At 46.5% G+C, this 71,291-nt stretch overlaps 4 protein-coding genes across 4 annotated transcripts; 2 read left to right on the top strand and 2 right to left on the bottom strand.

Annotated features, from left to right (window-relative positions):
* Positions 1 to 12,864: 12,864 nt before the first annotated feature.
* LOC119396755 (c-Myc-binding protein) lies at positions 12,865 to 20,577 on the top strand. The gene is made up of 5 exons (XM_037664062.2): positions 12,865 to 13,059; positions 13,434 to 13,515; positions 15,191 to 15,239; positions 16,013 to 16,139; positions 19,463 to 20,577. Exons 1-5 carry the CDS (start codon positions 13,045 to 13,047, stop codon positions 19,511 to 19,513), a joined length of 324 nt encoding a protein of 107 aa, XP_037519990.1. The 5' UTR covers positions 12,865 to 13,044; the 3' UTR covers positions 19,514 to 20,577.
* Positions 20,578 to 24,858: 4,281 nt separating this feature from the next.
* LOC119396754 (prefoldin subunit 3) lies at positions 24,859 to 42,128 on the bottom strand. The gene is made up of 6 exons (XM_037664061.1): positions 41,902 to 42,128; positions 41,670 to 41,794; positions 41,480 to 41,546; positions 40,681 to 40,779; positions 33,005 to 33,143; positions 24,859 to 25,168 (listed from the first exon to the last, which is right to left on the bottom strand). The coding sequence occupies exons 1-6, from the start codon at positions 41,974 to 41,976 to the stop codon at positions 25,095 to 25,097; spliced, it is 579 nt and encodes a 192-aa protein (XP_037519989.1). The 5' UTR covers positions 41,977 to 42,128; the 3' UTR covers positions 24,859 to 25,094.
* A 420-nt stretch (positions 42,129 to 42,548) lies between these two features.
* Positions 42,549 to 47,178, bottom strand: LOC119396753 (uncharacterized). The gene is made up of 2 exons (XM_037664060.2): positions 47,031 to 47,178; positions 42,549 to 46,494 (listed from the first exon to the last, which is right to left on the bottom strand). Exon 2 carries the CDS (start codon positions 46,436 to 46,438, stop codon positions 42,692 to 42,694), a length of 3,747 nt encoding a protein of 1,248 aa, XP_037519988.1. The 5' UTR covers positions 46,439 to 46,494; positions 47,031 to 47,178; the 3' UTR covers positions 42,549 to 42,691.
* A 7,370-nt stretch (positions 47,179 to 54,548) lies between these two features.
* LOC119398071 (skin secretory protein xP2-like) lies at positions 54,549 to 59,175 on the top strand. The gene is made up of 4 exons (XM_037665323.2): positions 54,549 to 54,623; positions 56,625 to 57,125; positions 58,213 to 58,357; positions 58,988 to 59,175. Coding segments are annotated over exons 1-4 (657 nt in total). The 5' UTR covers positions 54,549 to 54,614; the 3' UTR covers positions 58,990 to 59,175.
* Positions 59,176 to 71,291: the final 12,116 nt, after the last annotated feature.

Here is a 71,291-nt window from a genome sequence, read left to right as displayed (position 1 = left end):
CTAGCAAGGTACCCACTACGCAATAAATCACAATATTTGTGAAGTTGGGAAGCACCTACAACGCCATTATTCATCATTGTGCGCAGAAGCGAGGTTCCAGCTACACATATGTAAGGCATTATGCGCACTTTGTTTACGTGACGACTGATGACGATGAAGAATTGTGGCTCAGCCCTTGTAATGGGTTGGAAGCTTTAAATGGCTCACCAGTTACGTAATTCGCATTATGTGACGCGCGGTCGCTATTTCACTCTCCCACCATGCAATATAACATACGTTGACGTGAGAAAGAGAGACAGAGAGAGGAGGGAAGAACTTTATTGAGACCCTGAGGAAATGGATGATGGGCTTATGGGCTTCCTTGGCAACCAATGCAAGTGCACTTGCGAGGAACCCCCTACGCTATACCTCATCATAATTTCTGTGACATAGGGAAACAGCCACTATGCCATTTTTCGTCATTCAACGGAGAACCGTGGTACCCGCTAAAAACATGTAAGGCATTATGCGCACTTTGTTGGTGTTGTGCCAGATGACGATGAAGAATTATTGCAGAGCCCCTTGTAATGGGTTGGAAGCATCCAACAGCCCACTCGTTGCGCAATTCGGATTGTGTGACGCCGGGTTACAGAATTCGCGTTGTGTGGTGTCACTGGTGTGTGGTTGTTATTTCACTCTTCTACCACACTAAATTACATATGTTAATGTGGTTCCTTCTGGACATGAAGCCTGTATAGCGTCTTCTTGCAAGGCAGTTCCAAGCACCGGCATGGTTCTGAGGTACAACACTGGGATCACACGCAGAGGACCCAGGTTCGAACCCCGTTCCATCCTGGAAATTTTTTCTTATTTCGTTTTTTTTTTCTTATTTCGAGCGATAGTGGTTACGGACACCGGCGGCGGCGGCGGCGGACAACTACGGCGCCAAAAACGGCCGGTGAAATGATCTCATAACAGCTTTCGCTGTAAATTCTTGAACAGGGGGTGTCGCTGCAGCCAACGTTCTTGTTCGCCTTCAACTATGGCTCACACCCACTGCGGGGGATTGGCCAAGAAGTGAGTGGTTTTATAACGTATTAGAATACTTTAGAAAGGAGGTTACGTTTCGACAAGTGTTCTCGTCTTCCTCAAGCCAGCAACTGCCTTGTTGTTACTGCCTTGAAGAAGATAAGACCACATGTCGAAACGTTGCCTCCAGCGACATCCCGTGTTCAAGAACATTAATCTTTTCAAACATCCACCTTCTCAACTTATGCCTTGCAAAGATCCTAAATAGGGTCATATTCCACGCCAAACGTCCCAGCCATTTTGGAGACCATCTAAAATGCATTCGAAAAAAATTGCGCTGATTAGATTTATTGCATTAAAAGCTGCGAATTTCCATAACATTTCGCACAGGAAACAAGTTTTGGTCACGTGGGAGTCTTCCGCATATCGCATTATAATGTCGTCTGAGTGACGTTTGTCCGAAAATTTATTCTGAGAGTATCGTTCCTCATTTCAGTATGAAATTTGGTTTAGGCTACATATTAAGCAGATACATTTGAGGCGTTTTTTTTTTTTTTCGAAATGAGTCAAATCCATCCAAAGAGAACTTGAGAAAACGGCAAAACTTTGCTATGCAAACTAAATACAACGCTGTCAAAGCTATTCTATGATATGTTTTACATGTCGGCTAGGGAAGTTTCTGGCCACAATCAATTAAAAAATATGCAGCGGATTTCACCATTATTAACATGATAACATTGGATTTGGCTCATATTGAATTGAGACATTGAATTCAATGCGGTATTTTTGAAAAAACTTCATTGAAATTCCGGCAGCGGCACATTCTTGCTTCGTCGGCGTCGACATTGCTTCTGTTCACGATGTCGTCGACGTCTGGGGACCGATCTCTCGCCGATCTCTTCATTTCCATAGGAATCCATGATAATCCAGCTCCGAAAGGGCAAAAAAACTTGCAGAAAAACCCAGAAAACACGCAGAGAAGTCAGGCTAGGCAGGAAATTACACGGATGCTTCCATGTTTGCTGAATCACGTGATCGCTGAAGCGCTGTGCTATTGGCATACTGGATTTGGCTCATTTCGATCCATACAGCGCATGGATCTGGCTCAATTTCGTTTTGAAACGAGATCTGTGAGCACATGTAGCTGTTGGTAGTTGACCCATTTCGTTCCGATAACTCTTTCAGAGGAAAGTCGAGAGAATGTACTTGCCAATGGAGCAATATTTGAGCTAGTTTCGGCTTCTGGACTTAGCGCATTTCGAAAAAAAAAACGCCACATTTGTGCAAGGTGTCCAAAGCTGAAAAATGGCGAGGCTCGCACTAAGTCGCGCAATGCATGAAACAGCGAAACTGAACGATTGTGCAGTCTATAGTCTTTTTGCTTCTACGTTGTTGCAAGTCTTTAGCTAGGTTAGTCACGACACGGATTTCCAAACTCCAGAACCGAACGTTCGCATCTCTCACAGATCTACGAAACACGTCGTCGTTGGCGTATGGCTTCCATCGCTTCGGGCTCTTCTCGCAGCCCCCTTTCCCGTTCCCTAGTACGGCAGCTTCGCACTTGTCGCGCCAAGCCTGAAGGAAGAGCGCAGCTGGGTGGCCTTCTTTGTTTCTCATTATTTTCTTCTTTTTTTTTTCTTTCTCTTTTTTTATTTGTATCTCTATTTTGTACCTGTTTCTTTCTATTTCTTCTTTTCTTTCTCTTTCTCGCTGTTTCTATCTTTATTTCTCTTTTTTCCCTTTCCTTCCCTCTGCTTCTTTCTCTCTTTTCCCGTATCTTTCTCTGTCTTTCTGTCTTTTTATGTCATTATTCCCATTATTTCACCCCATTTCCTCTCTCTCTTTCTTTCTGTAGCTTTGAATGAAGGAAAGAAGATGACTCTTACGGGCTCGTTTTCCTTGTTTTTCTTTCTCTAAGCGAACCAGTATGGAGTAGTGGGATCTGCCCGATTTCTGTGGCACATACCCGTTCATGATGATCATAGCTTTCTGATAGGCCGCACACACAAATTACGGCTAGCTTAAACAGCTTCGGTGTTAACAATACTGTAATTTTTCTGCCATATAGACCTTCAGAAAAATCTTCTATGTTCGCATTTTCTTTTTCTCTTGTAATATTGCGCTATGCATGAACACCTGAGCATAGGCGTGCGCACAGGGGGGGGGGGGCGCCCCCCCTAATCACCTAAGAGGGGGGGGCGCAAAATCTGCCCCGTACATTGACCCTTACAGTCACCTAAGAGGGGGGGGGGTGGCGCCAAATCTGCCCCATACATTGACTTATTAGGGTGGGGGGGGGCGCTGTGATGAACCTTTGCCCCCCCTGATGGGGAACCTTGCGCACGCCTATGCACCTGAGTAAGCAATACTTGCTCTGCGGATGGTATATTTTGTGTTAAAAACATTTTCAGGCCAATTGAGTTTGTTACGAGAAAAAATCAGAAATCTGAGAAAATCTTCATTTTGGTCCACATTGAGACGCAAATTGCACCAAGTGTTGCTCCAATTAAAAATTAGCTTTATACCTCAATCGAAAGCAAATAAATAGTTCTACTCGTGAGGCAAGTTTTTATCATTAATTATTTTTTGTTTTAAGGGATAAAATTTTTGAAGTTCCCCATTGATAGCTATCTTCCCATTTCTTCATACGGTCGCTTCCCCATTGAAGTTCCCCATTGCCGTCAATGGGGAACTTCAAAAATTATTTGCTTCCTTAAAACGAAAATTGTAATGATAGAACTTGTCATATAAGAAGAACTACTTATTTGTTTTCGATTGGAGGATAAAGCTGATTTTTAATTGGAGCACCACGTGGTCTAATTTGCGTCTAAATGTGAACCAATATGAAGATTTTTTTCAAATTTCTGATCTTTTTTCTCGTAAAAGTTACAAAACAATTCAGTTGCCTGACAATATTTTTGGCGCAAAATGTACCTTTCGTAGACTAAGTGTTGATTACTCACATATTCAGACATAGCGCAAAATTACAAGAGAAAAAATGCAAACATAGAAGATTTTGGAAGAATTCCTGAAGGTGTGTATGGCAGAAAAAATGTAGTATTATTACTGAGCTTCGAACACCTTACACAAATGTCTTTGCTTAAAATGTAAAAAAGAAATGGTATTGAAACGAAAAACTATACTCTCAGAATGAATTTTCTGACAAACAGCACTCGCACGACATTATGCGAAATTCGGAAGGCTCCCATGTGACCAAAATTTTTTCCTCTCCGAAATATTCTAGAAAGTCCCAGTTTTTCATGCAATAAATCAGCGCATTCTTGTTTTTAATGCATTTCAGATGGTCTCCAAAATGGCTGGGAATTTGGCGTGGTATGACCCAATAGAAATCTTGCTTTCTATAGTTTCTATAGCAAGAAGGAAAAACTGATATCCTTGAACACGTGTCAAGAGATAAGGCGCCGCAGGAGTTTGTATAAAAATTGCGCAAACTTTGAAATCTGAAAGGCCTTTCTCGTATCTCATATATGGGTCATTTCTGAAGGGGATTTCGAAAAACATATGGATACTGATCTCTACAATGGCTGAATTCGGGACGCCGATTGTTAAGTGCTATAGTTTTTGTTCCACGGTTATGTTTCAACACATGGTGACCGCATGGAGTGTCCCACGAAAAAAAAAAAAAAATGCTTGAGGCCAGTCTGGTTTGTGTAGTTCATGAATATAAAAATAAAATAAAATATGAAATGAATGAAGACGGTCCAGTGCGGGGCTGGCCGATATAGCGTCAGGTCCACAGGCCTAATTGTTTCCGTTTTTCCTGCGAGCATTACAAAAAAAGCACTGGCCAGCTCCAATCATGATGTTCAGCGTGCTAATTAGTTGTAGAAACAGGAAGAGCTCGAAGCGTCCGGGAGTGAAGACTCTCCATTACGTTTTCGCAATAAATATGTTCATTCTTTATCTCTCCGACGGGGTCTGAGACTAAGAAACCACCTCATATTGTTAAAGTTAACGCAGATTCCATCGTCACGGCGTGCATGTTTGAGAATCAGACTGTGGAACGAAATGTGGTGTTCCCAGCCCCTACGCTATACTATTGGCCTCGAGGAGTTACGGAGTCATTGGGTGCATTGAAATATTGTGAGCAACTGCGATTGTTGCGGCACCTGGCGGAGCAGATCTCAGCCACGCGCTTCTTTTTACGTGACCTCTGAGATGTGCTTGGGCAGCGCGCGAAACATAGACGTCAGACTCTGGAGTTTCCAAGATGTGTGGCGCCACCTGTAGGAGAAGTATTGAGTAGTGCATAGACCGACTCTCTCGCATAGTTTGCTATGGGAGGTGCAACTAGCGAGTGCGAAACAACGATTGAGCTTAATATCGCGTGTGCTTGCGCATTTAGCACTCAGAACGAGAGCTGTGAATTGCTCTCCGCTAGTCGGACGCGCCACCGAACCGTCGTTAAGTGCTTGCTGGATAATTCGCCTGAACGACGGCGAAAACAGCAGCAGACGAGAGCCCTCCGCACGCTACGAAGAAACTCCGCAAAAGACGCACTGTTGCGTTGTGAATTGCCACGGACGTAAAAGACTGAATAACAACGTTCAGTTTTACCGATTTCCATAGTTGTCGTACGAAGAAGAAAGGCGAGAGCGCTGGATACGGGCCGTTGCGAGCGTGTTCGGTAAGCGAAGTACCCGCGTTCTCCACAGCCGGTGGCATGAATGTGTGGCTCTGCTGTTGTTTTGCGTAGCCCTGATGCAAAACCGTGGTAACCTTGACTATGAAGCTCAGCAGAGGCTCTTACCGCGGTGCTTGTCGTGTAACACGAAGTGAGCAGCTAGAGGCAGACTGGAGACGCGTGATACGCACACCGCGACGAGTTGGTCGTCACAACACAGCATCGCAGACGTATGTACGTTTTGAAGGCTCAGAGTTCTGGTTCTAACTAGCTAACACCACGTGCGTCATACAAGTAAATCGCAGAATGTTGGTCGTGACCCCCTTCAGGTTTGTTTCGCCCGTGTCCTCCGCGGTTGCCGTAGCTATCTCGGAGGCCACGGTTTTGCCTTTGGTTGTACCCCGCGAAAGTGGACACGCACGTATCCCCATTTGCAGTACATACAAACGGAAGACGACCATCAAGAGACCATTTGAGGATGCGTAATAAAACACTCCAATGCACAGGAAGCGAGAGAGGAATTAAGGGAGAATGCAACTGAAAAGGCGAAAATCGCCGGGGCCATTCGCCCCTGATGAACCGAGTTTTGTACCACTGATCGTAAGATGCATAGCTAAGTAAATTGATCGTGTATGTAGGTACTTTATCGCTGTGGCATACATATATACCCGATTTTAAACGCATTTAGGCTCTAGAGAACGGATGTCGGAGGGCTTGCCTCGAACTCGGTGTCGTGTGATGCTCGCTTGTACTTGCGAGTTGCAGCGCGCGGGAATAACTAAAACTTATTTTGTTGTACTCGCAGTTCGCTTTGATCAGCTTCCTTTGTTTCTGAAGCGTGGATTGGCGGAAGAAGCTTTCCAGGTCCTTGATTTTCAGGAAACCGCGCCTCGACACCAACGAAAGAGGAGGGTTATATTGCGGCCTATGCACATTCGCTTGCGGGCGGCTCTCTTTGCACTACCCAGTTAGGGCCAGGGCTACGATGAGGGCGCTGGTGGCGGTGTTTTTCGCAGCGCCGCCTGGGCAGAGTCTGACGTCTATCGGACGCGCCTCGATTGCGTGCTAGGCAGGATGCCGCCGGCGCGCTCCCCATAGGTTTTGCTGTCGGCGCTCTACAAAAACACCTCGCGGGAGCCCTCTAGGGCATTTCTGTAAGTACTTTCGAAATGAACTGTGTTCTTTACTGTCAAGATAATCATTTTCGACGAACTGAAAGCACAAGATAGTCTACAGTCGCTGTCTCTTTGCAGAAAACCGAGCACCCGCTTCACGCTGTCACCGCGTTGGAGACCCATGAACCGGCTTCTTGCGTGAAAGGTAGTCACTCGCTGAGTGCAAAATATGTGAAATATCTCGTTAGAGTAGACTGCCTGTATAACCAAACGGAGCATAACAGAAAGAAGCCTCAAGCCAGCGATCGCACGGGTTCGCGACGACTGACGGTGCCTCTACATTTATGAGCGTCTGCATGTATGTTCGTACTGCTGGTTTCGCTTTTGCTACGAGCGCCTTTTGGCACCGCGCTGTGAACTTTAGGGCGCAAAACATGAGAATTTGTGAGTAAACAAACAACTACTGTTGCGCGGACGCTATCAGAGCAGTTCAAAAACAATTTCCTTACAACTGCGGCTTCGGTGCGCATGACAACTTTGTGATCTGCCGTCCCGACGATTCAGTGTTTTTTTTTTTTTCTTTTTCGGTCTAAATTCGGGTACGTTTCAATGTCATTTGACAAGTTGTCTCGCACTGCGTATTGATCGGTCTTCTCAGCGGGCAAATGCCGCTGCTTCTGTTTCTTTATTCAGCGCATTCGTTTCGTTTGGTACTCACACAAAACGTGAGCAAATGCGATGCCTTTTTTTAATGCTCCTTATTATCGTTCCGTTTGCATTCCAGTGAACTTGCCGCTCTCTGTGATCAACAAATTCATAGACCAAAGCTTCACCACTTCGAGATTGCTGGTGGAAGGAGAACCAGTCTACGAGACCGAGCATGTCATGCGACGCCTAGGAAAAGAAAGAAAATACAGTAACGCGGGAGAATCAGTACATCGACTGACAAGAAGATGGCTTTCGCCTTCTAGTCATCTTTAACGAATGCATAAGGGACCCTGTGCGTTTTTTAATTCAACGTATCTAAACAATGACTTGTGCATCTGCAGCCGATTTTGTGGACGCTGAGCACGGGGCCGACGATCAAGAGGTCGCATTGGAGGGTTCTGAGATGGCATCGCACGTGGTAAAATGTAGCGCTTTTACCATCCTGTGGCAGATAAGCATCATTTGCCGGCGGGAAGCGCGCGCGAGCCATCGTCTCAGTGCGCGCTGTCTGCTACTCACCGAACATCGCAGGCCCGACGCAGTAACAAAAGTCTTCGTCGCGGAAGTGCTTGTTGCACACAAGACTCGTAGCGGATGGCTACTTGCCGGTTCTGATCTTTACAACCCATGCTTCACGCTGTTTCTTGTCCCGCGGTTACCAGTGCAGGCTGACACTGGGCTCCTTTGCGTAAGCGCGGCGCTGCGGCACCGAGCGGTAGAGCCCCATGTTCGTCGCCTTCGGAGGCAGCCACTCTATTAAAATGGTTTCAATTGAGTAGAAAATGAGAGCAAACTTCCGAATTTGAACAGACCGCAGCGCATGTGGGACTTGAAACTCGTTTTCAAAGCACGCGGCAGTGCGCCACAAGCAGCCGACGCGGCCGCGGAGACCACGTGATCCTGCCAAGTACGTCACGCCGACGGTGGCGCCGGCATTTCCAGTGGTGGGCCTCGAGGCCAATACAGCCGTTTTTTATGTGTTCTCCACAGAACATCTACCAGCTTTTCCTTTATCTTCCTTTAAGCACAATGTCTATTGCAAGGGCAACTACATATGTATGAAATTTGGCATGCAACAAAGTACGCTCTAGTTTACGATATCTGCGCTATTTGCGCAGGCTATATATACTCGTGCATGCATACTCGCAATCAACAAATAATCTCCTTTAACACAGATTCTCGTTCTGTCTGGTTTAATAACAATAATAACTGCAGGGGTCTTACGTACCAAAACATCCACATGATTATGGAGCACGCCGTGGTGGGGGACTCCATGATAATTTCGAACACCCGGGGTTCCTTAACGAGCACCTCAATCTAAGTGCACGGGTGTTTTCGCATTTTGCCCCCATCTAAATGCAGCCGCCGTGGCTGGGATTCGAACCCGCGTTCTCGAGCTCAGAAGCTGAACTCCTTAAGCTACCCCGGAAGGTCGTTCTATATGGTTTGAAATGGGTACACTGGTCGTTGTAATTAGCGTACAGATTTGAATAAGTGTAAAAGCAGCAGATTTTACTCAGGAAGGCCTCCCGTAGTTCCACTGAGCGTCCATGTTGATTTTTCTACACCTCACTGGTCATTTTCTCACGGTGCTTTCTCCGCGCACCAATTGCAGCTATTCTCCGAAAAATGGCGGCAACTTGCGCTGGTGGTGCAAGGCTGGACTAATAGCGGAGCTTGTGGCCGGCCTAGCTTAATAGCAGGTATTAAATAACAAAATCTTAATTAACAAAGTCTAATTAACACGATATTAATTAGCATTGCCTTAACTTACACGTTCTTAATTATAGTGGTCATAATTAGCATGATCCTAATTAGCTCGACGTAGCATGGTTTAGCTTAATTAGCTTGATCTTAACATAGCTTGGCTTACTTGGCTTGACTAAGCACGAAGACTGACTAAGAACATGAAGCGCGTAGCTTGATCTTAACATAGCTTGGCTTACTTGGCTTGACTAAGCACGAAGACTGACTAAGAACATGAAGCGCGCGCCGGCCGCTGATGATGATAGTTTCTTGTCGACTCTGCACGGCATAACAAAAAGCTTAACAGCGCTGCTGTGAAATCCTTTGGTTTATTTAGTGCACTTTGTAATTTGGCTTTTAAACTTAGCATTGGGTTACCACACAAAAGCTCAGGAGCCATCTGACTCCTTTCAAGTCAACGTGCCTCGCAATAACATTTCATAGTGAGTGAGTGAGTGAGTGAGTGAGTGAGTGAGTGAGTGAGTGAGTGAGTGAGTGAGTGAGTGAGTGAGTGAGTGAGTGAGTGAGTGAGTGAGTGAGTGAGTGAGTGATCTGTATGTGCGTAGCTGGGTTCTCAGCAAACAATCTGTATACATTGTACAATTAGCAAAGGCTCTTGCCTAGCAGTTAGCAAAGGGCGACATTTTAACAAGGCTATTTGTTGGCCTAGTTGGTATTTACTTCAGGACATAATTTAGCCGCGAATTAGAACACACACAACAAAGGGAGCGGCACTTCCAACTGAATTTTTCTGGGCGTTAACCCAGAAATAAATAGGCAACATACATGCGCAGTCTCAACCACGTTTTAAAGAGATAGTGATTTTAGGGAAAAGCTAGTATCAGACTGCGCGTTAGTTGATGGAAGCGTATCACATTAAAAAGAAAGGAGCAAGTTGTATCAGCGATACGTCTGTTACATTGTACGTATCGGAAAAGAGATTATTTGATCGCTGGATAGCCTAAGTTGCGATAACACTGCGCACGTATGTTGCCTATTTATTTTTGGGTTAACGCCCAGAACAATTCGATCGGAAGTGCTGCTCGTCCTGCCATCGTGTTCCTCCCTTTGTTGTGTGTGTTCTAATTCTTGGCTGAATTATATCCTAAAGGGCGACATAACGTGAGGTGGTATAAAAAAAAGAACATTTTCCGGCAACAAAGCACACTTCGTAAACAAGTCTAAAGCGACCGTACAGAAGAAAAAAAAAAGCCACAGCAAAGCAGCACTCTGCAATTGAACGGAAATCGACCACTGTACTCGAATTAACACAGATAAGACCCACGGGAGTACTAAATATTTATACGGAAGTACAATGTCAGTTATGTCAAGTTTGTTCAAGCTTTAAAGGCTAATCTTAGCACCGATGCACTTTCGCACGACCCAGGCAAGTTTTCTGTGCTGAATAGGCGATCTTCAAGAATCATCATGGGATGCCTTCAAAGTACATAACTGCTGATCAAAATTAGTATAGCTTATCAGTCAGTACCTGCTCTGCATTCGTTCATGAATGGTTGCACGTGGCGTAGCATGTGTCTCCGTAGAGCTCAAATGTATGTTTCAATATTACCGCGCGGCTCTTGCCTTTCTCCTAGAGCAATTGTTGGCGTTTTTCGAACTTTCCCGTGTACCTGTACTCGTCAAACCTCAGTATTTGGCTTCCCTGTATTCTGTCCCTTTGATCACAGACGTCATCAAAGATCATAAGACCTGCACTCAACCGAAGTCAATTCCCACAGCCTTGCTGTTCTCTCTGCAAACATCTTCTAGAAGCTGGACATATACAGAACTGCATGTGTGAACAAAAGAACGTCACCGCCACCCTCAAAATTTCTGGTCACTAGCGTAGCCAGAAATTTTCTTCGGGAGGGGGGGGGGGGGTGCAACCATACTTTATGTTTGTTTGTGCGTGCGTGTGTGCATGTATATAACACACGAAAAACTGAATTTTTTTTTTTTGGGGGGGGGGGGGGGGGAGAAGGGTTTCAACACCCCCCACCCTGGCTACGCCACTGGTTACCGTCTGCTACCTGGAGCATAATGCGCCCGTCGGCCGTATGCGACGGGACACGAGCAAAGAAACTTACGCGCTTTCCGTACAGTGCCCGTGCAAAGATTATCTACGACGAGTTGCTTGAAAACATTTTCCTCCATGCTCGAGGAACAGACCTTTCACTCCATCGCATGGGAGCGGACGTCAGCAGCACCTATCGCAAGATTTTCACCCGGCAGTCACCGTAGCAGGCGCTGTAAAAGGCATCGAGCGGATTGCGCGTCTCTGGTTACCACAGCTGTCAGACGTACTACAACCCGCCCCGTCACCGTTTACACAACCGGCGTCCGTCATCAGACAGCATTTCCTGTTCACGCCCTTTAACCTAAACGCTGGATCACTCTTTTTTTTTTTTTTTTTTTTGCATCCAGCACCATCCATGCTTTGATATCACTGGCGCACGGTGTAAGAATATTCAGGTGTTGACACTGCGCGCGACTAAGCGGCCAGAAAATGTTCGGTCGTCGGTCCGTTGAGCGGTGCGCCATCTAATTGATCTAATGGCTTGAGGCGGAGCGCCCGCGAGTAGCCGAATCACGGTGGTGCTGCGTCATCGCCGCCGCGCTCGCCGTGCCGTTATGCACGTTATCAGCAGCATGCGCGTTGCTATGGAGACGACTGCCCCGCTTTTCGTAGCGCCCTCTAAGACGGCGCCGATGAAACTGCAAGTCATCTGATAAGAACCCGAACATTATCTGGACGCACGTGGATTGCGGTTTCCCATGCGTTGGGGGAAGAGTGTCATCACCTGAGTATATTCTTACACCGTGCACTGGCGTCACAGTTTTGAAAAGAGAGGGGGCTAGAAAACGCTGTGTCATCACGGGCGTCGGTGCCCTTGGTGACGGGAAGAGGTTGTAAGTTGATTAGAAGATGCTGTTAGATGACCATGCAAGTGTTCAGCAAACTATACAGCAAATTATTAATAATATAATGACTAATTCGTAATCCGCAACAGTCGAGAGCCGCTAAAACTTGCAGAGAAAGATTACCCTGTTCAAAGGTCGTTTCCACAGAATTTCCTACCGCAATCAATAATTATTGTCGGAAACATAGCGTTTACTTTCGCTTGAAGAGTGTTTTTAGGTATATAGCGGGCATGAAATCTGAAATTTAGCTAAGCCAGATAGCAACCTATTGTAAATTTAGAAAGTCTTTTTCGCACGTCATCTTCTACTCAAGAGATTACCTGAAACTGACAACGCATGAAGTGTTTCGCTCGTCACAGGGATTGAGCTGCTGCGATGCCTTCCGAATGTGAGGTAAGACTATTTCTGCCAGCTTGCTTGCGGTAACGTACTGCACTTCTATAAAGGGTAAATTTGAGTGAACGGTGTTTGCCGCCGTCCACTTTGCACGCGCGCAGACATAATATGAGCTAAGTTGTGCTGGCATCAAGAAGGAATGCAAACTAATTACTACCTTGTCTGTAGAAGGCCTGAGCCACTACGTTGCAGTGGTAACCCGTGGTTCCCACGCAGTCAATTGCAGTTCCCGCGCGTGTTCTTAATGCACCGCCATTTGAATACCCGCTTCGTGACGTCATGCTCGCGGAGCTAGAGTGTACACTGTAGCGGAGCTGTCGGTCGCGTTGAACTCATTTCTACCAAGAACGCCAATCGACATCGCTCACTCACTCACATGGTGCTGAAAGGTTCGCGTGGTTTGGTGGTTCGGTTTCTCTTCCGTCTTCCCTGTTTACCGTTTGCCGCAACCAACCATTGACGGTTTGGGTGATCACCTGCCTCGCCCACCTTTCCACCGCCTTCATGACATCCTATCGTGTACGTATCATTCTTTCTAGTTGCGCTGTCATGCTTGCACGTAAACAGGAGTGTTGACAGCTGTCACAGCGCATTGTTGGGTTGCTTCGCACGCTCACGTGGTAGTGCAGTTGAAAAGAAGCGAGACAAGAATGCAGACCTTGTTTCCTTGTAGTTCTATTGTAATATGTGGTCGTGTTTCGTTCTAATCTTCGGTTGCATGTAAAACGAAGTAGGATTAGCAGCCCCTTACACAAATGGCTCGAGTTCATTGTGTTTTGTCGTGTCAGGTTTCGCTACCTTTCATCACGCCCTAGAAAAACAAAACATAACAAAAAAAAAGCCGTCGTTTTTGGTAAAATAGTCATCATTTGACGCTTCTTTCTCATTTTCAGACGTTTCCGCCCGTGGACTCCAAGAAAGAGGAGTTCCGGAAATACATGGAAAAAAGTGGACTGTTGGAAAGACTGACTCTAGGTGAGACCGCATTCATGTGATTCAGGTGTGCTAACTTGCGGAACCCGCACACAGTTGTCACCGAAACTTGGTAGAACATTAAGGTGTAGTTTGAAGACCTAGTGACACCCTGTAATTGTTTGACGTTGTTCCAAGTTGTCGCACAGAAGGATGCGCTGTCTTAGCTAAATGACTTGTTTTAAGAACATCACCAGAAGCGTCACGAAAGGTTGTGGCAATTGTTGAACAGTGGACGAACAAAACTATTCAGCGGCAGCGCTTTGACCAAAGTGCGCGTCTTTGTCAGGGTAACCAACAGCATCCTAAACTACGGAGCAGTTGCCCTGGCGAAGAATGCGAGTGCTTGACATCGGCATATTTTAGTGTATGCGTGTGCTTGTTTTGCATTGGACACTTATCTTAACTCTTCATAATGTTTTTATTTTAAGGCACGAGAGAACACAAACACAAGGAAGGGCATGGGACAGAGCACCTGTCCCGTGTCCTTCCTTGTGTTTGTGTTCTCTCACACCTTAAAAAGCATTATGAACGTTCACCAACTTGCCCAACAAAAAGTGCTCTTAGGTCTTATCTTAACGAGACGAGCCACCTTGTCTATACGTTGGCTCCTGGTGGCACCACCATGGTTTAAGTCTACAACTTCCTGTAGCGCTTCATTTTTCCGAACACCGACTGTTGCAGCATAAGGACAGTAGAGGGTCAGTTAAACTCCTATGCTGTCTCGCAAGGTTTATTTCATTTTGTTGGAAGCACAGTGTTCATAAGGTTAGTTACTGGATGAACATCTCTTAGTTTTATAGTTCAAGCATTGCAGCATAATAACATTTACAGACAAGACGTAAAAAATTTTTGCTGCTGTATAGCAATTCGTGAGTTAAATTTCTAGCTCACAGATGTCTGTCAAGCTTCATAAACTGTGAACAGCTTATGTGCTGCCAGTGTTCACTCAAGGCTCACAGTTTTTGTGTGTGTTAAACGGGCAATATTCAAGTATGTGCTAGAAAATGCTGCAAGTGATATGAACACTAATCTGGCTACACACTATCAACGCAATGGATTCAGAGAAATGGTGTCAGTGCAGCCTACTTTGAGGACCCCGTAATTGAGCATCGAGGTTCAGGCTCTCTTATACACTCATAGTTAATCAATTAGTAATTTGGCTTGGTAGTAAAGTGTGGTAATTATGACATCAAGTGGACGAAAAAAACAACTTGCTGCCGATGGGGACTGAACTAAGGTCTCCTATGAGCGTTTTTCTTAACAAATTTATGTTACACTGTACTATGATTGATGCTTGCTTGTCTGCCAACTTGAACATGCTCGAAAAGTGTGTGGAGCACATAGTGTGCTTCGTGTGTGTGCATCTTTCTATGTTCTTATGTGCTTTCTTCACGCAGTTTAAACTTGTTTGCTGACTCCACAGGGCCTTGTTTGCTATCTGTGAATAGCTATTATGCTTGGAAGCTTATCTACAAAACCCCTTTGCCCACACTACTTTCATTTGAGTTATGCTTATGTTTCCTTAGTGTGGACTTCGAACCATAAATTTACTTTTAGCAGGTAAATAACTAATTTCTACTTTCCTTGTGGAAGTGCCGACAGTACAAAGAAATTTAATACAGTTTTGTTGATGCCTCATTTCTTGCCTGAAAATCTATTCAATATTTTTTTTCAGCCCTTGTGAGCCTCTTCGAAGAGCAGGAAAGGCCGGAAAATGCAATTGCGTATCCTTTTGTATGAGAGCTTGCACCCCAATTATGGTGCACTGGGCCGAGTTGTAGAACCTCCTGAGCTACAGGAACCAGGATGAACTTAGTTTAATTGCTAGTTACTGCACGACATATCTCCAGCTAAAAAAAGAAACAAGGACAGTGAAAGAAAAATGAGTAATGACATGGGCGGTACTTTTAACTATTTTATTCAGGACAGATATGCAGGTATGTATACATGAACTTGCATATGCATAATTAAACAGTGAGATGGCATGTTTTGATACCCTAATGGGGCAACTACTTGTTATGGAAGGTGATCTCCGTATCGTACAACCTAACAGGAGTGAACGAATGGAGGATGGATCGAGGAGTCCGTTGCACGGTTAGACGTGACCTAATGAAGCCAAGGAAAGAATAGTGGGCATTACTTTCAAGTATAGTAATGATGACATAAGGTGGATGGAAAAACAACTTCCCGCCCATGGGGGCTGAACCCACAACCAGCAAATTATGCGTCTGATGCTCTTCCAATTGAACATAGTGCCCCATGGTTACTTTGGTTCTTCTCACCAAACTGCATCAGTTGTGTGCATTCTTAACGTGATGATGTAGCGACGAGGTTTGTTTACTCATGTCTAAGTTACGCTACAAGACCCTTTCCCAATTGCCTCAATTAATCATGGGTCCTTTACTACAGTCTTTCTCAGAAATGGTTTGTATTATCATCTTGAATGCTTGCAATAGACTCTCCTGTAGTTATTAGCCTTGACTGTGTTTTCAAACAGCTACTTCAAATCGCGCTTCGATCCTGAGAATTGGGAAGCCAGCAATGATGCCATGAAGCAAGAGCTGGAGCAGGTGCGGAGGCAACTTGAAGAACTGCAGATTGAGCACAATCTGCTGAAAATGCAGGTATGGCTTTCTTTAAATCCTTTTTTATAACATAATGATTGAAAAGATTTTAGTGTGAGGCTTTATTGATAGTCCTGCATCTTGTGGGTAGTGGCCTTTCTCCCGTTGATTTGCAGTGCAGTAGCTTCATGATTGGCAGTTTATTGCAATGGTGCTTTGGTCTTGTTGACACTGCGTGTTGGTTGTCACCGTTCCATTGTGTTCATCTGTACGTCATTGTTAAGCACTCATCATAGCTGCCACTGTGAAAAACTCACATTGTATGCACAATCTCAAGTCAGGCCAGATAGCTGACAACATGCAGAACACGTTGTATGGTGTTGATTCCCATATGTGATCTGTAATACTTATGTTGGCTTAGTGTCGGTGATGAGATTACCAGTAATAGTCATTTGCCCTGTCGTCAGATGGGAATAAAAGCATCAAGTGCAACCCTTTTGGAATATAATGCAGATTTCAATTTTTGAGAGGCTCTGTATTGTAACTTGTTTTACAGCGAAAGCTGTTATGAGATCATTTCACCGGCCGTTTTTGGCGCCGTAGTTGTCCGCCGCCGCCGCCGGTGTCCGTAACTAGTATCGATCGAAATAAGAAAAAAATTCCAGGATGGAACGAGGTTCGAACCTGGGCCCTCTGCGTGGGAGCCCAGTATTCAACCTCTGAGCCATGCTGGTGCTTGAAACTGCTTTGCAAAAATGTCCTATACAGGCTTCATGTCGGGAAAGAACCACATTAGCATATGCAATATAGCATGGTAGAAGAGTAAAATAAGCACCAAGCGTCGCACAACGCGAATTCTGTAACCAGGCGTCACACAATGCGAATTGCGCAACGAGTAGGTTGTGAAATGCTTCCAACCCATTACAAAGATCTCTGCCATAATTCTTCGTTGTCATCAGGCACAGCATCAACAAAGTGCGCATAATACCTTACATGCGTTTAGCAGGTACCACGGATCACCGTAAAATGATGAAAAATGGCACAGTGCCTGCTGCCCTACTTCTCAAAAGTTAGAATGATTTAGAGCGTAGTGGGTCCCTCGCAAGTGCACTTGTACTGGTTGCCAAGGAAGCCTATGAGCGCAGATTCATTTCCTCGGGGTTTCAGTAAAATTACAATGCTTTATAGCGTAGTGGGTTCCTCGCAAGTGCACTTGGATTGGTTGCCAAGGAAGCCCATGAGCGCATGATCCATTTCCTCGGGGTCTCAGTAAAGTTCTTCGCCCCCCCCCCCCCTCCCGTCTCTCTCCCACGTCAGCGTATGTTATACAGCATGACGGGATAGGGAAATAGCGAGTGGGCGTCACCCAATGCAAATTACATAACTGGTGGGCCGTTTAAAGCTTCCAACCCATTACAAAGGGCTGAGCCATAATTCTTCATCGTCATCAGTCGTCGCGTCAACAAAGTGCACATAATGCCTTACAGTCGTGTAGCTGGTGCCTCGCTTCTCCGCAGAATGACGAATAATGCCTTAGTAGGTGCTTCCCAACTTCACAAAAATTGTGATTTATGGCGTAGTGGGCACCTTTCTAGTCTACTTGTATTGTAGCCCCAAGAGAGCTTAACGGGCTCTAGAAACGCCGCTCTTCCAGCTTTCGCTGTGACTGTGCTGCGGTTTCAGCGCAGGCCTGGCATTTTTTATTTTAGGTACAGCACATGGAGTTTTCTCAAAGTGTGAGAGAGTGGGAAGGATGTTGTTTTGTATGATGCACATAGTTGGCATATAGTACCTAATGAACACAATGCTTGTGTTCACTGAAAGCCAGCTGGGCAGTGACAAATCATAACTTCTACTGAATCAGTACTTCTCTGTGTTCATTGTTTCTTCCATAACCTTTCACTTCGGTGCTAACACATGCTGTTGTTCTGTCTGAGGGTCGTTCATACGAAGTATTATTACTTTGAAAGAACATCAATTACACAATGGACATCTGTGCTATCTCTCCATTTTCGCTGTGTGAAATCATGCACTAGCCTTGCCGTTGATGCGACGATTGAGGTCACGTTTTTGGACAACTTTATGTCAAGCTTTTAGGGATTGCTGCCCCCTTCCCCCCAGAAAAAGAAGAAAAGAAATTTGTCATCAGTCTGAAAATGGTTTCTACGGTTTCACTATTTACAGCAATAGCTGCATAAAGTGGCAGCCATATTTCAAAGGGGACGAAATGGAGATATGTGTATGTACTAAGATACAGGAGGAGGAGGAGGAGGAGGAAAACAATTTAGTGGGGAGAAAGGAGGAGAGGTTGACTTCAGGTGACCATGCTATGGTACAATGGGCTACTGTATACACATTGTTCAATGCACAGATGTGCACCCCAAGTTCACTATGTGTAGGTCTTAACATCACGCATTGTCCTAGAGATGAGTATCCTAGCCTGTTTCAGTTGGTGTTAACAGGGATTTCAAAGCACTTTGGGGATGGTAAACAAGTCTCCATGCTCCCAAAAGCTTCTCTGAAAATGGCTGCGAGTCCAAACAGCTTATGATGCATTTAAGTGTCCTTCGCTCAGCTCCATATTGAGCACACACGCTGAATACTTGGAATGCAATCTTTGGAGTGTGACAAATGTAACATTCCAAACCCATTCACAGCGGTGACTAGCACAGGTTGCGCGACCACGTTGGTTGCAAAGGGCCACTTTGGCTCATTTGCTTGCTGCTCAATTTTTCAATTGTGTGACTGCCGTTGCAAACAACTGAACTCATCAGATGTGCAGGAACAGGACGTCAGCTTATTTTATGAGGCTTTGGCTGCATGGGCAGACAAGAATTAAGTGCGGTGATGAGTAGGCTGGACTAGCCAGTGTCTCGAGTCGCCCCTTGGTCAGCAGTCGCAAAAGTTCGCGTGACAGGTGCTGGTTGCTAGTGGGAATGAGCCTTTTGTTTTGCTCTTGTGCAATCCTGTAAAGTTGTTGGCGAGTGGAAACAATACCCAGCTATAATCGACTCCAAATACCCCGAGTTGGTTTTTAGCATTCCTCTACAGCAAGTGTCATAATCAGATTGTGGTTTTGCCATTTTAAGCCCCATAATTTAGTTTTAAGGTTTTTTTGAGTGATCACTACTTTGTTCGTTAGTATGTAATTACTATTGTACTTTCGTAACTTGATCCTTAGCACAATGTTCATAGTATGTTAGCATGTTCCCAGTTTAAAAATATTCGGTCTTAGTTGAATAGTCTCCATTGAAGTACTGTATGTAGTTGTCTGAAGTGTTGTGACATCCCTCATGGAGTGGACGTGTGAATGCTTGAAAACATTGGCCTGGATAAGCATACATTTATTGATTAATTTGGTTCTTTTTTTCTTTTTCCTCTAGATGGCCAAGGGAGTGGTGGAGGAGGCAATTGTTGCAGAGCCTGAACAGTAGTCATCCGTGTGCTGCAGATTGAATGGAAATGGTTTCGTGTCTCTTTTTCGAGACACATTTTTGCTATTTTGATGGTAGCGTTAGCTTCTGCCTACGTATGACTCTTGAAGACGGATGATGCTTGTATGTTTCATTCAACACCCTGAAACGAGACACTCTTTACTTTAATGTTTGCCTTTCCATCCATGACGTGTACCTCCCTCGGTTTACTGTACATCATGCCAGCATGCCAGTGCTGGAATTTTTTTACTGAATGTTGATCACGCTAGCAGCTAAGCAAGACAAAATGCATGATGTTAGGCGTTGCGTAGCCTGCATGCTATAAGCTTTTTTTTTTTAAAGCTCACAACAAAGCTAGAATAAAGGCTGTCATTAGCATAGCTGCCCCCGAAGCTTGTGGGGTGTTGCTATCGCCTAAAGTGATCACTCTGCCTGCGGACGAAAATCGTGTTCCATCTTGGTAGTGCGTGTGGTCTGCTCTATCGGTATCTTTTTTTCTGGCATGCCGGTTTATAATAGTTCAAATATTTTTAATCTTAAGAGATTTTATCTGCAAACAAATGTAAAAAAATGCTTAAGAAAGTATTTTTAAGAAACATGGGCACCTCTGCTGAGAATTTCTAGAACGTGTTAGCAAGTAGCAGCAGCACTTAGTAAAGTATCGCATGTTTTTTTTTCCAAGCCACAGAGTTTATTGCATTCAGTCAGCCAGGAGTGCTGGATACCATCATCTTTTAGTTCCTTGCATTTATTTTTTCGAAACCAGTGATTGCAATCGGCCACGTCTATGGCTCTGTACGTGTTCATACGGAACCAGCTAAGGTAGTGAAGAGCCCACAGTCAGCGCTCATAGTACTTAGTTTGGTGGAAAAAGTCATATTTGTTAGAAGAGATCTGTGTTATTTTGTTTTTATTTACTGCAGCAAAGGGTGATTGCAATATGTGTGCCATTTAGGTTATCCTAGTTACTGTTTCTGTATCCTCTTATGCACTTGATAAGCATCAAGTTGTTCCTTTTTCTTCTTTTTTGAGCTCACAATAAACTTGATTGTGATGAGACTTCAGTCAATTTTTTGTGACACTTGTGTTGAGTTGAGTGCAGATCTGTCGCATTCAGGGACAGATATGTAGTTCGTTACTGCGCACACCAAAGAAGTGATATTTATTAATAGCTACATTTTGAAGTCAACTCAGTGCTAGCTATCTTGATTATAGAGGGTGTTATCAATTATGTAAAACTGCACTTTGTCGCACAATTACCTGAATATGTCTAGTTTCCACTCGGTGGGGTGAAACGTTTGTGGATTTCGAATACTGCAAAAATGAGCATTTTCATAGCTTGTGTACAACATACAATAATGCATGTGTGCGCAGCTGTTCAGGATGTAGTAAGAGCTTATAAGAATCTCATAAGAGCTTTCACTGTAAAATACTCGACATGGAGTGTGGCTGGAGCCAACGTTTTGACAAGCGGTCTTGTCTTCTCCAAGGCTGAAAGTTGCAGTCTTAAGTTGCAGCATTGAAAACAAGACCGCTCGTCAAAACATTGGCTCCAATGACACTCGTGTTTTAAGTATTTTTCATCTCTTCAAGCTTCCATCTTCCCCTGAGCTTTTGCTATAAAGCAGTTTCATAAAGAAATTACTAGAAACAACTCTCCCTACTGTCCACATGACCTACTGTCAAGATGGTCCAGCCAGTATATGTATTACGGTTTGCACAGGAAAGCCTATTTCATACCTGCCAACCTCACAGCAAGAAAATTCGGGAGACTCAGCGGAGGTGGGGGGGGGGGGGGGGGGAGTGTCTTTTTTTTTTTTTTGCATAGCAGAAATTTTGAGCTGCTTGAACCGAACTTCTTTACTTGTGAAGGCATCTGGCAGTTGCACAGGCGCACGTGGTACAGAATTCATACTTGTCACCTTTCCGCGAAGTCACAAAGTACGGAAACTCAGCTGTGTATGAGTCCAGAAACACTTGCGCAGTGCCTCGAATGTCCTCAGCGGTACTCTACGATATGGTTACAATGAAATAGAAGTGTGGTGGCGAGTGCCCTTCCGCATCACCGCCACAGCAAGAAAGGCGTGCATGATTTTAAAAAGAGAGAGAAAAAAAAACGCCTCTGCTGTGGTGGCCACTTTTCGGGAGATTCGAGATGACATTCGTACAATCGGGAGATTAGGACCAAATTCGGGAGTCTCCCGGACAATTCGGGAGAGTTGGCAGGTATGCTATTTGCACTTAACAGCTCGTGGTCCTGTTACCTGAGCAGCAACGTTGCGTATGACGTCACTGGTAGAACGGCACGTTGCTGTCGACCACTCGGGTAGTAGTGAAGCTGGCAAAATGGTGAGAACCATGAAGTGGTATAGCATAGGTTACTGGGCCCCCCCAGTGACACTGGCAAAATGACGATACTTTTGCAATGCCAGGCAGAACCAAATGGTACGGCAGCAGTACGTCGTCACGTGACGTTTCTGCCCAAGTCATGTGACCCTGAGCTGTTCGGGTGCAAATACGTAATAATTATTGGGGTTTTATGTCCCAATACCACAATGTGAATATGAGGGATGCCGTAGTAGAGGGCTCTGGATATTTTCACCATCTGGTGTTCTTTAACGTGCACCTAAATCTAGGCACACGGGCCTCTAGCATTTTGCCTCCATCGAAATGCGGCTGCTGCAGCCTCTTGGTCAGCAACCTCTTGGTCAGCATTCGAGCACCATAACCGTAAGACCACTGTGGCAGGCTAGGGTGGGTGCAACTGCGCTCTCCCGGTCGGCACACGCCTCGACACAGTCTTGATAGTTTCAAAGAGCCTCGTCCCTTTGCTCATTGTTCCCTTTCATCGAAATAAGCGAGTTTTCGATTAATGCGCACAGCCTTATTGCCTTCTATGTTTAGAAATATTGTGCTAGTCTGAAATTTTGGCCAATGAAATGCAGTAAGCAAAGTCGCAAGACTGATTGAAATTAAAAGCCTTGAAGATGAGAAATTCATGAACCACTGTTCTCGCAATTACTAGAGATTGCAGCACCAGTCCAAGTACTAGCAACATTGTTAGAAAGCTCACTGGCATACTGGAGTGCTCTTGGTTGATTCGGATCACCTTGGAGCTCTTTAAAGCTACTCATGTACAACTCTCTGTGGCAATTGAGGAGTACGTTTTGATAAAAAACGGTGATAGCACTGCTGAAACAGTCTGCAACAGTGTCATTTGTGTTTAATTTGGGGAACAAGAATCTTACTGAATACAGCAGTTATATCAAACTAACGCTGTGCAATATACCATTAAGTACCTACTTTGAATTTTACGGTACTGTTGATAATGGCAAGCTATGCTGAATCAGCATCTACTTTCCAAGAAAGTGTAACTGAAGGCACTGTCGAACTCTGCTGCGTTACTTTGTGCAGTAAGACGTCTGCGCAAGTCCCAGCCCTGTAGCTTATCCTCCAATGCCAAGAAATCTCTCAGAATACGGCAAATCATTCCTGCTGTGGAAGCTTGCAAGGCGAAGGAAGGCTCATAAAAGAAAAAAAAAAGCCAGGCCTGCGTGTAAAGTGCAGCACAGTCGCAGCAAAAGCTGGAAGAGTGGCATTTCCAGAGCCCATTATAAACTCTCTTGGGGCTACTAATACAAGTACACTAGCAACGTGCCCACCACGCCACAAATCATAATTTTTGTGAAGTTGGGAAGCACCCACTACACCATTATTTGTCATTCTGCGGAAAAGCAAGGTACCATCTGCAAGGCATTATTTGCACTTTGTTGATGCCATAGCTGATGATGATCAAGAATAATGGTTGATCCCTTTGTAATGGGTTGGAAGCTTTAAACTACCCACCAGTTACATAATTCGCACTGTGTGATGCCCGGTTGCTATTTCACTCTCAAACCACGCTATGTAACATACGTTAACGTGAGAAAGAGAGAGACAGAGGGAAAGAACTTTATTGAGAGCCTGAGGAAATGAATCATGGGAGCCTTATGGGCCTCCTTGGCAACCATTAGAAGTGCACTTGCGAGGAACCCACTACGCTATAAATCATAATTTTTGCGAATTAGGGAAGCAGCCACTATGCCATTTTTATCATTCTGCGGAGAAATGGGGTACCCGCTAAACACCACACAGGCATTACGTGCACTTTGTTGATGCTGTGCCTGATGACGATGGAGAATTATGGCAGAGCCCTTTGCAATAGGTTGGAAGCATTCAACAACCCACCCGTTGCGCAATTCGCATTGTGCGACGCCTCATTATTTTACTCTTCTAACACGCTACATTACATATGTTAATATGGTTCCTTCCCGACATGAAGCCTGTATAGGGTCTTTTTGCATAGGAGCTTCAAGCACCGGCATGGCCCTGTGGTAAAATACTGGGCTCCCACGCAGAGGGCCCAGGTTCGAACCCCGTACCATCCTGGAAATTTTTTCTTATTTCGTGTGATAGTGGTTACGGACACTGGCGGCGGCGGACAACTACGGTGCCAAAAACGGGCCTTGTTGTGATCTCATAACAGCTTTCACTGTAAAGAAAAGCTTTAATAAGATCAGCCAATACTGATGTGCAATATCCTGTGTCCTTGCACTTAGTATAAAAAAAAATCAGCCTCATTCTGCAATCTGCTAGCCACCTGGCTAACTTTCAAGGCAGAATGACTGTCTTGGAAAGGCATTGGTCCTAGGTTTGCTTATGAAGCTGTATTGGAGAAACCCCTACTGGATCCCTATGAAGCTCCCTGCAGCATTTAGGTGGATAAGTTAAGATTTTAAATCCATAGATGCTGCTTGCCAAAACCATAATAAGCCTTTCAGGAAATAGCAAGTGCAGTACTCATTACTTGTTACAAGCGACTTTATGTTGTGCCCACCCCATTAAGCTGGAGATGTGACATGATCTGCATCAGTATGCCTTGAGACACTGCACCGTCTATTCTGTATGTCATAGCATACTATGTTTAGGCATAGGGTGACATCAAAGCAAGTATTATGGTTTGCAATGTGCAAATGAATACGAGTATGCTGTTCTTTATTGAACATCTTATGCCATCTTCGACAAATTGCACCAGTGCATGCTGGGGTGCCCAGGCACTACAATGATTGGACGCAATGGTGTATCAGGGTGCCCCAGTGTGCACTGGTGGGATTTGATAATACACCATCAGTTCGCTTTATGGGTGCACAGGCAGTGCAGCCCATTTGGTAGTTGACGTGTCCTCAACTAAATTAATTTTGAATGAATATCTCAAGAAATGCTGAATGGTAACAGCTTTTCTGACACAAATGCAAGGTGGGAGCAAGTAACCCGTGCACAAGAAAGTGATACAGATGCAGGTAAACTAGCTGAAACAAAGCCTTTATTTTATTCACGATTTTCTAAACCTTTGGTTAGGTTTCACGAATGTGGCAATAACTTATTCAGTGCAAACGCGCAGCACAGTGTATGGACACTCTTCACGAGACGATGGCTACGCGTTAACTCTTGTGAGGGGGATTCGTTCGTGCCTTCCACGACGCCACCACTGGAGAAGTCGTCGGCCATCAGAAAGCTGCTTGCACAATGCTGTCCGAGGCACTCATGCCGACATCTGGGCAATTAGCTTTTCCGCCTGTACCTTTTTCACGTTCCAGTTGTGGAGCCTTGCCATATCTGAAGAGCGATCAGTCAAGTACAAGTAACAGCATCAACGCGATAATGTTGAGACATACTCGTGTTGCCTCTTGAGATGCATTCACATGTTTTCGATCAAAAATTAAAAAAAAACAAAACAAAATGGTCAAGTTAGTGAAATAATCTGCAGACATGTTTCAAGTGAATGCAGACGTCAAAACACACTCATAAAGATGGGGCACAGGTATAAGCAGCACAGACTACACCTCAGATATGTAATACTTACTAAACTGCCATGGGTCTAAAACTTAGGCAGATAATGGCTGTTGTAACGAAACAGTTCTTTGCCAATGCTACATAGTACTATTCTTACGCTTCAATAAATGGTCCAAGCACTGCTCTGTTTACCTTACCACCAAGGTTGGATGGCCATGATTGGATCAAACGGACGTGAAAGGAATGGGATTAAGCCACGTGAATCCTTACATTAGTCTAGCCCACGTAAGCAGTGATTAGACACAGCAATTTCACTTTAATAATAATAATATCTGGGGTTTAACGTCCCAAAACCACGACATGAGAGACGCCGAGTGGAGGGCTCCAGCAATTTCGACCACCTGGGGTTCTCTAACATGCACCTAAATCTAAGTACACAGTAGTGATGCAGAACTATCGGCAAATTTACTACCGATAGCATCAATAGTTTTTTTTGAAACTATCGATAGTGTAGACAAACTATTGATAGCACTACTATCGACAAACTATCCATAGTACTACTATTGACAAACTATCAATAGTGGAATAGGTACAGTCAAACCTCGTTACAACGAACACCACATTAACGAACATTTCAAATTAACAAACTTTTAAGAAATCCCGTGCCGATTGCTTATAGTTTCAATGTAAAAATATTTCACTACTACGAACTTCCGAATAACGAACATTTCAGAATAACGATCGTTATTTAATTCCCGTGTAATCTTAACAACACCTCAGTACTACGAACTTATATCCCGAAATGCGAGGATTCTTAGATTTCAGTGTATCGGTCATGGCAGTCGGAGCTGTAAGCTAGCAGACGACGCAGCGCAAAGAGCGGACGCCCTCCCGAAAAAACCTGTGATGGCGCGGGAAGAGAAAGACGCGGGCGGAGAACTTTTTTTTTTTCCCTCCGTTGCGGAGGTGACAGCGCATCAGGTTTTGTAAAGGCCCAACCGCATGCATTGCACGCGACTTTCGAGCGAAGGCGACTGCGACAAACGGGCTCCGTCGCGATGGGAGCATCCACATGTTCGCGACAAAGTGTCACGGTTGCACGACTGAAAACTATTGCGTGCACGCAGGCAAATTACGAAAAAGAATTACAGAGTAGATGAATGACAACATGCCATAAAAGCGTTTCGTGGCTTCCTTTTTTCGCAATCTTATGCTGTGATCCCATGGGGCGCACTGAAGCGTACGCTGCCTACGCTACGTCGCACTTTGCAAACTGCGTTATGTTGGGGTTAGTCCACAAGGCGCATCTCGACAACGTTTCCTCTTGCTGTCATAGAACGCTTAAGAAAAGCCGCAGTGCCTCACATCGTTGCTTCGCAGGGAGAAGGGCTACCTCACATGACGACGATGTTGACATTGCAGCAAGCTGCCACCAATGCAGCAAGCTACCACCGAAACATCAAAACGAACCGTCGATCAAAATTAACGACAAAATACGGCCGCTGCCTCGCTCTTCGCGTGAGATGGGGCTGTAAAGAAGGTAGTCTATAACTTGCATTCCTTGAAGTACGCGCCGATTGAAAGCATCACGAGCAAATTGCAACCGAAGCGAGGGTCAGAGATGCTGCCATGTTGCCGGATATCGTTATGCTCACTTCCGGGCGACAAGCGGTGTTTTCTGGCTTTCCAGAAACCTGCGACGCGACAAGCGAGGGCGATGGATGGCCCTCCGCGACGGCAAATCCTGTCGGCCGTCGCTCAAAACTCGCGTGCATGCAGTTGGGCCCTAAAGGATTGCAGCGATGACATGGACGACGATGTCACGGTAGCACCCAAAGATCGCGACGAGTCCGTGTCGGCCACAGATGCGTTGGACTACTTGAGGAAACTCCGCATATTCATAGAAAAAAGCGGAACAGCGACCGAAGCGGCGGATAAAAATGCGGACGGTCTAGAATCATTCGTGACGCAGAGCTTGTGCTGCACCCGTCAAAAAAACGATCACGGACTATTTCAAATAAACGTGCCTTGTCTGATGTTCACGTGCGCATTGTTGTGAGAAACGAGTTCAAGGACGTACCGTTGCAAAGGTAGGACGTTTGCGTTACTGAAATTCTATTGTTATGGTAAATTTTTGGGCTTTCACTATAACGACCTTTCAGAATAACGAACATTTTTCCGCGGTCCCCTGAAGTTCGTTATACCGAGATTTCACTGTAGTACCATGGTTAATATTACTAGCGATATTACTGCCACGAGCGTTTATTGCTTGGTTTTGATGTGTTCGGGTTTCATTCACAAAGTCTCTTAGCAACGTTTGACGCAGACCGCGCCATAATGTTTTAGAAGCTTCACGAGTGTTTGAGATCATTCTGTTAAGATTACGTGCCAAACGCGCATAGTCAAGTTTATTCGAGAGCTTACGCGCTGGAAGTTTCGATGACTGATGTATAAAAGACAAGCGTTCCACCGATGATCGGATTACTCAGCGGCCGACGACTGTTCTCGCCGCTATCAGTGCGCAGCGTGTATTGCTTGTGTGTCGAGTTTTGATTTTCTGGGCGGAAGTTCGCCCAAATAAAGAGCTCCGTATTTCCCAGTCTTAATGCAGCATTTTTCACCGTCACAACCAGTCACAACCACGTGGCGTTACTATCGATAGTGGTGTGAATAATGATGCTGTCGCCGGCCGGCCAAATTGCCAAAATATTTTCGATAGCCTGCTATCAACTTCGCTTAATTTATGAGCAGTTTTTGGCGAAAGAAATAAATTATTATCGCAGTTGAAATGGCGGAATATGTCCATCAATAAAGTCACACCCAAAAGCAACCAGTTACACCTTACAATTCAACCTAGTTCATGATATCTTTTTTTTGAAAGCATAAAATGCAATATAAATTTGAAGCCGTGCAGTTCCACCACATGTAACACCTTCCTTTCTGCTACAGCTGAACAGACTGTCTTTATGATCATGTGTTAGCAAAGCACTCAGGTGAAGAACACAAGCATGTATACTTGCTTGCCCTTCAACCTGCTCCTCCGGCTCCACTATGTACCACGCGCGCGGAAAACAAAGTTTATTCTGCAGTGAGTTTGTGCTGTTGATTTTATACTATCGATAGTACCATCGAATTTTTACTATCGATAGCGCTATCGATAGTATCGATAGTACAATCGATAGTTCTGCATCACTAGTACACAGGCCTCAACATTTTCGCCTCCTTCGGAAATGCAGCCGCCGCGGCCGGGATTCAATCCCGCGACCTTCGGGTCAGCAGTCGAGCGCCATAACCACTAGACCACCGTGGCGGGGCCAGCAATCTTAAAACCACGTTTAATATGTATGCTTTATATTTTCTAAAGGAAAATTTCTGACAGTAATTAGCGTTTGCAGAGCACTGCCAGCATGAACTGAAGCCAGCTAATTGCATGTAGATTGTGCTAAACATTTTGTTAATGACTGAATACCTATAAATGAAAAGCTGTTAGGGAAACGCTTGTTGATTCCCCTTTTCATCGACTTGAAAATGACGCAACGAAACAGCAAGGACCCCGTCCCATTCCTCACTGTTCCTGACCATTTGACCTTAGTAAAATCAGTATTCACCCTTGAAAGCTGCTGCCGTGTTCGTGATGTACAGCAAGCACCCCGTCCCATTCCTCACTGTTCCTGACCATTTGACCTTAGTAAAATCAGTATTCAACCTTGAAAGCTGCTGCCGCGTTCGTGATGTTGCACTATCGACATGACAGTGCATAATGACCACGTGGTTTTGAACACTGAGGCAGGATGGTTTTGAACATGCATGGCCGAGGTGTGCTCAGTCAAAACTACTGTCTGCTGCAATCGCTACAGATGAAACCGTGGTCACTGTGTGGTTGCCAACTGTGGTAATGTTTAGAAACCGGACACTTCAGAAGGCACACGGCTAAATTTCCACAAGGTCAAAGCAAAGGTATTATTTGATGAAACTGTGGTGGTCACTACCAATGCTGGAATAATGTACACGCTCACAGAGGCATAATGACAAGCTTAAATTGTACAAGTTTTCCAAATGATGTTTTTCTGTAAAACATTTTGAGTAAAAAAGAAAGGCTGTGCTGTTTTAGGTTGTGACTGTTCTGTGTGCCATCCCAAGTTTTCATTGGCCACTAGGCAGGGCACTGCCATCTTCCTCGGATTATAGTTCACCCTGGTGGGGGGGAGGGGGGGTGGGCAAATGTTTCAGATTTTGTGGCACGGCTCACAAACATCTGTTTCTAGTAGTTAGCATCAACAGCATCAACAAGCTCAGGTGAACAGTAGAAACTCATTAACTCGAATTCCACCGGACAGAAATAAAAAATAAATGCAAGTTTACAAAACATGGAACTACCTAATGTCCCAAGAAAAAAGAACATTGAAGCTTAGCACGTCGACGCACCTTGAGTTACTGAAGATATCTGTAAACCCTCGCGGCGGTAGAGGCAACAATGAAAATGTGCAAAATGTTCCTGTTATTCTTGTATGGTTTCTGCTGGTGACTAGCAATTACATCTCTCCCATGTCGCTTACGCTGAACGGAAGTGCCATTTCTGCTCTTTTACAATGCCTCAGGGATTATGCAGATGAACTGATGCACAGCCAAGCACAACATAATGAACAACGGTCCCACTGGTGCATGGATAGTGTACCATTTCTGGCCACCCCTGAAAAGTTCACATTCAACAGAACTTTCCCGACAGAAATCTTACCGTAAACAGTATAATTGGGCGTGTCATGCGGCAAAGCAGTTCTTCGATGTAAAGCATAGTGTAACATCGCATGTCTTGCATTAAACTCTTGTTATTGCTTGATTTTCTAGTCGCACTTGAATTTCTTACAGTTTCTACAAGTTTCCATCCTGGCAGGCTGGTGCTGAAGCGCGAACTGAGACAGCCCGAAGCAGAAAGCGAAGCTGACTGATGTTACGGGCTGGTTTGCATCATCGTTGCTCTCAGAGCCAAAGTCCGACCGAAAAGCAGCGTCCTCAGACTCGCTGCTGCTTGTTAATTCAATTAAATCAGCCACAAACACGCCGGAATGCCAATATCTGCGACTTTTCGAAGCGCGCACATGTGCCACATCTGGCTGCAGTCATTTTTGCTTTCCTCTAAAACAATTGCGCAACTTTGGAGTGTGTTAAAAAGTCAAGGCCGCACAAAAAAAAAAGCAAACTACATAAAGAAGAAAAGTGTAGTAGTTCTCCTTCACTATACATGACACGGCGTGTCCATGAATAGTGTCCACGAAGAGTGATTGTCTCAAAAGCTACAATTCAAACCATCGATAGCGGGCTATCAAAACCCTGTGGACGCGGTACGGAAAGAGTTAAGAGACGAAAAATTTTTGAACGTAAGGTGTCGCTGGAGCTAACGTTTCATCAAGCAGTCTTGTCTTCAAGACTGCAACCTGAGTTGCGGAGTTGCATGAGTTACAGCCTTGAAGATGACAAGACCGCCTTTCAAAATGTTGGCTCCAGCTACACCCCATGTTCAAAAATTTTTCGTCTCTTCAAGCTTCCACCTTCCCCTGAACCTTATTTGGCCAACATGCTTAGGAATATAAAGGTTGAGCTAATTGGTAGGGATTCAGTGTGGGTAGTCAGGCATGCAAGTAGACACACAAGAGTTGTCTGTCTGTTTCCCTTCTCTTGTGTCTGTCTCTGCATGCCCAACTCTTCTGCAGTAAAGCGAACAAGCTCTGCTACTGATGCTCGTTCGTTATCGTTAAAAATGTGGGAGCCTGTATTGCTGCTGGGTTCCCTGTCTGGCATTGAGCAGCCGTATTCACAGATTACGAAAAGGCATTCAATTCAGGAGAGACAGCAGGGGTTCTGCAGGCCAGCATAGCCAGTGTACTATAACCACAGCCAATGTATATATACTATATAGATTCCAAAGCTACTCTGCTCCTCCTCAAGAAAAGCAGGAAAATCCATACCAAAAAAGGAAGTCTGTCAAAAAGACACAATTGCTCCAGTGCTATTCATTGCTTGTGTAGTAGCAGTGCTAAAATGACTAGACTGGGAGAGAATAGAAATGAAGATTAGCAGAGAATATCTTAGCAATTTATGGTTTGTAGACATCATGCTTTTCAGCAATAATGGCAATGAAATACAAAAAATGCTTGGAGATGAACATGTAGAGAATGCTAGGTGGTACGGCGAAAGAGCGAGAATTTGTAACAGGCAACCGGAATCTTCAATAACAAGAGTATGTCTATCTGGGCCAAAGATTACCAGGGAAGCGTACTCGTGTAAACGTAATCCACCAAAGAATCGGGATGGGTTACGACAGGTATTCTCAACCCTTGACCGGTCACTTACCACAGTCACGTTAAGGGGAAAGTGAACAACCAATGTGTTTTGCCAGTTCTAACATACGAGGCAGAAACTTGGAGAATAGCAAAGAAACTCAAAAAGAAGCCAAGAACCACTCAGTGTGCAATGGAACCATAAGAGATAGGGAAACAGCAGAGAGGATCAGAGAACAAACATGGGTAGCCGATATTGCCACGCACACTTGTTTCTATATTTTTATGTAACCAGTCCGTTGCACGTATAACCACTGCCTTGCGCAAACTGCGCCCGAGTGTCTGGGAACCTTCAAGATTATTTTAGAATCTTTCAATAAGACTGTGCACCACACGCGAACAGCGCACTTTACACTGGACCTAACCCGGGCACCAGCGATAACGCTGAAAAGTTCAATAAGACATGTATGAAACCAGAGACACATTTCACAGATCAGCAGATTACACGACGGCCGACGCTCTGTTCGCCACTATCAGTGTACAACATGTATTGATTGTGCTTTAACTTTTCATTTCTGGGCACAAGTTTGCTTGAATAAAGTTTTGTCTTGAACACGTCGACAGCTGCCTTGTTCAACGTCACGACCACGTGCCACTGTCCTATAGATAAAATTAACCTGGGCAGTTCATGTCATGAGAAGGACAGATGGTCAGTTAGAACATCAGAATGAATGCCAAGAGATGGGAAGCATGGCTGAGGTCAGCAAAGGGTTAGGTGGAGCAACAAAGTTAAGGAATTCGAAGGCATAAAACGAAATCAGTTCAGGTAGGACTGGGTGGGTCGGAGAACATTGGCAGAGACCTTCATCCTGCAGTGGACATAAAACAGGCTGATGACGGTGATGTTCATGATGGATAAATATGGCAAAAAGTTTACACTTTTCATTCCCTCATGCATGAACATGTCTGGAGCCTTTTTGGTTAAAATTATTGCTGCTGCCTTCAACAAAATTATGTACAGCCCTGATCAAAAGAAACAAAGCCAACAAAGGTGCGACCGTTGCTTTGTTATGGCTTCGCCAAGTTGCACAGATAGAACTGCTGATGGTAGAAAGCTGCCAAATCTAAAATTCATAAATACCTAGTCTACAAGACACTGATGTCCCAGGAAAAGTACGTGTTGCTCCAGGTTGTGCGTTAGCTTTCCTTTTTTATGCACTTTGCATTTCACGTATCTTTTGACAAGAACAGGTACACATACTGCACAATGCTGAAATCAATTGCAAGGTTAACAGAGCATACCTGAGGCTGAGACCTTGCTAACACTTGCTCCTCTCTTTTATGATGAGAGAGAAACGTAGGACACACACTGTGTTAAGGATACTGACTTCAGTGGTTGTGATCTGATCTCTAAGGAAGTCCAGGTCACTATTCAGCTCTGTGAAGTTCCTCGTAGCAGTCTGCAAATTCTTACAGAGCAGCTCCTCCGCCCCTTCTAGCGAGTACTCCAGCATCACATTTGCCTGCAGGAAAGAAAGAAGACATTACGGTCAGTTGCCTTTGGTGGCCAAGTAGCAATGCAGAATAAGGAATACTGCAGCTGCATGAGCACCAACCATTACGGAAATCACACTGCTAATGTTGAGGAGTCAAAATGTACGGGAAGTGTGGCACCTAAAAGGGTTGTGATAAACTGCAGTAACGGTGCCACCAGTGAAGCCCAAATATTTTAATGTGCGTCCCCATGTCAGCTCACATTCGCTGTTGTCAAGTTGTAAGACAAGCCAGGTTTCACCAAATGTACAGGTGCTCACAAAGTAATTCAGAACAGCGTACAGGTGGCCACTTGCTGACAGAGCGTGCCGGTGGAACAATACAGCCGTGGTCTTCGCATGCAAGCCTCACTCTCTAGTGCATCTGGACTGGCGCTGCCTTGCGCCAAAACGCGTTAGGTGCGTCTTAGTGGTGTCACAGAAAGGCTGGGAGGATGGTGTCTGTGACACTGTGCGTGCAAGCACATTGCAGCATGTGCTCGTGCGTGCAAGTTCGAGTGCTTGGACGCCTTTTAACTTTTTTTCTGTCTGGCGCCATGTATCTTTTCGACATCACTATCCTGACTAGGCAGTATTTGGTGTGCAACTGTGAACAGTGCTGGCAAAGCCCGACATTTTGCTTAGTGCAAAGAAGCGCCTAACGCTAGCCTTCTGGCACAAGGAAATGCCATTCTAGATGCACTAAGGAGCAAGGCTTGCTTGCTAGGAATGCCACGCACGCGCAGACCATGGCACTATTTTTTCCATCGGAGCGCTCCACCGGCAGTGCCTGCCCGTACGGCGTTCTACATAATTATGTGAGCACCTGCACATCAAGCGAGTCGTTCTGGGCTCACTTTTTTACAGTGAAAGCTGTTATGAGATCGCAACAACAGCCAATTTTGGTGCCTTAGTTGTCCACCGCCGCCGGTGTCCATAACTGCTATTGCGCGAAATAAGAAAAAATGAAATAAGAAAAAATACTTAGCGTCAGGTGAGATTTGAACCCGGGCCCTCTGTGTGGCAGTTAAGTATTCTACAACAGAGCCATGCCGGTGCTTGAAACTCTATCGCAAGAAACCCTACACAGGCATCATGTCGGGCAGGGAATCATGTTAACATATGTAATATGGCATGGTAGCGTGACTGTGCTAACGCATTAACAAATGTAATATAGCGTTTCGCTGTGACTGTACTGCATGTTCTGCGCGGAACACGCAGCGCAATTACAGCGAAAGCTGTAATTGTGCTGCGGGCCTTTCTTACAACGGGCCTTTCTAGAGCCCGTTGTAAACTCTCTTGGGGCAACTAATACAAGTGCACTTGCATGGTACTCACTGCCCCATAAATCATCATAATTTTTGTGAAGTAGGCAAGCACCCACTACGCCGTTATTGGCTATTCTGGGGAGGAGCGAAGTACCCAGTAAATATCTGTAATGCATTTTGACAAAGCAGCCAAGATATGCCTAAGCAGCCAGCTTTTCTATGTTCTAAATTGGCATGAAAATCAAGTGGCTAAGCTGTAGCAATACCAACCACGAGGGTGTGTTCCATTCCCGGCCATAGCAACCACATCTCAATGGGGGTGAAATGCAAGAACACCGTGTATGCACCGTGAAATGCAAAAACACTCAGGTGAACGCTGGGCCTCAGGTGGTCAAAATTAATCCACAATCCTCCACAACAGTGTGCCTAACAGTCATGATGTGATTTTGGCACATAAAGTGATATAATACAGTAAAAGCTTCTTAATTCGGATTTCACGGGACCGGAAAAAATTTCCGAGTTAACAGAATTCCTAATTATCGAAAGTATCAAGAAAACAATAAACAAATGTCTATTAGGTTAATGCACTTTCATTTCCTTGATGAATACGTAAATCCTGTGCTTACGTTGCATAAGAGGAGTGTAAAAGCTGTAATTTTCGTCACTCGCGACTTTATTCACCATGTGATCGCGGCTCAAGACCTCCTTGTCCTAACTAATCCGAAATGCACTGACCTGAAATTGACTCGAAACGTCATTGCCGTCGCTACTCTACGATTCACACTGATGATGATCGCGGTGCAGACTACACCACCTCATTATCTGCAAATGCCGTTTTCACTCCTTTGTGTCGCACATCTGCGGCGCTTCGTGCTCAGCACACTCCGAGAATCATCTGAATTAACTGGGTTGCAGTCAAATATGACCGAATTAACGACAGTTTGATGCCACTGAATAATGCATAGGCTTGCTGGGACCAGAGAATGTGTTCAAATTATACGGTTTTCCGAATTAACGGGTGTTGAATTAATGTGCTTTTACTGTACTAGCACCAACTTAGGCACACTAAGAAAGACCCACAAGAGTTCAAGTCCCAACTTCCAAACCCTTAAATTCGTTTGTCATAATGCAAAACAAAACAGCACAATCTGCCACCTTACATTGGTACCGTATTTATTCGAATCTAAGCCGACATTTTTTTCGAAAAAAAACAATGTGCGAAAGTGGGGGGGTCCTTAGATTCGAGTACAATGATTTTTTTTTTTCTGGCTTTGCGAATTTCGGGAGTCGGCTTAAAATCGGGGCAGGCCTAGATTCGAGTAAATACGGCATATAAAACTCCAGAATTCATTTTTTTTCATGTGTCCTGAAGAAGAGAAGGTGCCTGTTAAATATGAATGTCAACAAAAAAATCTAGCTCCCAGGATTTCTTTTGTGATGCTTGGAGTTATGATGTCATAAAAGCTTATTTCTAACGGTCTCGGTAAGCGAACAAGCGTAGAATTGCTTTACTTAACATGCAGTTCTGCCAAGCCTATGAACATTTATGTTCATAGGCTCGGCAGCGTGCATTAGAAATGCCTCAAGTAAACATCTAAATTGCATTTGTATTTATAGTCAGGTTTAGAAGGCAGCGGCATTCCTACCTCAAAGCCTCCACCAATGAGTCCATGATCTAGACTGACATCATTAGCCCAAGTGTCGGTGATCCCGCGAAAGGAGAACATAGCTGAGCACACGAGCAAGACTACTACTAGTCGTAGGGGCATGCTGACATTGGTCATTTGGGCAGGGCCTCTCCTGCCCTCTTGAGTTGTATTTGACAATGGTAGTTACACAGAAATGCTTCGGTACATGCAAAAAATTTTTACAGCTTCGCTGACTTGCTTGCATTGCACTTGGCTCCAACATAGGTCCTTCCTGTGTTGCTAGATACAAGGTAGAAATAGCTAACACCAAACACATAAGCAGTGCATTTGGAGGTAAGCAAGATGACGGTCATCTGTTATACAACAGTGAGAGCTTGGAGGGGTATGTGTACAGGTGTATAAACAGAAACGCACTTCATCAGGCACACACTGCATATCCACATCACCAGCTTGACACGAAGGCATGGTTACATTGAGAAATAAAAAAATTTCATGCCTGGTGTACAATTAGAATAATTGTTGAAGGAACTAATAGTTCAACAGTTTGTATGTAATGTCAAAAACCAACGACAGTTCTTACAGTGATTCAATATACATTGCATATACAGTAAAACCTCGGTGATACGGTCACGGCTCGTACGAATTTCGGGGTGATACGAATTTTTCTGTGGTCCAGGCCAAGGCCCATTAGCCTGCAATGTATTGGAGTACGGTTGTTGCGAACCGATTTACACCCCACGACGTTTGATACGAATGTACGCCAGCGCACATGTACGAAGAGGTGATGCCCACACTATCACGGAAGACCCGGCAGTCACGCATGGGCACGGGCATACGCGCTGCGCAACCATCAACGGTGCGTCGTTGCCTCCGAGATAGTGCGCGAATCTTGGAGGCCTTTAGGCGCCTTCGCGTTTAGATTACAGATGACGTTGACGTCGCGCCTTTTTTTCCCGACGCGTTGATGCGTGTTCCTGTGCTCGAGGCAGCAGCGTCTTTCTACTGTGTTAAGACGTGCCTGCCACATCAATGCAAGCCATGTCCCTGCAATCAGGCGTTCTCTGAAACAAGACTGAAACTTGGGGTGCCGGTCCGTCATGAAGTCCCATTAAAGGTGGACGAAGACCCCAAGAGACGAAGTGGACGGTCTTGGCGAAGGAGCTTGGCCTCCATCTATCGTGTACAAAGCTCTTCTTAAGTCACTTTCGCCGCAGTACTCTGGCGTCATGAAGAAAAGCGTAGTAAGATTAGGAAGAGGCTACTAGTGATCTGGGGCACAACACATCTAGTTCATTGATTACGCACGCACGCATGCAATATTTACGAGTACAAGTATGATCGTTGACGTCTAAAAACTTTACTGGCAATCATTAAGAGCTGTTCATGATGTCGCTGCGGCCCTGGGAAACACTATATCAAAACGTATGCCAATTTTCTTTTATCGCATACTAATTTTCCATGTTTTCTGGTGATACGAATTTCGGATGATACAAATATTTTTGGCAACCCCGCGAGATTCGTATCACCGAGGTTTTACTGTAGTGAAGTTTTATGTGTGCTACAATAAAAATCTTTTACTGAGTTGCTTTTCGTACTGTGCTTAACATCATTATGCTTAGCACTTAATGGTGCATTCAGACGACGGACCGAATCCGGATTCGCCGTGGACGCGGACGGCTAATCCGCGGATAATCCGCCTGCAGGCGCATCCACACGACGGACGGTGTCCTAGGAGAGAACAGCCGGATTACTCTCGACCGCAGACTCTGCGCTCACCTGCGCCCGCTGGCAGCAGACCGGTTTGAGAGTATTCAATAACATGGAAGCCAACAGAACGCGAAGCTCGCCGAGCTTTGTCGAGTATTGTCGAGGACTGTAATTTGTTTCAGTGAAATTGGTGTTGTTGGCGGAATGGCTGAATGAAAAGAAGAATCTGCTTTACAGAGAGCTGCTGGAGAGAGACCTCGCTGCTGTCACGCGTGGGGCCCCGCACACGAAGTGAGGATACAGTGATGTGCCGATATCGGCAACTTTTTTTTCTTCAACGGATAACAGGTACCGACAGTGCACATTGCACTGCTGTACATTATGTTTCCTTCTCTCGGTTCGCGTTTTGACCTTAAGAATCAGTGTTCAAACATGGGCCGTGTTCTGACGCAACCACTTTTGGCAACAGCGCCACTTTGCCTGCCGAAGACAACTTGACCGCTACTCTTCAACCTGCCAATCAGCGCGTTAAAAGAGATATATATCTCAAAGGTGATCGCCTTAGCACACGGCCGCAGAAATAAACTGAACTACGCGCCAGCAGAGCTGAAATAAACTGCGAGGACAGCCGTAGGGCTCGAGCAGAAGAAAAGTGTACTGGTTGCCAGCCTGTTTGTCAGCTAAAGCTGCGGTGTTCCGCTGCCAGAATCCCGATGTGAAAAACAGGTTGGGGTCATCCGTCCGCGAGCCACGCGGACGAGGGGAATCGCTGATGTGAGGTCACGTGACGCGCCGTCCGTCCCGTCACATCCGGATTCGGTCCATCGTCTGAATGCACCATTAAGAGCCTCTCGCCAGGTTTCAGCATCACACAGTGTGAAGAATAAAAGGCAACCACCGACCAAATAAATGTTTTAAAAAGAAAGAAACGACGTTTCGGCTTCCATACGGAAGCCTTGTTCACAATGAAGCCAAGAACACCAAAAGAACACCTTATGTGCCCGGAATAAGTGAGACTTTGTCACGCGTTCTGCGTAGCTACGACGTCGAAGTAGCCCACGTGCCTGTGCGCAAGTTACGACACACACTTGTTGGTGGGAAGGACAAACTTCCGAAGGAAGCCTTTCCTGGTGTTGTGTATAAAATCCCTTGTGCGGACTGCGATAGTGTTTATATCGGGGAGACCGGCAATTTCAGACAGCGCCTGCGCCAGCATCAGAACGATGTGAAAAACAAGAAAGTGGCATCTAATGCACTGGCGGAGCATGCGGACACGACTAATCACACTATAGACTGGTTGAATGCGAGCATTATCGGGAAGGAAAGAAACTGGACGTCACGCCTGCATCTTGAGTCCCTCGAGATACAATCTACTGAACAGACGCTGAATCGTAATGTTGGAAACCTTCCCTCGTGCTATGCGCGGTGCTTACGTCACTTACTGAAACCTGTATAGTTAGATGCTTTTGGTGTTCTTGGCTTCATTGTGAACAAGGCTTCCGTATGGAAGCCGAAACGTCGTTTCTTTCTTTTTAAAACATTTATTTGGTCGGTGGTTGCCTTTTATTCTTCATGTTTCGTCCCGACCAGACGGGCTTCCGTCGAACTCTCGATTTCATCACACAGTGTGTTCATGCGTGCAAATAACGAGAGACTTGCACGGAAAGAAAATTATCAGCATTTTAAATGGAAGTGCCGAAACCCTTCCTTTCACAAGGGCTGTGTTTCGAAGGAGCGTGAAAGGTCACACACACATGCTGTGTCACAGACACTCCTTGGATCATCCACAGCTAGTCTGGAGTCATGTGCACATGTCCAGGCTAGCCATGGAACGTAACTGACCATGACATGAAACTCCAGTTCTTCACCTAATATTAAATGCGCAATGCTGCCACTGCAAGTGTGCCGAGAAGTAAAACAGAAAAAAAAGAATCGAGAGAAAAGAAAAACAAGGCTGGGCTCTTCACAAAAAGATTACATGCATTCTCTCCTTTGGCACCTTAGAGTGTAAACGCAGGGATGCTATGCTACTTGCAGTGCCCCTTTTGCATCCCCCTGCCAACGCCCATGCTGTGAGAGCATGTTTCACTTGGACAACATAATTTGTTGCATGAGCCAATAGTGTGAATAGAACAGACTGTGCTTTGAAAAGACGACCACAGAAACACAATAGACAGCTCAGTGTTCGCAGCAAAGCAGAGCGGCAACATCAGTGGGCAACAATGATAGCATCTGCCCTTCTCGGCTACCACTGGGTACGAAAACCACAACATGAAACAGACAGCTGCACACAAATCCAATCATGACACCGTACACTACATGCTTTCCAGTGTGAAACTGCAATAGTTTGCACACTGGAAGCCATGAAATGTACCCATCAGGGGCGTAGCCAGAAATTTTTTTCGGGGGGTTTCAACCATACTTTATGTATGGTCGTGCGTGCGTTTGTATGTGTGCGCGTATATATACGCAAGCAAAACTGAAAAATTTCGGGGGGGGGGGGGTTTGAACCCCCCCAACCCCCCCCTTGCCTACGCCCCTGGTACCCATGTTACAACACTATTCCAATGAGTATATGCATTAGTACACACATTCTTGATATGTTAATGTTTTAACATGCCTGCGACATCATGGTGACAGGAATAGTGCAAGGAACACTACCGATACCAATTATGTCTGCAACTCCACAAGGAATGTGTGGATGTGAGTGACTTGGAAAAACATGAAGAGATGAGGTAAAAAATTGGCTATAAGGCCAACTCCAACCCTCTCAACAAGATCAAACATACGCACCAGCGTTGTCGTGTGGTGTTCATGTAATGTCGGTACCAATCACATGCTGGGGCTTTTACCAAAGCCACGTCAATGGGTGCAAACAGTAAACAAGCCAAACAGAACACTTACGCCAAGCCAGAGGCAGACTCGTTCGGTCGGAGGTATGACAGCCTTGGAGTAGACCTGGTCAGACAGCACGAACCTTGTCTCCATGTCTTCGGAGGAGTCCTGAGGACAATCAGTAGAGTTTGTTGATTGCTCTGGAATGCAATTCTTGTAAACAAAACACACAACTGGCACATGTACTGTGCAGTTTATTAGAACAATCATTATAGTGGTGACAACCACAGAGACCTTCAGCTAACTTCACCTAAGTGCATGTAACATTCTGGCACATTACAGCTCCTCAAAATGCTTTCTCTTGTGCTTCTGATAACTGAGAGTTCCAGATATGTAATACCAGCAGTACGATGGCCTAACTTCCGAGAGATTATACAGGTTTCTTAAGTCCGTGCACAAACACACCTTTACCTTCAGGTTACGTTACCGATGATAACCGATATTCATTCAATAAACAATCCCTCTTTTTTCTATGCAATTTCGTCCCAGGCTATCAAAATAACCTGTACTTCAATTCACATCGACATGACACTTTATGCAGCTACTTTCTAGCTATACTTTTGTAGCTAGTATGTTAAACGTATATCAGCACGAATTAATTTCCTTATACACACAACAATCGCTATGGTCTCGCTACGCCATGGGCTGTGCACTACACTGGGCAAATTAATAAACTTTGCGTCTTATACGTAACTTTTGACAGTTGACATTCAACAGTCAGCAACACCGATATGCTGTGTCCTGGTTTCAGCAAAAATGTGCACTTCGAAAATAAATAAACAGATGTAAAAAAGATTTAGCACCGTACCCTTTTCGATTTAAGCAGTTTGATGATCTCCAGCGACGTTTTGATTTCGGGGATCTGGCTCTTTAACCTGAAATACATTGCACGCACATACGCTGTTTAATACATATTCCCAGAAACGCTAGGCAAGAGCAGGCATCGATTCCATGGAGTAGCGGTGAGGAAGAAAAAAGAAATTTGTAGGAGCTCCCACCTTTGTTTCTTCTGGAGTAGATTTAACTCCATGAACTTGTATTTACTGTGCTGCTCGTCAAGGTTTTTAAGAGCCGCGTCTATGGTTTGGTTCTCTTCTCTCGCCATGAATTCTTCCATATCGTCCTAAAATGCATTACATACACTCATTACACCCAGCAGCACAGTTTTCTCCTTATATAACACCGATGTCAGAAAGCTAACCGGCGTAACTCACGTGCGCGCCGACTTACCAGGCATTCTGCCTTGGGAATCCCTGCGTGAACCAACTTTTTCGTCGCCTTGTCGGTGTCTATCGCGTCTGTCATTGTGAAAACCGTGCCTGTGCAGTTGGTCGAGCAATAATAGGCGCAATTAAACGCAGCTTGACGTAAGGCGTGGTTGACGGCGAGATCAGAAAAAGGCAATCACGAACGAAACAAGAAACGACACAAGCGCCCCCTGGTCAGCCCGATTACCTAACTGCAGCCCGCATCTTACAAATGCATTTCGTATTAAATTCAACATGCGCCTACAGAACGCAAAACAGAAGGAAGTTAGATAAAAAATAACTACAGAATGTTACGAGTACGTCTTCTTTTTGAACGCACACAAGTGTCCCGAAACCGAAACTCACATTTTTCTCTATTATTGCGCGCGTAACTCAGTTTCGCGCGATATAAGCAGCGGCCACGCGAACGAAAATTCATCACAGAAGTCCCTCATAAATGCACAGCTGTCCTTCGAGCTCGAAAACGTCAGTTAAATAAAGGCCGTGGACAGCAACGGCGTTATATTCACACGCGCCATGCAAATTGAACAGAGACGCAGTGATGATTTGATGCTTTATTTTACATAAATTGAACGAAAAGAAAGAAAAAAGAATGACTCTGTAAAAAAAATAAAAAATGCTAAGCCTCTGGCTATAGCACTGCTTCACATATGTCATGCACAGTCAACAACCGAATACAGTACATTGCACCATTTTACATTGCACAATCCTATAAACAATCCAAGAGCACACTTGTGCGCCGGCATAAGTAGTCACTCATTAGGTGTCCTGTAAACCACTCTGAAATGTCCCAGCATTTCTTCCAGCTTGAAGTGTTCCTTAACTTGTTTTTCCGACAGGAGCCGCGGGTCTGTGTCTCTCAGGCCAGCATAGAAATCATCGACGCGCCGAACTTCTTCTCTAGCGCTGAGCAGTTTGTGCTCCCTGGTCATGTACTCATTTTCTATGCTCTGTTCACTGGCTTTGAACTCTGCGCAGATCCTCTGTTCTTGCGACAGATAGTAGCGGAAGTCCCAAGGCTCCGTGTGTGCTCTCCTGTGGTGCTTGTGGTGGTTGTGCGAAGCGTACGTCTCCTGGTTGGTCCTCATCAAACTCATGTGGAGCTGCCTGATGTCATCGCTGAACGTTTTCTGCGCTTTTGTGACGTCCTTCTCCTTTTTTCGTTGGAGTTCCTTTAGCTTCAGGTCAATAATGTCAGTGTCCAAACGCTGACGCTTGGCCGGTTTACTGTGTTCGTGGTGGGAGCAGTGGGACGCCTTGCGCTTGCGGCGTTTAGACTTGGAGGAAGGTGTGTTCTTTGCATGTTTCAGACTCAGCGTACGTCGTCGGTAGTGGAACGTCGACAGTTCTTTGTGGGGGTCTGGAATCTTGACGTTATGCCAGACCGCTTGGACAGCCTGGTATCGTTCCTCATCTGTCGTAAGGCGGCGAACAGCTTCCCATTCAGGATTTTCGTTGTCCATATTTTCGGCAGGATCTTCACTTGTGAATGGGGCTCGGTTTTTCATCTCTGGGGCCTTGACAATGGGCAACTGTGGTTCTGAGCTTCTAAAATCAGTGGGCACAGTATAGATCACATGAGCATTTGGGTCTTCAGGCTTGTTCCGTTCTAGCTGGCTCCTAATATTGTTTAGTTTCTCGCGCATATCCAAATCTTCAGGAATATATATCTCATCCTCACTGGATGTACATACCAATAGTGATGGTACGGGTGCATTCGCAGCAAGGCTTATTGTGTCAGCAGAGGGAATAGGAGCGCCTTGAGGAAGCATACACTTTGATGCTTCAGTACGTGGTTGTCGTGGCACCTCCAGTACTGAGGCACCTTCATTCTGCAAAGCTGGCTGGCAATGTTCTGCAGATTTTGCTGAAAGCACAGGCGACTGCACTTCATCAACAAGCGTGTCATCAGTGTCAACACCCAGGTCTAGAACATCTCCAGAAGTGACAGTGCAGGGCAGAGAAAGCATGCTTTGCATATCAGCAGATAGTTGCACTGGCTGGCAGTCTTCTACAGATATCGCTGATGCCACAGGTGACTGTACTTCACCGACAAAGGTATCACTGTCAGTTTCAACTCCAAGGTCAAGAAGATCTCCAGCTGCAACACAGGACAGCAATGGGCTCTTGCAGTGGCTTTGAACGCTTGTTTCAACGTTCATGTCAGCTTCGGCTACCAGTGTAGTTTCAAGAACGTCACTTCTATCACAGATAGGTTCGGACTGCAGACATGCATCCAGAAGAAATACAGGCTTGGATGTGGGACTAACTGCCAGTGAAGTTTCCTTACACTTCTTGTCCACAGCAGGGACAATGTCAGTTTCGTTATGGTTATCTTTACGTCCCTCAAGAACAACTTCAACTTTTTCACTGGTCTTGGCAATACTCCCAATGCCGTTGCCTTTAAGCTCGTGCACTGTAGAACTAGAAGAACCTACATAATCATCACTAAGAGCTGATAGAGCATGAAACAGTTTTTTGTCCGTCTCCTCAAAATTTGGCACTGTCTGCACAATGTCCTCGTGACATAATGAACTTGTGGTACAGATATTTTGAACGGACTGCACAACATCCGTGAAGTAAGCCGGGCTGTTAGCAATGGCGTGTTGTTTGAAGTGTTGTTTTAAAATCGCATTGCTAGCCACTCGCTCACTTGAGGCTGCAAAGTCCTGAATTGAGCTGCAGTGCTCAGGTTTTTTACCAACAGTGCAACTTGCTGGAGTGATATCACATTCTCTATCTGCTGCTTCTGAATGCGACAACATTTTAGAGCTCTTTGAAGTGACATCCTCTAATGCTTCAACAGATGCCAGGCTGCCATGTTGTTGGTGGGGCGTGACACTTGACACTGGTTTGTCGCCCATACGCGATTCGTCACAGATGCCAAGAGAGCTTGAAGGCATTGGACTAGAGTTTGGAGTATAAGAACTGCTACAGTGATTCTTAAATTCGTACACTGCTTTCTGATCAGCCACAAGAATCTCTTGCGGAGAACAATTTGTGTGGCACTGTGCAACATACTCAGCTGATTTGTTCACACAAGGTGTTGCCAGGTGTCCTTCACGTAGACAGCAATCTTTCCTTTGACGAATATGACATGAGCTATCCGAACATGCTAAATTTCTCTCCCTTGTCTTAGCATCTGTTCTAAATACAGAAACATCATTCATGGCACAGCTGTCATTGTACCCTTGTGCATACTGTTTAGCTTCCATCTCTTCTACGTCATCATACTTCTTAAATGTAGATGCATCCTCCATGATACAGCTGTCATCAAAGCTCTCTGCCTCCAATGGTTCATCTTTATATTTCTTAAACGTAGAAGCATCCTCCATGACACAGCTTTCATTAAAACTTTCCACATACTCCTGATATTGCTGCTCTTCTAGTTGTTCTGGACAGCGGGCACAGCAAGAAACGCTAGCATTCTGCACTTGACAGCTTCCACTGAATTTGTTGTAGCGCTGGTTGCTTCTGTTTGTCTGAGGAACCTCAGAACATGTTCTGGTTTCAAAGGCATTTTCCATACGAGTGCAGTTCTGATGGCTCAGTTCCCCTGCTCTAGGTTCCTGCCTGTATCTTTCATTCGAAAAATGCACTGCATTTTCAAAGTTGCCATGAAAGCTTTCATCTTCCTGTCTGCAATGATTCTCTATTGTTTTCACTCCATAATCCTCGGAGACAGACACACTTTCTTGTTGAAATGAATGTGGATGAAAATGCTCATCTCTTGATGGGGACAAGGAATTTTCACAATTTAGCTCTTCTAGGATTATGTAATTGGCATCGCGCCCCATGTACGCATGCTCATCATTACCTTCACTGCCCTGACCATGTTTTGCATTTTGGTTATAGTCAACGTTTTGTGAACCATAAACACATTCTTGTTCACTGTGCTGAGCCTTAGTCGAGGGACAAACTGAATGCTGTGAAATTGAGGAATATCGTTCTGATCGGTTTGCTTCTGTACACTCATCTTCGCTGCTGAAGGCTAGATCTTCGTCGGCATCTTCAAGGGAGCCCTTACAAGCCCTAGCCGAGGAAGAAGTTGAATTCTGAGAAGCCGAGGAATGTTGTTCCAACAGAGTATCTTCCATGCACTCATCATCGCTACTGAGAGCTAGAACATCATCGGCATCTTCGAAAGGGCCTATCCTGTCGTCCTCTACATAGCTAACCTGCGGAGTGGTAGATGCATGCTCCGGCAAGCCTTGTCCTTCGCTATACTCGGTAAAACATTCATGAAAGCAGCTTACGTTGCCAGCGGCGTCTTCCACATCTACACGTACGCCAGCAGGATCGTTTTCAGAGGAGACTTGAGGGCATGCAGAAAGAAAACTATCGCACTGTTCCACAAACTCGTCCAAGGTGGAAAGAAATGAAGAAACGTCACCATCGGCCACTTCACTGTCCGCAGCGTCACTGGTCCTGATTGGCGTGCTACAAAATCTTCGAGCGATTGTCCTTCGGCTTGGAGTCCCCAAATGTTCGACGTTCATGTTTCACGTCTGCGGCTAAAATTGTTGTTCCGGCTCTGAAGTTGTAGCTCGTATGCCTGTAAGAAAAAAAAAAAAGGGTAAACCAGACAAGAGGCCGTCTCAATTTTATTAAAAAAATAAAAAGCATGTCTCGATTTGGCAAGTCAACACGCGAGTAAACAATCCTTACATACGGGCATGCAGCAACACACCGCGCAACCTGCAAAGCAAGCCGCTCGTGTATTCAGAACTACTGCAAGTGCAGAATGCCAAATTGATAATTAAAAAGATGCTTGAGGCATGCATGTGAAATGCTTGAGACGACAACAACGTGACAGCGGTTCCCGAACCCAAATTGAAAGGCATGGCCAGAAATGACAAAGGGTGCCACCGAAGAGTGGCGGATTCTGCACAGTAACCACTCATTAAGCACAGAATTGAGTAGAAAAAAAAAAAAAAACTGACGAAACACCTTCGCACGCCCAGCAGTTATTTCTCACGCCACTATTAGTGTTGAAGCTGTCAACATCATCCATGACAGCTCAATGATATCACGGCGCTCAAATGCAATGACACTAAGGTGCTCTATCGCTACTCAAACGTTCTCGCTCACCTGATTTTGAACAACGAAATCACTTGAACAGGCCCGCCGGTGTATTCATACTTTCCTTGTCCGCACACGAGAGAAACAGGCAGCCGTTGGCGGCATTCACCGTCAACCAATCCTAATGCGCACTTGACAAAGACAGGTGCCAGCAGAGGTGCGCTTAGCCGAAGCATGCACGCAGCAGTTTCGAAGGAACGAACATCGTGGTTTCGTGTTTCGTTTTCTGAATTTTGGCGCCACCCACCGCAGGGGCGCTGCCGTCGTCGAAATTATATGCGATTGCAGGAGGGAGATGGGTGCCAAAAAAATCGTCAAAATGGCTGAAATCATTGCCTGATTGCAGGTTCTTGGTGCTCTTGTTCACCTAGTCTACTAACGTTGGCTTGTTATCAGGCTTTTTTGGGAGCTTTCAGCGTTGCAGTAGTCGGGAGGCGTTGTGGGTAAAAAAAAAAAAAAAAAAAAGAAAAGAAAAGACACGTGCGCTGCAGTGTTGGTACGTTATCCCCTGCTGTAGCTTTGAAAGCTTCTGGGCAAACATCGGAGTCTTGGAAGCGACAGAGGGGAAGGTTCACAGCAATTTTGACGACGCGTGTCGTTTGCAAAAAGGGGAGGAAGAGGGGAGAAAGGGGTGAATGAAGCAGGTTGGGAAGGGCGCTGAGCTATGTCCCCGCCAGGTTGTCTGTCTGGCGGGGGCATTGCTCTCCCCTTCCCAAGAACCATCCCATTGTGTCGGCAGACAACAGAAGGAGCGGGCGTTTGGGACACAGTGGGATTGGGGGGCTAGTTGATGGATGAGCGCCATTTGACCTTTGCGAACGCAAGGGCGCTCCCGTAAAGAAAAGAAAAAAAAAAAAACTTTTACGTTGTTATCACCCAGCATTTCCGCTCGCGCCCACCGTACCTCCAGCACGTTCGCAGTGTCCACGGTGTTCCCTTTCTCGTAGCGCTCATGGCAATCTGCACCTCTGGATCACAAGTGCGCGGTCTATAATTCTTCAGGGAATTAGGACTTGTTGCATAATTACACATGTGCATAGGCGTGCGTAGAGTTCCCCTTCAGAGAACCCTGCGCACGCCTGTGCACATATGTAACCTGTATGCTACAGCTGAAAATTTTATTCTGAGGCTATGTGCCTAGATTGTTGTTGGCCGTATTTTCCGCAAATATTGTAAAACTTTTGTTGCTGCGTGTACGTTGTACGTACACAACGGCTGTCAGTCTTGCCACCTGACGTCATGGCTCAGAGTGCGGACATATTCTATCATCCAGGAAGCGTTCCTGCCGCGCGCAACAATGCAGACAGTGAAATAGGAAGACTGCAGCGTACACCATCGCATTATCGGGGAGCGTAAGCACTACAAGACTGTTGCGTAACCGGAAATAAGGTATGCCTTCTTTCCATCGATCGACAAGTCGTACTGCAGGTACAGCTGATGCTCTCAAGCGCTCAGGCCGCAGCATCGCGCTCGGTGGCGACATCCGGGCGCACGACGCTAATTTCCTCGCTCATACTTCACGACGATCAAGCGCCGACGGTCGACCTTCTTCCTCCGTATCGCATGTACTACGACGCCGCTTACATTTGCCGTCGCCGAAGCCGCCCCCAAAGGCCCTCCCGACCCACGACGCTTCCTCTGTGCAAAAGCAGCGTGGCCGTAGCCGGCGCTAAGGCTTGGACACGCTCGCGTGCGGCTTGCAGCACATGTCGTCGTCACGTCGTCTTCTCAAACTTGCAGTAGAGGGAGAGAGCTGGAGGAGGGACCGAGGAAGGAAGGATATTAAGACGACGCCGGCATCGTTTTCTGTCCAAGAATGATTAGGGTTAACGGCCCCACGCCACGCTGCTCCGACGTCGACATCGTCGGGGCGCGCCGCCGCAGTCGAAGCGCTGCCATTTTCTTTCTCGCGTGGCTGCGGTAAGGTGCCGTCATCATCGAAGTTTCTGGCTCTTTTGCTTCTTTGTTTGCCGATTCGTCGCTTCAACGCTTTCTCCGCGCTCTTTTCTCCCATCGGCACGTCGTTCGGCTACGGTGCGGACGGTGGCGACGCGCGCTGCGCTCTCAAGTTGTGGCGCTCGGCCGACGCAACGTTCACAATGATCGCGTCGACGCGGAGCTGGATGGACGAGTGCGCGCACATGCTTAAGCCGATGCCGCTGAGGCGCAGCCCGCGAGTATTCAGAAAACCATTAGCGAAGGCTTCTTTCTCCTGGGCGATGGCGCTGCTTTGTTTTCGGCTCGAAGTGGAGAGGCGAACGTATACACCGCCGAGAGACAAAGGAATCCGAGAGAGTTATTTTAAAGGGATTAGCGCATTGCCCGCAATACTGGCTCGAGAAACCGAAGGACTGTTCCGAGATGAGACGACGGTTGGAGAGATTTAAATCTGTAAGCAGCATACGCCAAGGGATAGACACACAAAGAAAACATTGAACACTTCGTGAAGCCGGCGCATGAGGCCCACTGTCCGTGAGGCTGGCTCGAAAAAATGAATGTCACTGGAAGGATACTATCGCGAGAAAGCGTGGAGTGACGTCAGAGAGTAACGATTCATAACATATATCGGTTAACAGCGCTGTATTTAGAGCTGCGCTGATGTTTCGACGAACAGTGTAACCCATCACCTTCTACCTTAGTACGGATTGCGGTAAGGAATAACTATTCCTTTGCTGTACTGCTTCTCGACCTTAGCGAACCATTGACAGTTAGCGTGACAGAATCCGCTCTGCGCTTTCTGATGCTTGTTAATGACTGTTAGATTGGTTAGGTTGTATTACGTTTTTACGCTTATCGAGCTGTGCAAACAACCTCAGTGTAGATCGCGTCTCCGTAAAGTTGTAATGCGAACACAATTCTAAGAATAAAAGGGGCGCTAAAGGTTATCACTAAACAAATTTAGTGATAAAATATTCGGGCGGAATTCAGTTTTTGTTCGTATCACCGAAGAAAGACTATTTAACGTAAGACGTGTGGGCACCACCACCATAGGCGTGCACAGAGTTCCCCCTGAAGGTTGACCCCTCTTGAAATTTCTGGCTACGCCCCTTCCGCACGTGCCAGACGAACACAATTTCTAGGCACTAGAAATTGTGTTCTAAGAAGTGTAATTACAGCACACCCTTTCAGGAAACGAAACCTAAATTGGCTGTAAAAGACTTGACCTACCAGTTAGGTTGCTGGATTTTAAAATAATAAGCGAATAGACGAAAATAAAGCGAACACCGTGTCAGCCACGAAAGCACGAACAAATGGCCAAGAAACCCCACCAGCTCCGAGCGCCGAAAAGGGCGCGTCTGCTTCTTCAAGGTCTCTGCCGAGTGCCGCCCGAGTGATCTGCATAGTCGGTGGCCGGAATCCTTGAGAGGCGAACGAGAGGGAGCTCGCCTTTGACAGCTTCGTCAAGACGGCCCTGTCACTTAGAATAACAGAGAGCTGAGCTAGTTGGTAAGTATTCATTCGGCGTTTGTGGTGTCCTGACTTCTTTCTTGTGTCCGTCTTTGCAGGCCCTGTCAGTCGCGAAACGACCTGGCACGCGCTGCCAGCCCGCTATGAACATTCACGGTTGGCGGTCAGTCTTTGTTGGTACTCTCATTGACACGATAACGTCCTGATGTTACACTTGGGCCACGTCGGACACGATCAACGGCGTGCTTCGCTTTCATTTTATTTTTATCGCTGAAAATCGCTCTCGGGTAGCACGCACCTGTGTGCTCTCCGAGGGCGACCGAATGATTTATAGCAGGGGTGTAGCCAGAAATTTTTTTCGTCTACCGGTTTGAAACAACTTTTATGTATGTTTGTGCGTGTGTTTGTATGTTAGCGTGCATACATATATACACATGCAAAATTGAAAATTTTTGGAGGAGTTTAACGCCCCCCCCCCCCCCCCCCTCCGCTGTCAGAGGAGCCAGTGTGGACAAAAAAGTTCAGGTGGACACAAAAGCCAGGTTATTTTTAGCTCTGGGGCTGGCGTTAGAGTTTTCAGAATTCCGTGGACTGCCAAACGAACCAGTTACTGTTACTTTTCGGTAACTGTTGCTGTTGCGTAAGCGTCACTTATAGCTTAAGTTTAATATTTATCTTTAGTGTCACGACAAGCTAGGTGGCCAAATTAAGCAGAAACACTTCGCTAATGCTGATGTCGTTGCCGCTGGTTGTCATTATGGGGTTACCGCAGGCGATTGGGCCTCAGGCGAACCTATATCGTACGACATCCAAGTCCCATCATATCAGCCGTATCTAAAAACTCCAACGTGACAAGATCGCTGTGCGCACGGGAAGCTGAACTACATGAAGACACTCTGCTCAACAAGAAAACGCCGTGTAACTACGCTTACAGCGGTCTAGTGCACTGTACTACGGACCGTCAGCGTAGTGTAACTATTGAGTCACAGCAGCAAGTGGCAGTTGGTCCGGAGAACCCATAGGCGTGCGCAGGGTTCCCCATCAGGGGGGGGGGGGGGGCGAAGGTTCATCGCAGCGCCTGCCCCACCCCCCACCTTCTAAGTCATTGTACGAGGCAGATTTTGCGCCTCCCCCTCCTCTTAGGTTACTAGAGGAGTCAATGTATGGATCAGATTTCGCCCCCCCCCCCCTCCATGTGCGCACTCCTATGGGAGAACCCACGCTGCATGCAGCAGCAGAGACTGAGAGACGACCAGCCGTGGTCGCTTACATAGGGGGCGTTGCGCTTCTCGACCAGGTCGAGCCTGGTGGCACACATGTGACCGCGCCGTTATAAAGGGGACGCTCATAGCATCCATCCAAATGTGTAGGTTCGACTACCGGCCACAGAGGCCGCATTTCGACTGGGGCCATTAGCATACTGTCACGTGCTTGCGACGGTGAAGAACACGAACTCAAGCAAGTAAAGACGAAACACTTTATTGGGCGAACCTGTGCCCAGAAAAAGAAAGGACATAATGAGTGCACGATAGCGGCGAGCACAATCGTCTGTCGTCGGTAATCTCACCGTCAGTGTCACGCGCCGTCTTTTGTACACGAATGATAGAACATTCCAACGTCATCGCTGGGGCTCGCGTTAGCTTCAAAGTAAGTAATCTCGACTGCTCGTGTCGTGCGCGCAATGTTATCAAAACCGAAGAGTTTCCTAGACATTGAGGCGCTGAACGTTGGTAACAGTTTTTTTCTGGGTGAAACCCGATCACATCAACATAAAGACCTAAGCGTGCGTGTCAATATACAGTGACTCTAAGAGCGATGTGAAAAAAAAAAAAAAAAACCGCCTGGCCTAGTAGTTATGGTGCTCGACTCTAGACCCGAAGGTCGCAGGATCGAATCCCGGCCGCGGCGGCGGCATTTCGATGGAGGCGGTATGGTAGAGGCTCGTACACTTAGATTTGGGTGCACGTTAAAGAACACGAGGTTGCCAAAATTTTTGGAGTCCTCCACTGCGGTGTCCCTCGTAACTATATCGTATGAAAAGGGTCGATGTCAATAACTCGATGACGCTGTTGTTTCTAAATAGCTACAAGAAGTTTATTTTAGACATTTACGGGAGCTAAAAGAGGATACATTTTCAATGGAGAGAAGGATCACCTCTTTTCTGGGCTGTGGCACGGGAGTACAAAAGCTGACGTCACAGCCTCGGCAGTGCATTTTTGGGGGGTCACGCATATTAACAACAGCCCAGAGGGAGTTAAGGCGGCGCCCGGGAGCCTTCGTAAGTGGTTTTATTAAAGGGACCGACAACTGGTCACAACGTGTGACTAGATCCTGGCAAAAATGATACGACACTGAAATATAGTGATTCCAGCATCATTTTCGCCTTGTGAGTAGGATTTATATGTTTAAATCCGGAAGAGCCTTGAAGCTTGAGCTTGAAGCCGATCACTTATTGCTGTACGTAGTCTGATGCTGTCGTGCGTGCCATAATTAGTCCTGACAATTAGAGTATGTATATTATTATTTATCCCCGCTCTATCTTTTGCTGCTTACGAGGTAAAAGGAGTTGCACGGTGATAAGCGGCGCTGCCTTCGCAATAACCAGTGGAACATGTCGAGCCGCGGCGCATGCGCGCGGAGTGCACGCATGCGCGGCAAACCGCCACGCTCGGACACGAACCGCTCTCGCTCTCACTGTTTGCAGCATGGGTTCAGGGGCGTAGTCAGAAATTTTTTTCGGGGGGGGGGGGTTCAACCATACTTTATGTATGTTCGTGCGTGCGTTTGTATGTGTGCGTGTATATATGCGCAAGCAAAATTGAAAAATTTCGGGGGGGGGGGGGGGGGGTTGAACACCCCCCCCCCCCTTGGCTACGCCCCTGCATGGGTTGACACTCGTGTTTACGACTTCATACTCACCGCAGATTGACGAATTCTTATTACGAATGTTTCACAGCGTTTTCCACGTTACCGTTCCGTGATTAGACACCCTCACCGGTAAGCTTTCCGTTGCGCTAAAGAAAATAGGCATCATAAAAATTGGTTGTCGGTCCCCCCAACACCCTCTAGACTCTAGAGGGTGTTGGGGGGACCGACAACCAATTTTTATGATGAGTCTAGAGGGTGTTGGTCCCCCCCAAGGCGCTTAGCCTTGGGAGAAGCCAGAGAGAGGAGGGGAGGCAGAGAGAGGAAGAGGGTAGACAGAGAGAGGAGGGGAGGAGTTAAGAGGGTAGGAAGGAGAGTTCGTCCGCCAGGGCACGGGCAGGAGGATGGAGTTTCGCAGGTCCCGCGAAATCCAGGACGGCCCGCAGGGCTGGTCCTTTGTTGTCCGAACGTCCCTGCTTGGCCGCCTAGTCCGAAGGGCCGGTCACTCTCTCCCCCTCTGGTTCTTGTCGGCGGTGTCCGGTCCTGTAAAGGACAGTGAACCCGGCCATAATCCCGCTCACAGGCCCTTGCGCAGGTGTCCCAACTATCCCGCCTCCACCGTGAGAAAGCAGGTGTCGGCCAGAGACGCTGCGGCGACCCGAGCGAAAGGGATTAACATATCGTGCTTTTGGCACGTAAAACCCCAGAATTCATTCCTCTCTCTCTCTCTCTCTTTAAATTTAGCAGCTTACAGTCATCGTGGAAGGCTTTTGATAAGTCTATACGATCAACATTGCGCCCTTCGTTTTTCACGACCGTGCATTGCATTCTGGGTCAGCCTTTGCATGCCTCGGTTGACAGTGAGCGAGAATAGCGTAAGTCAGAGGCATCGCGGTCGCGGATGCAAAGTATCATCTTGTGCGGCCAAACACAGGGAAAAAAATTTAAAGAAGTGCGCAGTTTTAGTCTTTTTGTCAGCTTGGTGCATTCTGCGAGACGGGAGCGCGGAGTACGTTGCTCCTGTCTTTGCATGAGGCACAACGCTGTGAGTGTTAGAATCGCGTATACTCTCCTTTCATACACGCCTGTCGCTTAGAGGGCTTTTTTAATTTAATTTTTTTATTCTTTGCCACTTGCTGAAAGCGTGCAAGCGGGTGGTGCTGTCCACGCCCTATTTCGGTCGCGTATAAAAAGTTGGGCACGCGGTGAAAGCTATGCGCAGCAGAGGCGGCGACGAGTAGGACACTTTGTGGAGGCGTTCGAGTTTTCCTTCAGTCGGCCCTGTAAACTCCGCGTGGAGCTACGCAGAAGACGTGCAGAATGCTTGCCGTAAGTAAGAATGTGATCCGTGGTCGCGCCGACAGACTTGCCGAGGCAGTGCTCGTTTCAGCTAAGACAATCATTCGTTAAATGAACGAAGTGTTTCCGAGATACGGTACGTGCCAGAATTTGTGTGTTCGCTTATGAAGGTCACCTATGACAGAGTCCTCCCGTTGCAGCTCACTCAAAGGTCTCACCATTACAGATTTCCTTACGACAGTGACCTTTCCCTCAAGGTGTAGGGCTATGGACGGTTTTACGTAAGACTCGAGTGCCACCCCCTTGGGTTGTAAAATGAATGTTTTTTTTTATTTTTGTATATCGCGACGTGAATTGATAAGGTCATGAAACGTCGAATGCACCAAGCCACCCGTTTTCGTATGTATACCGTCACACTGGTTAAAGACCCAACATGGCAAGGCTAGAGCCCAAAATCCGTGCGTGCGTACGTCTTGATAGTACCAGACGCATAGTTACGATATCACCCTTTGCATATCTCCCTGCTGCTGCCTCATCTTATAAATCTAGCTAAAAAGTGAAATATGCGGCTATTGCGGCTACTTCAATAATGTACTTATAACTCCTTTTTCATTGTTTATCGAGGTTGTTTCGGCGATTTAAATACAATTATTTTTCATGAGTCATGGTTACGCGAGGGCGTGCGAAAAATTTTCTACACGAACCTTGTCATATTGAATATAATTCAACAGGTGGCACATCTTAAAACAAATAAAGAGTAGCTGTCCACAGGATAATTTGTGTCAGATTGTGCGCGTGTACGCTTGTACGAGAAAGAAAAAAAAAACGTATCGAGAACTTGTAGCATGTACAACCAGCTGATCATGCCTCCGCGAGCTGCGCGACAGTTAGCGCCGGGATGGGTCTTGAAATTTTTAGTCGAAGCACACACATTGAGGTTTCCATGAGCATAGAAGCAATGTAGATTAATGGAAATAAATGCCATTTCATTAACAGGGGCCGCTGCATGCCTCTCTCTCTCTCTCTCATGTAAGCTGACAAGATGGCAAACTTGACAATGAGCTGGAATTTGATAGCGCCCAGAAAACGTACCCCTTCGTTCGCATGTGCTGTTTCAAGGCGTTGACTACGCTGCGTTCATGCGCCCATCTCGCAGTGTTGCGTACTCACGCATGAAGCCCGCGTTTGCGTACTGTGCTGCTCAAAGAGCATTACCAAGACTCAGGTTGCTGTCACTGTCCACCATTAGCACTCTGAGTTCAAAGGCGAGAGAGTGGTTTCTTTCTCGCCTCCACTATCCCACAGGCAGCTCTCTCCAACGCACGGACAATGTCAGCACTAAGTGTTGAGCCTATCAGGCAGGGGCGTAGCCAGAAATTCTTTTCGGGGGGGGGGGGGGGGGGGGGGTTCAACCATACTTTATGTATGTTCGTGCGTGCGTTTGTATGTGTGCGTGTGTATATATGCAAGCAAAACTGAACAATTTCGGGGAGGGGGGGGTTGAACCCCCCCCCCTTTCTGGCTACACCCCTGCTATCAGGATTTCGCGCTTTCCAGCTACACGCCGTTATCTCCGCATGCGCAGCAGAAAACGCACAAAACAAAGTCAAATCGGTTGATCGCGCACGATAGGACAAGGCACGCAGAACGGGCTTGCGCCCGCATGGCAAAGCAGGTCAGGAGGCAATACACTACTGATACCCAGCGTATATAAACCAATCGAGAGCTCATTTTTTTTCATGACGTCACGTGAACAGACTACCCCGCGTATATGGACCAATCGAGAGCTCATTTTCTCATGACGTCACGTGAACAGACTGCCGGCGTCCCGGATTGTGCCAAAAATACGGAAACCCCAGGAGAGAACAACGCGCTGCGCTCGTTCTTTTGCATTTTGAGAGGTAGTTTAGGGGCCCTTTCAGCATTGATAGCCTCAGGCACATGTCTCCTTTATTTTATTTTTTCTGCTCCTTAACTTCACCGTGACGATTCCACGGACGACCATCGTGACGTCGTGATGTTGCTGCGCAGCCCAGTGCAGTGATTATCCTGGCTGTCGCGTGCACGGCCCACGCCGGCAACCTGCCCGCTCCTACGGCCCTACGATACGAGGTGCCGGCTTCGTGGCAGGGCTACGCTCCCTCGCAGTACGCGCTGCCCGCTGCCCCAGCATACGCGCAGGCTCCTGCGCGCGGCGCACAAGCATATGCGCCAGCTCCGGCACCAGCGTACGCGCCGGCTCCTGTCGCTGCTGCTCCACCGCAGCCGGCTCCCTACCGAGCTCCTCCGGCACCGGTGCGCGCACCCGCTCCCGCACCACGACCAGTGGCTGGCTACGGCGCGCCGGTGCAGCAGGCCATTACGAGCTCGTACTCGATCAAGACTGTGCACGGAGCACCCGTGGCGCCAGCCGCTGTTGCGCCAGCGCCGGTGGCCGCTGCTCCGGCACCGGTTCCCGCCGGCCCAGCACCACTTTCTGCTGCACCAGCGCCGGGCTCTTACGCCGCTCCTGCTGCTGCTCCTGCGCCCAGGGTGAGCGGAAGAGTTAAAGACAATAACGTGACGAGGGAGCAAGGGAGATGACGATGATGGCCCCAGTGCGGCGCTGGCTAAAACCCTCAAGGCTATTCTTCCAGACGTACGCAAATACCCGAGAATGGGTAGCTGCATTGGTGAAGCGTCGCACGCGCTGTGTGGAAAATGTAGCTTAGAATTAATTATTGCTGCGCCAGCTGGTATTTCGTTTGTGACGTGGAAGATGATGTAAGTTCCCATTTGTGGCGAGTTGTTTTCGTATTCTTTATACCCCCCCCCCCTCCCTGCCGCCTATTTGGCGCAATTCTAGAGGCCCGTGTACTTAGATTTGGTCAACATTTCCGGAGCCCTCCACTACCACGTCCCTCACAATCATATCATGGTTTTGGGACGTAAAACCCCAACAATTATTTATCTCCCCCGCTCCTCCCTCTCCACACACCTCATTTCCATGTTTTATTTACGCGCGACAATTGGTTCTATGGTTTCCCGGCTTCCAATTTCTCATTTGTTTCTTTCAAGTGTGCACATGTCTTAACATTTTTTTTCTTTTTATAGCAGAGCTCTTATGGTCGAGGTTTGCCGTGTGTCGTAGATAGAGAATTGTCATCATCACGAACCGGCACGCGCTCAATCACCGCACAAACATTCTGTACAGATGGTTAACAGGACAAGCTGTAACGATGCTGCCTATAATCGCTGTTTGCCACCCGTGTGCTCCCTCTTTAATTTTTAGTGAACCAGGGTGGTGAGTAGTGGGATTTGTCCAATTTCTGTGGCACATACGGAATAGGAGCTTTGTAGCAGAGCTGTTATGGTCGAGACACACGCTAAAGAACAAAATATAAGAAAGAGAACAAGCATAGCCATGCAGAGTATAGTATTGTAAAGTATAGTATAGTATAGTATAGTATAGTATAGTATAGCAAGTGTTGGGGAAGAGACAGGTAAGAGGGTAAAAGCCAAGCCAGGACCAGCTAGGTGGCCACCAGCTCTCCTGTGACCCAACCTTACGTGACTTAGTGCAAGCTGCGTTTTTTTTTTTTTTTTGCCCATCTTACAAGCGTTCGTTCTTCCTGCAAAGGCGTTTGCCAATCCTGGTCCAGGCGTAGCTCCGGTGGCGTATGCACCACCCAGCAGGGGACTCGGAGCTCCGGGCGTGGCCTCCTACGGACCGTACCCCGCCGTCGGCTACGCCGCTACAGGAAACTACGGAAGATATGTTGGATGTGAGTCAATACGGGATTCTTTCACTTTTTATTGGGCTCCGAGTTACAACAGGAGTTCAGGGGTTTGGCGTCTACTATGCCTTGTGATGACCTGCACTGAAACAATCCGCCCTGAGCATAATAAATTTTTTTCTTCTGATCTTATGAGAGTTAAGTGAATTGGTATTTTATTCTTTAGAATTAGGGAAAGCTGGACAAGTTGGTATACTTGCATTATAAACTTTAACAGCAAAAAAAAAAAAGTAGAGAAACCGGCAAGAACTTAGAACTCATCCTGTTCCTCCCGCTTAGTGCACGCTTTTTTTTTTCTTTCTTTTTTTTTTTGCTGTTTCTTTTCATGACGATTCTCTTAGACTGGCACGGGAGTCACATGCAATCGCTGGACTCTACGTCTTATTGATTCAGAGCTAGGCCAGCACACTTGAGACTTCACTTCATGCTACCTCGTGCAACAGCTATATATAGATTGTAGTTTTAGGGAGACCTTTTAGAAGTGTTGCCTTGAACGTAATGAAGGGCGCGGATGGTTCACGACAGATGCGGGTGTCATTGTTTCCTCACTTTCACCGTGTTGGGTGATCGTCGCTCATACCATCAATGTTTCTTTTTTTTCTTGTTTTTTTTTTCCAGAGGTCCTCACTCATGAGACATTTCTGCATGGAATGCCTGTCCCTCGGCCCTACTCGCTCTCCCACCGCCTGCAATACTCGACAACGCCAAGCGCACCACTCATTGCAAACGCCGCGCCATCTCACTGCAAGTGCAATACACGGTCATCGTCACGTCCCACTGCATGTATACAAAAATAAAGTCAAAACGCTCCATGTGCTGTTCGGTTCAAATATTCTTCGCGTACATCGTATCGCAGTAGCTTGTCTTCAGCTGAAGAGTATCAACAGACGAGAAATCTTGGCCCGTCATCACAAATAATTATTCCACTGGAAAGGCCGTGATGCGCACGTTAATAGTGCGATAAGCCTGACCAACAAAGTCTGACATCTTATTGAGTCGCTGTTCGTGATTCACGAGAAGTCATGAGAACGTGTTGCTTACTTTCAGCACACATTGTCATTGACAGACGCGCCCTGGCACTGTATAAAGCAAAAATATTTCCTTGGATTGACAGCCAGCACCACGGCCTGATCATTTTGTTTGTAGCTGCCCTGTTATTCTCAGCAAAAAACAGAGAAGTGATTGATATGCTAAGGCGTGGATGGTGCCGTATTATGCCTTTACCAGTCAGTTCGTCAATGCTGCTGTGTTTTAGCATGGCGGATCTGCATAGTACTGCCGCTTCCGTAGCTGGACACAATACAACTTATTCGCGCCCCTTATTTGTTACGACGTTGCTGTCTAGTGAGGGTAATGGAGAGACTGCTTTGTTAGTACGGTAGTACTATTATGAAGCAATAATTTGGAGATTTTCTCGAAAAGGTGGACCCTATGTTAGCCCTGCTTTGACAAGAACACAAGCAGAGTCTGGGTTTCTGGCATGCCTTTTGCCACTGATGATGCTCGTATTCTGAACTGCTTGCGCCCATTCGTTGTATATAAATCATTCTGTCGGCGTTCTTCGAATGCCTCATATGCGTATTCAGAGGTTGGGTAGTGGGGGGGGGGGGGTTCAAACCTTTCCGGAATTTCTTTTGTAAGCGATATATACCCGTACACGTACAAACACGCACATACATACAGAGGTGTCGGACTGTCTCCGCCGCAACAAATTAGAGTCCTGGTTACGTTACTGACATATGGCATACGACTCATATACGTTATAGACGTTATTGTGTAGTCCTTATATCTTATACGGAGAATACATATGCGAAGTTGCACTCACTAGAACGCCCTGAAAAACAATTTCCGTGCTGTCCTGTCCCAAATAGATAGGGCGTGTATAACCCCATCAATTTTCAGCGAGCAAGCTCCCTTCATTTATCGCCGGACTTCGTATACAACTCAATCGACGTTGGCGTCCACGACAGTAGGCGGCAAACAGCAGCCCGTAGCTGGCTGCCCAGTTCGGAGTGGACACCTCAATGCCACCGTAGCGGACCGCTCGGGAGGACACGCCCCATGACGACGGCACGCCTGACCCCATCTTTCTAGCAGTGACGCCGAGCCTTAGTGACCGCCGTATTCTTTATAGGCGCGCCCACGCGCGCCTGTGACCACAGCATCGGCATCGCACAGGCCCGAGGCCGACACTTTTTCTCCCACGGGGAAGAAAAGCGCGCGAGGCCTATCTGCGTGGCAGCGAGGCGAAGGGGTGCGCCTATGCAAACGACGAAACGTTTGCACGTAGCGAATGTTGTTCGCCTGCCGGGGCAGTGCATATGAACGACGAGGGTCCCCTAAGCGACCAAATTCTTCTCGGCTACTTCTCCCGGCTCTAACGTGTACTCGCTACTCACGTATGTTGCCCTCAACCCACACTGACTGGTGCAATATATAAGATTGACGCCTTGTCATATGGCGAAGTCTGCCTGATACAAAGCGCAGCTGTCTGAAAACAATGCCTCATTTACTCGTCGGCTAAATCGATACGATTTGAAAAGGCTTCGTTGGGAAAATGCTAAGAATCTGGGGTTGTAGAAAAGCCTTACGCTAGAATTGTTTCTAGGTGATGATCTCAACTAATGCTTGTGTTGATACGAAACTGCCTGGTGTAGATCATGCACTCATCGTGAACTCGGCCCGTGGAATAAAACAATTAGCAAGGCCATGTGAAAGTTATCGAGCTATGGCTTTGAACACTAGAAACCTTGAAGTGTACGAAAAGATATAGTCTTTGCCACGTTAGATTCGAATGGTACAATACGACGAACGTTGACGGATTCGTCGAGGCAAATCCCGCAACTGCACGTGTGTCGCCTTCACCTCGGTCAAGATTAACGGCCGCTCTTCGGAGCTTAAGCTATATGAGTTGGCACTTGTTCTGAAGGCCTCGTCAAATATTAATTGAATGTCTAAACTGTTATTGTGCTATACTTACGTTATTATGAATACAAGGCTTCGTAAAACCATTGCTTCCATCTAACAATTGAAATCGCTGTGAAGAAGAGTCACCTAAGATTTATGCGTTTCTTTTACTTCGTCACTGGATGGACACGTTATCAAAGATACCTCGTGCCAAATGGGCGTTTCGAGTGCGGTACACGCGTTTGCTTTGCGAGGTGTTTTTTTCGTGACGGTACGCACAATCGCGAAGGCTTTTCGTCCCGCCTTACTTCAACGCCGTCGAGACCTCGTCATGTCATTTCCGGAGGTCATCGTCCTTGGCAGAACGGGTGGGATCTACGCCTTCATTCCACGTCGAGGACGTTGCGCGTGAACTAGACCTCCCGTGTTGCTAGTGCGTTTTAACGTGCTTCAAGGGTGCGAACATAGGTTTGAAGGCTGCGGTTTTGTGCGACTTCCGATCAGGATGTACGATTGCTGCTCCTTCCTGACTGACAGATCAATCAGCCGAACGCGAATGAGCTCTCACCATCTACCTCAGAGGGTCACCACTATTGCATCCCGCCGCTGAGGTGCGGGAGTTGGCCTTGATTGACGCGGAAGTGCGATGAAGAACGTAGATTTATTTACAATATGAGCATTAATAAAATAGGATGAGAAGACTGCAGATAAACATGGTTTCGGCCGGCAGCATCTCGTACGCTGCGGACCACGGCCAGGAGAACACGAGCTGGCTTTCGATAGTAGTGCTTCTTATAAAGCTTTCCCACACGTCACTTCCAGCCAATCAAGAACTGGGGCGAGATGATGTCAGGTTCGTCCAATTGGCAGTCCCAAACAGGTGGCGTCACTTTCGGCCAATGGGAGACCCAGAGCCTTGTTGCCGGTGGACTGCACTCTTGCGTGTAAGAGCGCGCGCCTAGAGATGCAATGCGTCCTTTTCATCATGTTGCATCCCGGTGAGGCCATCGTCCCAGGATCGATGAACGTGGAATACGAACCACCTCGGCTCTGGCGCGAAGGCGTCGCTCTGGGGATGACTCACACTCCCCTGCCTCTGTGGGAATGCCGCACTTATCCGCTGAAAAGCTGGATGCTGCAATGGTGCGCAGTTCGTATCTAACAGCTCCTCCTCGCCCCGGAAGTTCGGAATGGCCGGTGAACACAATTCGCTGGCCATGAAGAACGGAGGTGAAGCCTGTAGCCCACTGGCGGCGACCGTTGTTCGATGACTTCCTTGACCCATATCCTGGACAAAGTATGCCAAACAAACAAAACAACATAGCGCTGCTCCATGCGCAAGCGCAGGCTCTTGACCTTTGACTCGCCAGGCTAGTACATTTTCAAAATCAACAGTGTCTTTATTCTTAATTTTGACACAAAAATTCGAACAACCCTTCCAAACAGCTTTCCATTTTTCCTCAAATGCCGACAAGGTCCGCATGCCATTGTCGTTGCAAAGAAAATTTAGAGAAACTGAATGAATAATGAGCAACACTAGAATAATACACACGCAAAGTGTAGCTACGCGGATGAATTCCATTCCTTCTTTGCGAATGCTTACGTTCCGCATAGAATGGCATTCTTTCGCTTCGTAGTTTGAAGTTGTAAGCGTCCGGTCGCTCTTTCGCACGGCGCTCACGGGCTTTTTGTTTATATTGAGAGGAGGCAAGACAACGCTACTCGATCCAGGAGGAAGTATGGAGCCGATCTCCTTTTTTTGTTATTTCAACTGGCACCATAGCTTTGCGGGGACGGTGTTCAGCGGGAATCAACTTACGCGCCCCTTCGTCTATCACGCTCTTTGCTTTTTCCGCCGCGGCATTAGGTTCCAGTTGGGAATGCGTTTCCTTACGTCTGGCCCCTATGCTTGTTTCGTCCGCCAGCTGAGCGGCGATTTGGCGGGCTGGCGAGCGCGTGGATGCTTGCACCGTTTTCTCTCCGAACTCTCGACCACGATCCCGTAACAAACGTTCCGAATGGTTTGAAAAGAGATAAGGATAGTTCATTGACAGTGCCTCCGAGACGCCTGCCTCTGTCTCCAGGTCTCCGAAAGGACCGGATACTGTGACTCTCGCTATTGGTAAGCAAACGCTGTGTTTTTCTAGCACTGATTTAATCCGGATTACCTTCCCTGTATAGTCCTCTGCGCTTACAAAAGAAGGGTGAACTAGGTCCATGGTTGCTCCGCTGTCTCTTAATACACTACAGGTCTTTCCGTTAATACGTAACTCCTGTAGGTATGGACGAAGAAGCTCAAAGCTTTCTTCGCTTTCGTTCACGTAGGAAAGCACTACTGCCTTTTCTTTCTTGCATTCCGCAGCAAAGTGACCTAGACCCTGGCAATTATAACATCGGAACGGCCGTCTTTTCTCGAATTCTCGAGCGTCAGCCTTCTTTTGTTTTTCTTCGGGAGTGTTGCTAACTCCGTTATCGTGGTTCCCTTCTGTTGTCTGTTCCGCAGTTTCGGCCCTCCGGGTAGCTTTTGCTGGTGTCTGCGTTTTTGGATGGATAAACCCTTTTGAATTATCCCTTCCATGTAAACGCGTGTCATCAGTAGTGAGCTTTCGCCGCATCACATACTCGTCAGCTAGCAGCGCTGCTTTCTCTACTGTATCTACGCCATCCCTATCTTGCACCCAAAGTCTCACTGCCTGTGGAATACTGCGGTAAAATTGTTCGAGACATATACACTCCACAACCTTATCTCTACTTTCGTAGACATCGGCGCCCTTCAGCCACTCCAAGAGGTTTGTTTTCAAACCGTACGCGAACTCAGAGTAGTCCTCATTACTCTTTTTGCTAGCGTCTCTGAAACGCTGCCTAAATGCTTCTGAGGAAATTCGGTACCTCTTCAAAAGCGTTGCTTTTACTTTCCCGTAGTCCTCCGCATCACTCACACTCAATCTTGCGACTACATTCGCCGCCTCACAGGGTAACAACGTCACTAAGCGCTGCGACCAAGTGCTCGGAGAAAATTTACACCTCTCGCAAGTTCTCTCGAAATGGACCAAGAACAACGCAATGTCCTCTCCCATCTTGTAGGGTTTAATCCACTGGTCCATCCGACATGGCTCGACATCGCTTGGTCTCACAAGGTTGTCCCCTTCGATACCCGCCGCTGCACGCGACTTCAGGATTTCAACCTGTATCTCAGCCATTTCTTTTTCGTGTTTTTGCTGTTGTCGCTCATGTTCTCTCAAGCGTTCTTCCCGCTCTAGCTCTCGCTTTTGCGCGTCCTGCAACACTTCCCAAGCAATCCGAATACTCTCATCGTCATTTTCACTTTCCTTAATTGCCTTTTGGATAGCTGGTTTTTTCATATTCTTGTCCACATCCACTCCCAACTCATCGCACAACAACAGCAGGTCTGACCTCGTCAACCTTCTCAGATCCATTTCAGCTGCTCTGACCGGTGGTTCGAAATGTTTCCTTAAATTTGTGCAAACACTCAGTTGCGACAAATCACCCGATTCCCAGAACAATCAAAATTAACACACAAGTTTTGAAGTCTGGCGAATCAAAAGGAAAAAAGCCACACGCTCACCCACGGATGCAACACCATGCCATTTGGTTCATCCGTCCGCTGCTCCCAGTTGCTCAGGACTTTCTGGGTCGAAGACTCCACTCTGTCTTTCTTCCCAGTTGCTCAGGACTCTGCGGGTTGAAGGCTTCCTCACTCGCCGTACCCAGACGCTCAGTCCTTCCGGAGTCCGTTCCCTGTCGCTGAGAACTTCTTGGATCGAGGGTCCATCCTTACCGCTGCCACCAGTTATTGCATCCCGCCGCTGAGGTGCGGGAGTTGGCCTTGATTGACGCGGAAGTGCGATGAAGAACGTAGATTATTTACAATATGAGCATTAATAAAATAGGATGAGAAGACTGCAGATAAACATGGTTTCGGCCGGCAGCATCTCGTACCGCTGCGGACCACGGCCAGGAGAACACGAGCTGGCTTTCGATAGTAGGCTTCTTATAAAGCTTTCCCACACGTCACTTCCAGCCAATCAAGAACTGGGGCGAGATGATGTCAGGTTCGTCCAATTGGCAGTCCCAAACAGGTGGCGTCACTTTCGGCCAATGGGAGACCCAGAGCCTTGTTGCCGGTGGACTGCACTCTTGCGTGTAAGAGCGCGCGCCTAGAGATGCAATGCGTCCTTTTCATCATGTTGCATCCCGGTGAGGCCATCGTCCCAGGATCGATGAACGTGGAATACGAACCACCTCGGCTCTGGCGCGAAGGCGTCGCTCTGGGGATGACTCACACTCCCCTGCCTCTGTGGGAATGCCGCACTTATCCGCTGAAAAGCTGGATGCTGCAATGGTGCGCAGTTCGTATCTAACACCACCAACCCACCCACCCTCTGATATTCCATCGGTGGTTGATTAAAATGCTATATTCGACAAAGCAACCAGCATCCATAAAACGAGTGGTTATTTACAAGCTGTTATTTCCGTCTGAGCTATTATTTCTGTCTTTATTTCACCCTTACAGTTCCCTATAGCTTAAAGGGACACTAAAGAGAAATACGATTTTTCTCGTATTAGATTATACTCTTTCACGACACCAGAAACACCGCGCTTGCTGGGAGAAGACGCTCGGTAATCAAGAAAACGCACAAAAAGAAAATACGGGTGGCGACGCCACTTTGAACTTCCTGCACCAGTCTTTGTGACGTCATAGGTTCTGACGGCGTCTACCAAGACCCACGTAGTTCCTGACCAGTAAAAATGAAGTACATAGTGCTCTCAGGGAGCAAGAGACATAACATACCAAGTGTCAGGAAATTTCATTGAGTCAATGTGGCCAAAGTACGAAAAAAAAAGAAACACTTTGAAATCCGTGACGTCACCATCAGAGATTTCAGCGGGAAATTTAAAGATGAAACTTTTGACACTGATTTCAATGTACGCACGAGCGACCAAGAAAGGGTTAGGTTATATGACCCTGCTCGAGTTTTGTACACGAGGCCACATGTTTCTTCAATAAAGTCACTTAAGTTTCCGGGTTCCGTGCCCTTTGGCGATCAGAGGCCACGTACCTTTCAATTGCCATGAACGAATGATACGAATGAGAAGAGCTACAAGAGAGATATGGGTTGCCGAACTTAGCGTGTCGAGGATATTTCGAATCCTTTGGTATACGCCTGAATGGGCGGCTCGTATCGCTGGTCCCACCCGAGGAGTACTCGGCCGTTGACGCATGAGAAGGTCTGTTTGCGGAAGAGTGAACACGAGACCCCGTCAAGCAAGGCCCGTCTCAAGCGTAGCAATTTTGGGACGATCAAAGCAAGGCCGTATATCAATATGGGTTGGTGCATATATGGAAAGCGCAGTCGCTGGTCAGTGTCTTGTCGTGCGCGCGGGTATTGTATCGCAAGTCTATAAAGCGAACGTGCCATCGCACATCTTTAAAATAATAATGTCTGAGTGATGTAAACCATAAAAAAAAGAGTGATCTATTACTGTTTTCGGTAGTACTGATTTACCACGTACATGATTCTCTTGACAATGAAAACCAGCAGATAACGAAACCAAGGAAGATAGGGGACGTTAATTGTACTTTTTTAAGTGTATTGTAGTAATTGTGATATAACTGAGAAGAAAATAAAGTGGACGAAAAAACGACTTGCTGCCGGCAGGGGCCGAACCTACGACCTTCGGATGACGCGCCTGATGCACTAGTTACGGCGGAGGAGGAGGAGGAGAAATAATTTATTCAACTGAGGAGTTTGACGTACGCAGGCTGCCGGGCCCCGCACGACCCCGTTGCGCTCAAGCGTTCACTTGGTGGTGGTCCATGACGCTGGCAGCCCCGTCGGCAGCCATGGTCTGCTCAACTGGGTCCTCTGAACGCAGTAAGGTTTCCGAATCCTCCCAGGTCATTAGGTGCTCTAAGGCACGCACGGGAGGATCCGCCGGGCATCAGTGTGAAAGGATGTGGATAGCAGAAGCATGAGGGTCAGGGCAAAAGGCGCAGGCGGAGGTGAGGAAAAGGGGGTGATAGTGCGATAGAATAAGAGGAGATGGAAGAGTGTGAGTTTGTAGCTGGCGCCAGAGGGTTGCCTGTCGGTTGCTGATGGACTTGTGCGGTGGAGGATATGGCTGACGCGCTGCCCCATAGGCCTGAGTCAGCTCGTTGAAAGTGTGCGCGCGCTCCTTCGTGAATCCCGGATCGGAGGCTGCGAGAGCCCGGTTTAAAGAACCTCGGACTAAGAGGTTGGTGACCTCGTTTCAAGTATTCCCGCAGTGCGCGGGCGCCCGAATCAACTCCATTTGACGGGGCGGGGGTGCAGCGGGCGAGTCCAGTATGCAAAAAGCAGGAACATGAACTCAGCCTCGTGCAAAATTTAGGATCGCGGTTTTGAAATCTGATAAGACCTACCGTGCTTTCTGTGTTTACGATTGATAAGGCAATGGCAGCTTCCTCTGCGGTCGTCCTCTCGTCCACTGTAGTGGGTATTTATGTGCATGCAAACTTGGGTGTGTTAGTGAGCACCTCTCGTATAACCGTGACGGCGAGCGTGGAACACTCTTTCTCTCGCCAGCTGGCGTCACGTAGCGCGTGACGCCAGCGAAGGTTGCAGGTTCGGTCCCTGCCAGCGGCAAGTTGTCTTTTCGTCCACTTTATTTTCTTCTCCTTTATGTCACAATTACTGCAATGCACTTAAAAAGTACAATTTACGACCCCTATACCTTTATTGGCTTCGTTATCTGCTGCTTTTCATTAAGGTTGTCTCAATTAAAGAAGACGAACCCTCAAAATCCATCTTCCTTCCTCTATTCCCTTTAAAGAGACACGATAACTTTCTTTTGGGTCCCACGACTCTCCGACGAGAGTATAATGATCTCTAAAGAAGAGTTCACGTGTCTCTTCAAAGAGAGTCAGATAACTGGCAAGTCAAGTCTCACAAAAAAGAGTGAAATGACTCTGTTTCTTTCTTCTTTGAGTGTAGATGTCTAGCTTTCGCGTTAGTTCACGAGGTGTAACGAGATGTCAGAGACAAAGCTGAAGCCGACTGTTACAATCACAGTCACGAACAATGACAGATGAATTTATCAAACCTACTACATTCTAAACACATCTTTCGCCCTTTGGAACGTTTTTTATATCACACAACAATATTTTTTTTTACGTATGAAAAAATATGGGTACGTAGGCTACATTAGAGCCGGCTATCCCATCAATATGATAATAGTAATGAAGAAATACACAAAATCAAGAAAAACTAGAACGAATAGAATAATATGCAAAGAGAAAAATAATCAGACGCACTCTGTACATACACGATATGTGGTGTATAAAGAATTAGCAGAGTCTAAGGGCAGAGTCCAATACATACAGGGTGGTCGCATAGATTACCGGGGATAGAGTGCAGATTGTTTTGTATTTACTTATATATGACGTGACTATGAGATACATATTCATAAATAATGCAATGCTACGAAAGGGAGCAATAATGACATTTATAGTAATCATCAGGCTTGCTTGCGTTGCCTTTCTTGCAAAGTCTGCGCTCGTCACTTTTCTATCAAGAATACTGCCGCACGGACATCGCGCGCACTGTTTGTGACCTGGAACAACAACAACATCACCACTACCACTAACAACAACAACAACAACAACAACAACAACAACAACAACAACAACAACAACAACAACAACAACAACAACAACAACAACAACAACAACAACAACAACAACAACAACAACATCACCACCACCACAAACAACAACAACAACAACAACAACAACAACAACGACGACGACGACGACGACAACGCTATGCGCTCGTGTTCATGCTTTTTGTGTCACGCTGCAAAATTTTATTTTCGTAAATTACGATGAATGTTCGATATAAGTGTATCCGCGTCATATGCTAATGAAGAAATGTCCACAGGCTCAACCGACAGCAGCAGCAGTAAGTGGGTGACGTACTGCAGAGGTAATCCGGATGGTGCGCAGCTACTCTCAGATGTCGCAAGTCGCGCACGCCTGCGTATCGGTCGCAGGAATATTCTTACATAAAGATTCTAGAAATTTTCCCACAGGCACTTGCGTGCGAGCAAACAAGAAGAGTCAGTTTAAGAACTACAGAAGAGGAGTGGAAGAGGTGTAGCCACAGTAAGACTTCATTACTCGTTCCGTGCTCTATTAGTGAGTCCTCGTTTTTTGACACAGAAAAGATGGCGTCATTCTCCACACCTTTTGTGTTGGTTGCCGTCTTAACTTGTCTAATAGCGCTCAAATACAACAACAAATAAATAACGACAAAAATGTTAACTAGCTCAAATAAAGTCACTGAGCCTATATTCAGACAAAATAATGTCCTTGTAGTATCATCGATTCCCTTATGAATGCTGTCTCTAACAAAAAAAGAAAGAAAGAAAGAAAGAAAGAAAGAATAGAAGAAAGATAAAGAAAGAGAAAGAAAGAATGAAAGAAAGAAAGAAAGAAAGAAAGAAAGAAAGAAAGAAAGAAAGAAAGAAAGAAAGAAAGAAACCACTCGGCGTTGCTATGCCACCGAAACTGGTGCGAACGCTACGATATGACAAGCATAACTTCTAGAGTACAGCGAGAACGTCCTAGTTAACTGCAATCTTTTCTTCCTACTCCTTCGTGACCGTCCGGCCTCAGTACTGGCTCCACCGCTTCAGAAAAGCCTTTCTCTCTGTATGAGAAAATCGCTTTTAGCCATCGGCCCATCTCCTCGGGCACTCACGCTCTCATGACTCACCCTTGGCAGTCCATCCCGTGTCAAGTAACTTCAGCGGGCCCGAGGAACCAACAAGCAGGGTAAAGATTGACCAGCGTAACACCGGGGCACGCCGAAAGTCATCCACGTGGGCGTCGACCTCGGCAAAACGCGCGCAATTATTATCGCGAGCTCCGTCGACGCTGCGACAGAGCGCGCGCGCTAATCGTCACCGTCCGAAAGCTGTCATGGCCAGACTCTGTCGTGCTTGCAACGGAGGAGTGGACACTCCATCCCTGCTTCACGGTGCCGTCGTCATCGCGCGGGTGAGGACAGCCCTTGACACGTTCCCGTTTCTCGAACCCGGAGGCGATCGTCTACGAAAGCGAAGCGCGCTGGAAGCTTCGTTGCATCGGTAACAAAAAAAAAAAAGTAATAGATAAAAAGAGCTCCTTCGATTGCGCCCGCAGATCTCTGTACACCGAGAGCGAGCGTCGCGGCTGCGCTGTTTTTCCTTGACCAAAGTGTTGCGACGTGAAGGTTAATAGAAACGACGTAATGGACTTACTGATACCATTAAACTGCGCACTCTGTTTCGAGTTCTCAGAGAAATGATGTCCGAGCAGTTTAGCGAAAAGAAAAGAAAAAAAAAAGAAGACCTCATTCCAACATATAATCGATACGTTTGGCCGAAATGGTTGTAGTACGTGTGTACGTCGTTAAAAGAAACAATCCGTAACAAACGACGATAACCGTGGCAGCGGCGTGGTGTCTTTCTTGGCGTCGCCTGTGTTTCGATTTTCCTTTTCTGATTGTGCAGACGTGGTCTGCAGAAAAAGAGACACATTGTATCAGCGGTTAAACCTTGAATTTACGGTGTAGCCTGATAGTGCAGAAGGCTATAAAAATGACGACAAAGTAACAATGCGAGGCGCTTCTTATGAAAAATACAAACAATATTTGTTACAACTTTTCTTTTTATTATTATTGAGATGTGAAGACATGGGAACGTAGGCTGCGTGAGAGCCGGCTATTCGAACATCATCATACTGATATATATTCGAACAACAAAGAAAAAAAGAAAAAGAAAAGAAAAGAGAGAAATAATCGAAAGCCCGGTGTACACTTGCGGTCGCCAGCCTACAAATAATACCTCTTGTAGCGAGGGTAATTTGTAGTGTTGTTTAAGATTGCCTCGTTTTTGGGTCATTTGGTAAATTGGTATCTCCAGGTTTAGGAGGAGGGAAGCGCGCGTTATTCGGCGACTATAGATTGCTCGC

The sequence above is a fragment of the Rhipicephalus sanguineus genome, chromosome 6 (genome assembly GCF_013339695.2).
Source record: "Rhipicephalus sanguineus isolate Rsan-2018 chromosome 6, BIME_Rsan_1.4, whole genome shotgun sequence".
In the NCBI taxonomy this organism is placed as follows: domain Eukaryota; kingdom Metazoa; phylum Arthropoda; class Arachnida; order Ixodida; family Ixodidae; genus Rhipicephalus; species Rhipicephalus sanguineus.
The sequence above is the reverse complement of the archived record's forward strand: the minus strand, read 5'-3'. Positions and strand labels throughout refer to the sequence as shown.

Excerpts from the sequence above, each read along its gene's own strand:
- LOC119398071 (XM_037665323.2), top strand. Across the intron at positions 57,126-58,212 it reads CTGCTGCTCCTGCGCCCAGG|GCGTTTGCCAATCCTGGTCC; the intron begins GTGAGCGGAAGA and ends CTTCCTGCAAAG.
- LOC119396753 (XM_037664060.2), bottom strand. The coding sequence starts at position 46,438 with ATGAACGTCGAACATTTGGGGACTCCAAGCCGAAGGACAATCGCTCGA.
- LOC119396755 (XM_037664062.2), top strand. Across the intron at positions 13,516-15,190 it reads GTTGGAAAGACTGACTCTAG|CCCTTGTGAGCCTCTTCGAA; the intron begins GTGAGACCGCAT and ends ATTTTTTTTCAG. Across the intron at positions 16,140-19,462 it reads ACAATCTGCTGAAAATGCAG|ATGGCCAAGGGAGTGGTGGA; the intron begins GTATGGCTTTCT and ends TTTTTCCTCTAG.
- LOC119396754 (XM_037664061.1), bottom strand. The coding sequence starts at position 41,976 with ATGACAGACGCGATAGACACCGACAAGGCGACGAAAAAGTTGGTTCAC. Across the intron at positions 41,795-41,901 it reads TTCCCAAGGCAGAATGCCTG|GACGATATGGAAGAATTCAT; the intron begins GTAAGTCGGCGC and ends AATGCATTTTAG. Across the intron at positions 33,144-40,680 it reads GAGTCTGCCTCTGGCTTGGC|GCAAATGTGATGCTGGAGTA; the intron begins GTAAGTGTTCTG and ends TCTTTCCTGCAG.